The sequence below is a fragment of the Triticum aestivum genome, chromosome 7B (assembly GCF_018294505.1).
Source record: "Triticum aestivum cultivar Chinese Spring chromosome 7B, IWGSC CS RefSeq v2.1, whole genome shotgun sequence".
Taxonomy (NCBI): domain Eukaryota; kingdom Viridiplantae; phylum Streptophyta; class Magnoliopsida; order Poales; family Poaceae; genus Triticum; species Triticum aestivum.
The window spans coordinates 448,519,731-448,591,819 of record NC_057813.1 but is presented as its reverse complement, the minus strand read 5'-3'; the positions used below and the strand labels follow the sequence as shown (position 1 = coordinate 448,591,819).

The 72,089-nt window shown below is 45.0% G+C and overlaps 3 protein-coding genes and 1 pseudogene across 3 annotated transcripts; all 4 read right to left on the bottom strand.

Moving 5' to 3' along the window:
- Positions 1-22,495: 22,495 nt before the first annotated feature.
- On the bottom strand, positions 22,496-28,688 carry LOC123156232 (U3 small nucleolar RNA-associated protein 14). The gene is made up of 11 exons (XM_044574382.1): positions 28,216-28,688; positions 27,882-28,005; positions 27,094-27,545; positions 26,722-26,937; positions 25,817-26,140; positions 25,339-25,698; positions 25,180-25,260; positions 25,001-25,093; positions 24,549-24,917; positions 24,314-24,445; positions 22,496-23,041 (listed from the first exon to the last, which is right to left on the bottom strand). The coding sequence occupies exons 1-11, from the start codon at positions 28,567-28,569 to the stop codon at positions 22,871-22,873; spliced, it is 2,676 nt and encodes an 891-aa protein (XP_044430317.1). The 5' UTR covers positions 28,570-28,688; the 3' UTR covers positions 22,496-22,870.
- Positions 28,689-32,167: 3,479 nt separating this feature from the next.
- Positions 32,168-33,315, bottom strand: LOC123156231 (peroxidase P7). Its single transcript, XM_044574381.1, has 2 exons — positions 33,051-33,315; positions 32,168-32,944 (listed from the first exon to the last, which is right to left on the bottom strand). The coding sequence occupies exons 1-2, from the start codon at positions 33,264-33,266 to the stop codon at positions 32,201-32,203; spliced, it is 960 nt and encodes a 319-aa protein (XP_044430316.1). The 5' UTR covers positions 33,267-33,315; the 3' UTR covers positions 32,168-32,200.
- A 28,451-nt stretch (positions 33,316-61,766) lies between these two features.
- On the bottom strand, positions 61,767-63,236 carry LOC123163019 (peroxidase P7). The gene is made up of 3 exons (XM_044580778.1): positions 62,976-63,236; positions 62,349-62,877; positions 61,767-61,987 (listed from the first exon to the last, which is right to left on the bottom strand). Exons 1-3 carry the CDS (start codon positions 63,195-63,197, stop codon positions 61,767-61,769), a joined length of 972 nt encoding a protein of 323 aa, XP_044436713.1. The 5' UTR covers positions 63,198-63,236.
- Positions 63,237-67,897: 4,661 nt separating this feature from the next.
- LOC123156122 (peroxidase P7-like) lies at positions 67,898-68,956 on the bottom strand (annotated as a pseudogene).
- Between the last annotated feature and the right edge of the window lie 3,133 nt (positions 68,957-72,089).

Here is a 72,089-nt window from a genome sequence, read left to right as displayed (position 1 = left end):
ATTGCCTTTGTTGCAATCAATAACAGCCCCTGCAGTATTCAAAAAGGGTCTACCAAGGATAATCGACATACTATCGTCCTCGGGAATATCAAGAATAACAAAGTCCGTTAAGATAGTGACATTTGCAACCACAACAGGCACATCCTCACAAATACCGACAGGTATAGCAGTTGATTTATCAGCCATTTGCAAAGATATTTCAGTAGGTGTCAACTTATTCAATTCAAGTCTACGATATAAAGAGAGAGGCATAACACTAACACCGGCTCCAAGATCACATAAAGCAGTTTTAACATAGTTTCTTTTAATGGAGCATGGTATAGTTGGTACCCCTGGATCTCCAAGTTTCTTTGGTATTCCACCCTTAAAAGTGTAATTAGCAAGCATGGTGGAAATTTCAGCTTCCGGTATCTTTCTTTTATTTGTAATGATATCCTTCATATACTTAGCATAAGGATTTACTTTAAGCATATCAGTCAAGCGCATACGTAAGAAGATAGGTCTAATCATTTCAGCAAAGCGCTCAAAATCCTCATCATCCTTTGTCTTGGATGGTTTAGGAGGAAAGGGCATGGGTTTCTGAACCCATGGTTCTCTTTATCTACCGTGCTTCTTAGCAACAAAATCTCTCTTATCATAACATTGATTTTTTGATTGTGGGTTATCAAGATCAACAACAGGTTCAATCTCTACATCATTATTTTTGCTAGGTTGAGCATCAACATGAACATTATCATTAACATTATCACTAGGTTCATGTTCATCACCTGATTGTGTTTCCGCATCAGAAATAGAAATATCATTGGGGTTCTCAGGTGTGTCTACAACAGGTTCACTAGAAGCATGCAAAGTCCTATCGTTTTTCTTTTTCTTCTTTTTAGAAGAACTAGGTACCCCTAAATTATTTCTCTAGAATCCTGCTCGATTCTCTTAGGGTGGCCTTCAGGATACAAAGGTTCCTAAGTCATTCTACCGGTTCTAGTAGCCACTCTAACAGCAAAGTCATGTTTATTATTTAATTCATCGAGCAAATCACTTTGAGCTTTAAGTACTTGCTCAGCTTGAGTGGTAACCATAGAAGCATATTTGCTAATGAGTTTAAGTTCACCTTTAACTCTAGCCATATAATCACTCAAGCGTCCTATCTCGAAAGCATTATTCTTTAATTCTCTACCAACATAAGCATTAAAACTTTCTTGTCTAGCCATAAAGTCATCAAATTCATCTAAGCATGGGCTATGAAATTTAGTAGAGGGAATTTCAACTTTATCATATCTATAGAGAGAATTTACCTTTACTACCTGTGTCGGGTTATCAAGACAATGTGTTTCTTCAACAGGCGGTATATTAAGACCATGTATTTCTTCAATAGGAGGTAAATTCTTAACATCTTCAGCTTTAATACCTTTTTCTTTCATTGATTTCTTTGCCTTTTGCATATCTTCAGGACTGAGAAATAGAACACCTCTCTTCTTCGGAGTGGGTTTAGGAATAGGCTCAGGAGTTGGCTCAATTGGCTCAAGAATTGCCTCAGGAATTGGCTCAGGAAGAGTCCAATTATTTTCATTAGTCAACATATTATTCAATAGTAATTCAGCTTGGTCGACTGTTCTTTCCCTGAAAACACAACCAGCACAACTATCCAAGTAGTCCTTGGAAGCATCGGTTAGTCCATTATAAAAGATATCAAGTATTTCATTTTTCTTAAGAGGATGATCAGGCAAAGCATTAAGTAATCGGAGAAGCCTCCCCCAAGCTTGTTGGAGTCTCTCTTCTTTGATTTGCACAAAATTATAAATTTCCCGCAAGGCAGCTTGTTTCTTGTGAGCAGGGAAATATTTAGCAGAGAAGTAATAAATCATATCCTAGGGACTACGCACACAACCAGGATCAAGAGAATTAAACCAAGTTTTAGCATCACCCTTTAATGAGAACGGGAATATCTTAAGGATATAATAATAGCGAGACTTCTCATCATTAGTAAACAGGGTGGCTATATCATTCAACTTGGTAAGATGTGCCACAACAGTTTCAGATTCAAGGCCATAAAAAGGATCAGATTCAGGATCAACAGAGAATTCATAATCCTTATCAGTAACACAGATAGGTGAAGTAGCAAAAGCAGGGTCAGGTTTCATTCTAGCATTAAGAGATTGCTGCTTCCATTTAGCTAATAACTTCTTAAGATCATATCTATCTTTGCAAGCAAAGATAGCTCTAGCAGCTTCCTCATTCATAACATAACCCTCAGGAACAACAGGTAATTCATAATCAGGGGGAGAACTTTCATCATCACTATCATCAATAATAGCATCTTCAATAATTTCATTCTCTCTAACCCTAGCAAGTTGTTCATCAAGAAATTCACCTAATGGCAAAGTAGTATCACGCACAGAAGTAGTTTCATCATAAGTATCATGCATAGCAGAAGTGGCATCATCAATAACATGCGACATATCAGAATTCATAGCAGTAGCAGGTTTAGGTGTCGCAAGCTTACTCAATAACAGAAGGAGAATCTAGTGCAGAGCTAGATGGCAGTTCCTTACCTCCCCTCGTAGTTGAGGGCAAAATCTTAGTTCTTTCGTCTTTCAAGTTCCTCATAGTGATCAACAGATATAAATCCCAAGTGACTCAAAGAATAGAGCTATGCTCCCCGGCAACGGCGCCAGAAATTAGTCTTGATAACCCACAAGTGTAGGGGATCGCAACAGCTTTCGAGGGTAGAGTATTCAACCCAAATTTATTGATTCGACACAAGGGGAGCCAAAGAATATTCTTAAGTATTAGCAGTTGAGTTGTCAATTCAACCACACCTGGATAACTTAGTATCTGCAGCAAAGTATTTAGTAGCAAAGTAGTATGATAGTAATGGTAACAGTGGCAAAAGTAAAGATAATAGTTTTGTAGTAATTGTAACAGTAGCAACGGAAAAGTAAATAAGCGAAGCACAATATGTGAAAAGCTCGTAGGCATTGGATCAGTGATGGATAATTATGTCGGATGCGATTCCTCATGTAATAGCTATAACATAGGGTGACACAGAACTAGCTCCAGTTCATCAATGTAATGTAGGCATGTATTCCGAATATAGTCATACGTGCTTATGGAAAAGAACTTGCATGACATCTTTTGTCCTACCCTCCCGTGGCAGCGGGGTCCTAGTGGAAACTAAGGGATATTAAGGCCTCCTTTTAATAGAGAACCGGAACAAAGCATTAGCACATAGTGAATACATGAACTCCTCAAACTATGGTCATCACCGAGAAGTATCCCGATTATTGTCACTTCGGGGTTGTCAGATCATAACACATAATAGGTGACTAGACTTGCAAGATAGGATCAAGAACTCACATATATTCATGAAAACATAATAGGTTCAGATCTGAAATCATGGCACTCGGGCCCTAGTGACAAGCATTAAGCATAGCAAAGTCATAGCAACATCAATTTCAGAACATAGTGGATACTAGGGATCAAACCCTAACAAAACTAACTTGATTACATGGTAAATCTCATCCAACCCATCACCGTCCAGCAAGCCTATGATGGAATTACTCACGCACGGCGGTGAGCATCATGAAATTGGTGATGGAGGATGGTTTATGATGACGATGGCGACGAATCCCCCTCTCCGGAGCCCTGAACGGACTCCAGATCAGTCCTCCCAAGAGAAATTAGGGCTTGGCGGCGGCTCCGTATCGTAAAACGTGATGAAACTTTCTCTCTGATTTTTTTCTCCGCGAAATGGAATATATGGAGTTGGAGTTGAGGTCGGTGGAGCGTCAGGGGGCCCACGAGACAGGGGGCGCACCCAGGGAGAAGGGTGGGCCCCCACCCTCGTGGACAGGTTGTGGGCCCCCTGGCCTTGATTCTTTCGCCAGTATTTTTTATATTTTCCAAAACTTATCTCCGTGGATTTTTAGGTCATTCCGAGAACTTTTGTTTTCTGCACAATAAACAACATCATGGCAGTTCTGCTGAAAACAGCGTCAGTCCGGGTTAGTTTCATTCAAATCATGCAAGTTAGAGTCCAAAATAAGGGCAAAAGTAGATACGTTGGAGACGTATCAGTTACTGCCGAACCTCATAGGTCAACCAGTGTAAGATCCGCACCAGAGTGGTACGGTAATCCTGTTCTGGAAGTCATGTTACTTGACCATGACTAACCTACGAACTATGAGGAAGCGATGATGAGCCCAGATTCCGCAAGATGGCTTGAGGCCATGAAATCTGAGATGGGATCCATGTATGAGAACAAAGTATGGACTTTGGTTGACTTGCCCGATGATCGGCAAGCCATTGAGAATAAATGGATCTTCAAGAAGAAGACTGACGCTGACGGTAATGTTACTGTCTACAAAGCTCGACTTGTTGCGAAAGGTTTTCGACAAGTTCAAGGAGTTGACTAAGATGAGACCTTCTCACCCGTAGCGGTGCTTAAGTCTGTCCGAATCATGTTAGCAACTGCTGCATTTTATGATTATGAAATTTGGCAAATGGATGTCAAAATTGTATTCCTTAACGGATATCTTAAAGAAGAGTTGTATATGATGCAACTAGAAGGTTTTGTCGATCCAAAAGGTGCTAACAAAGTGTCCAAGCTCCAGCGATCCATTGATGGACTGGTGCAAGCCTCTCAAAGTTGGAATATACACTTTGATAGTGTGATCAAAGCATATGGAATTATACAGACTTTTGGAGAAGCCTGTATTTACAAGAAAGTGAGTGGGAGCTCTGTAGCATTTTTGATATTATATGTGGATGACATTGTTGATCGGAAATGATACTGAATTTCTAAATAGCATAAAGGGATACTTGAATAAGAATTTTTCAATGAAAGACCTCGGTGAAGCTGCTTATATATTAGGCATCAAGATCTATAGATATAGATCAAGACGCTTAATTGGACTTTCACAGAGCACATACCTTGACAAAGTTTTGAAAAAGTTCAAAATGGATCAAGCAAAGAAAGGGTTCTTGCCTGTGTTACAAGGTGTGAAGTTGAGTCAGACTCAATACCTGACCACTGCAGAAGATAGAGAGAAAATGAAAGGTGTTCCCTATGCTTCAGCCATAGGCTCTATCATGTATGCCATGCTGTGTACCAGACCTGATGTGTGCCTTGCTATCAGTTTAGCAGGGGGTACCAAAGTAATCCAGGAGTGGATCACTGGACAGCGGTCAAGAACATCCTGAAATACCTAAAAAGGACTAAGGATATGTTTCTCGTTTATGGAGGTGACAAAGAGCTTGTCATAAATGGTTACATCGATGCAAGCTTTGACACTGATCCGGATGACTCTAAGTCACAAACCGGATACGTATTTATATTGAACGGTGGAGCTGTTAGTTGGTGCAGTTCTAAGCAAAGCATCATGGCGGGATCTACGTGTGCAGCGGAGTACATAGCTGCTTCGGAAGCAGCAAATGAAGGAGTCTGGATGAAGGAGTTCATATCCGATCTAGGTGTCCTACCTAGTGCATCGGGTCCAATGAAAATCTTTTGTGACAATACTGGTGTGATTGCCTTGGCAAAGGAATCCAGATTTCACAAGAGAACCAAGCACATCAAGAGACGCTTCAATTCCATCTGCGATCAAGTCAAGGAGGGAGACATAGAGGTTTGCAAGATACATATGGATCTGAACGATGCAGACCCGTTGACTAAGCCTCTCTCACGAGCAAAACACGATCAGCACCAAGACTCCATGGGTGTTAGAATCATTATTGTGTAATCTAGATTATTGACTCTAGTGCAAGTGGGAGACTGAAGGAAATATGCCCTAGAGGCAATAATAAAGTTATTATTTATATTTCCTTATATCATGATAAATGTTTATTATTCATGCTAGAATTGTATTAACCGGAAACTTAGTACATGTATGAATACATAGACAAACAGAGTGTCACTAGTATGCCTCTACTTGACTAGCTCGTTGAATCAAAGATGGTTAAGTTTCCTAGCCATAGACATGAGTTGTCATTTGATTAACGGGATCACATCATTAGAGAATAATGTGACTGACTTGACCCATTCTGTTAGCTTAGCATTTGATCGTTTAGCATATTGCTATTGCATTCTTCATGACTTATACATGTTCCTATGACTATGAGATTATGCAACTCCCGAATACCGGAGGAACACTTTGTGTGCTACCAAATATCACAACGTAACTGGCTGATTGATACTTCTCCAATGTATCTATAATTTTTGATTGTTCCATGCTATTATATTACCCGTTTTGGATGTTTATGGGATTTACTTTACACATTTATATCATTTTTGGGACTAACCTACTAACCGGAGGCCCAGCCCGTATTGCTGTTTTTTTGCCTATTTCAGTGTTTCGAAGAAAAGGAATATCAAACGGAGTCCAAACGGAATGAAACCTTTGGGAGCATGATTTTTGGAACGAACGTGATCCAGAGGACTTGGAGTGCAAGTCAAGAAGCAATCGAGGAGGCCACGAGGGTGGAGGGCGCCCCCCTACTGGGCGCGCCCCCTATCTCATGGGCCCCTTGGGCGTCCACCGACCTACTTCTTCCTCCTATATATACCCACGTACCCCGAGAACATCAGAGGTGACCACGAAAAACTATTTCCACCACTGTAACCTTCTGTATCCGCGAGATCCCATCTTGGAGCCTTTGCCGGCGCTCCGCCGGAGGGGGAATAAACCATGAAGGGCTTCTACATCAACACCATAGCCTCTCTGATGAGTTGTGAGTAGTTTACCACAGACCTTCAGGTCCATAGTTGTTAGCTAGATGACTTCTTCTCTCTCTTTGAATCTCAATACCATGTTCGCCTTGATCTTCTTGGAGATCTATTCGATGTAACTCTTTTTGCGGTTTATTTGTCGAGATCCGATGAATTGTGGGTTTATGATCAAGTTTATCTATGAGAAATATTTGAATCTCCTGTGAATTCTTTTATGTGTGATTAAGTTATCTTTGCCACTCTCTTCCAATTATCAGTTTGGTTTGGCCTACTATATTGATCTTTCTTGCAATGGGAGAAGTGCTTAGCTTTGGGTTCAATCTTGCGGTGTCCTTTCCCAGTGACAGCAGGGGCAGCAAGGCACGTATTGTATTGTTGCCATCGAGGATAAAAAGATGGGGTTTATATCATATTGCATGAGTTTATCCCTCTACATCATGTAATCTTTCTTAATGCGTCACTCCGTCTTTATGAACTTAATACTCTAGATGCATGCTGGACAACGGTCGATGTGTGGAGTAATAGTAATAGATGCAGGCAGGAGTCGGTCTACTTGTCACGGACGTGATGCCTATATACATGATCATGCCTAGATAATCTCATAATTATTCACTTTTCTATCAATCGCTCGACAGTAATTTGTTCACCCACCGTAATACGTATGCTATCTTGAGAGAAGCCACTAGTGAAACCTATGGCCCCCGGGTCAATCATTTATCATATAAGCTTTCAATCTACTTTTATTTGCATCTTTACTTTTCCAATCTATATTATAAAATACCAAAAATATATTTATCTTATCATTTTATCTCTATCAGATCTCACTTTCGCAAGTGGCCGTGAAGGGATTGACAACCCCTTTATTGCGTTGGTTGCGAGTTCTTGTTTGTTTGTGTAGGTGCGTGGGACTTTTGAGGAGCCTCCTACTGGATTGATACCTTGGTTCTCAAAAACTGAGGGAAATACTTACGCTACTATTGCTACATCACCCTTTCCTCTTCAAGGAAAACCAACGCAAGCTCAAGACATAGCAAGAAGGATTTCTGGCACCGTTGCCGGGGAGGTCTTCGCTCAAGTCAAGACATACCAAGTACCCATCACAAACACATCTCCCTCGCATTTACATTATTTGCCATTTGCCTCTCGTTTTCCTCTCCCCCACTTCGCCCTTGCCATTTTATTTGCCCTCTCTTTCCCAATCTCCTCTCTTTTCCGCTTGCCCTCTTTTTCCTCCTTGCTTTTGGTTGCCGTTATGTCTGAAATTGGGGAGATTATCGTCGATATGGACAATAATGATAACATGGAAAATTCTGATGCTCCTGCTGAAGAACCCCCTATCATGCATACTAAAAAGTTTCGAATCGGTAGTGGTAATATTATTGGGAAAGGGGTTATTCAAGATTTCTTTACTTGTGCTGGTGCTTTACCCTCTATGGGAGGTTCTATTCTTCATAGAACTAGTAGTCTTGCGGATGCTATCGCTATCCTTGTAGTTGAGCTTGAAAGACAATTTATGCATATGCATCCTTGCGTACAAAGAATTTTCCTGGAATTTTCTAATATTGAGCATTCTTCTGTTAAGCGCGCCGCTACTATCTTTTTGGCTCATGAGTTTAGATTTATAGTAAGAGAGTCCAAAGAAATCTTTGCGCACTATAGGGTGGACGCCGGTCGTCCTCCCATAGAAGTGATCCGCTTGGTAGGCGTTTTCAATCTTTGGACTATGTTGCTTTTAATGAAAACCCTAGAAAAAAGGTTCCTACCAATGTCCTAGTTGATAGAATTTCCTAAGTTAATAATGATTTTGCTCTTCGAAACAATGAGCTAGGATACTCTCTTGAGTATAGGCTTACGAAGTTCTGCCAAAAGAATGCTTATAATGATGAATTAGTTGTGCAATATGAAGGGCCAAAGGAGGAACCCATACCTCCTGAGATTGATCTTGGGGACATTTGTCCCATTAATTTAGACCTTTTGATTACTTTTGCTTGCCTCAAAAGAAAACTTGCTGCTGAACATAGAGAATATGAGATGAGTTTTCGGGATCTGTCTTATTATTATGGCACCACTTAGATCTATCCTCGCTTTTATGCCTAGCTAGGGGCGTTAAACGATAGCGCTAGTTGGGAGGCAACCCAATTTTATTTGTGTTTTTGTTTTTGTTTCTGTTTAGTAATAAATTTTGCATCTACCTTCTGTTTAGATGTGTTTTTATGTTTTAGTTAGTGTTTGTGCCAAGTAGAACCTATAGGATAACCTATGGTGATAGTTAATTTGATTCTGCTGAAAAACAGAAACTTTGCATGCACGAAAATAATTTTAGTAATTCACAGAAATGTGATTTTGTGTTGATATTTTTGCTGTAGATCAATAGACAAATTTCCCAGGACTTCCTATTTTGTTAGGAGTTTTAGAGTTCCAGAAGTATTCAATAGTTACATATTGCTACAGACTATTCTGTTTTTGACAGATTCTGCCTTTCGTGTGTTGCTTGCTTATTTTGATGCATCTATGGCTAGTATGTAAGGGTATGAACCATAGAAAAGTTGAAATACAGTAGGTTTAACACCAATGTAAATAAATAATGAGTTCATTACAGTACCTTATGTGGTGGTTTTCTTTCTTTCACTAACGGAGCTTATGAGATTTCCTGTTGAGTTTTGTGTTGTGAAGTTTTCAAGTTTTGGGTAAAGATTTGATGGACTATGGAATGAGAAGTGGCAAGAGCCTAAGCTTGGGGATGCCCATGGCACCCCAAGATATTCAAGAATAGCCAAAAGTCTAAGCTTGGGGATGCCCCCGGAAGGCATCCCCTCTTTCGTCTTCGTTTATCGGTAACTTTACTTGGAGCTATATTTTTATTCGCCACATGATATGTGTTTTGCTTGGAGCATCTTGTATGATATTAGTATTTGCTTTTTAGTTTTCCACAATCATCCTTTCTGTACACACCTTTTGGGAGAAGCCCACTTGATTAGAATTTATTAGATATTCCATGTGCTTCACTTATATCTTTTGAGCTAGATAGTTTTTGCTCTAGTGCTTCACTTATATCTTTTAGAGCACGGCGGTGCCTTATTTTTGAAGAAATTGTTAGTCTATCATGCTTCACTTATATTATTGTGAGAGTCTATTAGAACAGCATGGTATTTGCTATGGTTATACAATTGGTCCTAGAATGATGGGCATCCAAGTTGGGTATAATAAAAACTATCATAGGAAGTGAATTGGATGCTATGATCAATTTGATACTTGATAATTGTTTTGAGATATGGAGGTAGTGATATTAGAGTCATGCTAGTTGGGTGATTATGAATTTAAAGAATGCTTGTGTTGAAGTTAGCAAGTCCCGTAGCATGCATGTATGGTTAAAGTTGTGTAACAAATTTGGAACATGAGGTGTTCTTAGATTGTGCATCCTTATGAGTGGTGGTCAATGAAGAGCGATGGTCTTTTCCTACCAATCTATCCCCCTAGGAGCATGCGCGTAGTGCTTGGTTTTTGATGACTTGTAGATTTTTGCAATAAGTATATGAGTTCTTTTTTGACTAATGTTGAGTCCATGGATTATACGCACTCTCACCCTTCCATCATTGCTAGCCTCTTCCGTGCATTGCCCTTATTCACCTTGAGAGTTGGTGCAAACTTCGCCGGTGCATCCAAACCCCGTGATACGATACACTCTATCACACATAAACGTCCTTATATCTTCCTCAAAACAGCCACCATACCTACCTATTATGGCATTTCCATAGTCATTCCGAGATATATTGCCATGCAACTTTCCACCGTTCCGTTTATCATCATGACACGCATCATTATTTTCATATTGCCTTGCATGATCATGTAGTTGACATCGTATTTGTGGCAAATCCACCATGCATAATTTTTCATACATGTCACTCTTGATTCATTGCCCATCCCGGTACACCGCCGGAGGCATTCATATAGAGTCATATCTTGTTCTAGTTTTTGGGTTGTAATTCATGAGTTGTAAATAAATAGAAGTGTGATGATCATCATTATTAGAGCATTGTCCCCAAATAAAAAAAAGAAAGGCCAAATAAAAAAGGCCAAAAAAAGAAAGGCCCAAAGAAAAAAGGGGGCAATGTTACTATCTTTTTCCACACTTGTGCTTCAAAGTAGCACCATGTTCTTCATATAGCGAGTCTCATATGTTGTCACTTTCATATACTACTGGGAATTTCTCATTATAGAACTTGGCTTGTATATTCCTACGATGGGCTTCCTCAAAATGCCCTAGGTCTTCGTGAGCAAGCAAATTGGATGCACACCCACTAGTTTCTTTTGTTGAGCTTTCATACATTTATAGCTCTAGTGCATCCGTTGCATGGCAATCCCTACTCCTCATGTTGACATCAATTGATGGGCATCTCCATAGCCCGTTGATTATCCTCGTCAATGTGAGGCTTTATCCTTTTTTTGTTTTCTCCACACAATCCCCATCATCATATTCTATTCCATCCATAGTGCTATGTCCATGGCTCACGCTCATGTATTGTGTGAAAGTTGAAAGAGTTTGAGATTATTTAAGTACGAAACAATTGCTTGGCTTGTCATCGGGGGTGTACAAGATGGGAGCATTTTTGTGGGACGAAAATGAAGCATGACCTAACTATATGATTTTGTAGGGATGAACTTTCTTTAGCCATGTTATTTTGAGAAGACATGATTGCTTTGATTAGTATGCTTGAAGTGTTACTATTTCTTATGTCAATATGAACTTTTATTTTGAATCATTTGGATCTGAACATTCATGCCACAATAAATAAAATTACATTGATAATTATGCTCGGTAGCATTCCACATCAAAAATTCTGTTTTTATCATTTACCTACTCAAGGACGAGCAGGAATTAAGCTTGGGGATGCTTGATACGTCTCCAACGTATCTATAATTTTTGATTGTTCCATGCTATTATATTACCCGTTTTGGATGTTTATGGGCTTTACTTTACACATTCATATCATTTTTGGGACTAACCTACTAACCGGAGGCCCAGCCCGTATTGCTGTTTTTTTGCCTATTTCAGTGTTTCGAAGAAAAGGAATATCAAACGGAGTCCAAACGGAATGAAACCTTCGGGAGCGTGATTTTTGGAATGAACGTGATCCAGAGGACTTGGAGTGCAAGTCAAGAAGCAATCGAGGAGGCCACGAGGGTGGAGGGCGCCCCCCCCCCCTACTGGGTGCGCCCCCTATCTCGTGGGCCCCTCGGGCGTCCACCGACCTACTTCTTCCTCCTATATATACCCACGTACCCCGAGAACATCAGAGGCGACCATGAAAAACTATTTCCACCATCGTAACCTTCTGTATTCGTGAGATCCCATCTTGGAGCCTTCGCCGGCGCTCCGCCGGAGGGGGAATCAACCACGAAGGGCTTCTACATCAACACCATAGCCTCTCCGATGAGTTGTGAGTAGTTTACCACAGACCTTCGTGTCCATAGTTATTAGCTAGATGACTTCTTCTCTCTCTTTGAATCTCAATACCATGTTCTCCTTGATCTTCTTGGAGATCTATTCGATGTAACTCTTTTTGCGGTGTGTTTGTCGAGATCCGATGAATTGTGGGTTTATGATCAAGTTTATCTATGAGAAATATTTGAATCTCCTCTGAATTCTTTTATGTGTGATTAAGTTATCTTTGCAAGTCTCTTCGAATTATCAGTTTGGTTTGGCCTACTAGATTGATCTTTCTTGCAATGGGAGAAGTGCTTAGCTTTGGGTTCAATCTTGCGGTGTCCTTTCCCAGTGACAGCAGGGGCAGCAAGGCACGTATTGTATTGTTGCCATCGAGGATAAAAAGATGGGGTTTATATCATATTGCATGAGTTTATCCCTCTACATCATGTCATCTTTCTTAATGCGTTACTCTGTTCTTTATGAACTTAATACTCTAGATGCATGTTGGATAGCGGTCGATGTGTGGAGTAATAGTAGTAGATGCAGGTAGGAGTCAATCTACTTGGCATGGACGTGATGCCTATATACATTATCATGCCTAGATAATCTCATAATTATTCGCTTTTCTATCAATTGCTCGACAGTAATTTGTTCACCCACCGTAATACTTATGCTATCTTGAGAGAAGCCACTAGTGAAACCTATGGCCCCCGGGTCTATCATTTATTATATAAGCTTTCACTCTACTTTTATTTTCATCTTTACTTTTCCAATCTATATTATAAAATACCAAAAATATATTTATCTTAATATTTTATCTCTATCAGATATCACGTTCGCAAGTGACCATGAAGGGATTGACAACCCCTTTATTGCATTGGTTGTGAGTTCTTGTTTGTTTGTGTAGGTGCGTGGGACTTTTGAGGAGCCTCCTACTGGATTGATACCTTGGTTCTAAAAAACTAAGGAAAATACTTACGCTACTATTGTTGCATCACCCTTTCCTCTTCAAGGAAAACCAACGCAAGCTCAAGACGTAGCACTGATTATAAAGGTGCTCTACAGGTGTCTCCGATGGTACTTGTTGAGTTGGCATAGATCAAGATTAGGATTTGTCACTCCGATTGTTGGAGAGGTAGCTCTGGGCCCTCTTGGTAATGCACATCACTATAAGCCTTGCAAGCAATGTGACTAATGAGTTAGTTGCGGGATGATGCATTACGAAACGACTAAAGAGACTTGCCGGTAATGAGATTGAACTAGGTATTGAGATACCGATGATCGAATCTCGGGCAAGTAACATACTGATGACAAAGGGAACAACGTATGTTGTTATGCGGTTTGACCGATAAAGATCTTCATAGAATATGTGGAGCCAATATGAACATCCAGGTTCCGCTATTGGTTATTGACCGAATACGTGTCTCGGTCATGTCTACATAGTTCTCGAACTCGTAGGGTCTGCACGCTTAACGTTCGGTGACGATCGATATTATGAGTTTATTTGTTTTGATGTACCGAAGATAGTTGGAGTCCCGAATGTGATCATGGACATGACGAGGAGTCTCAAAATGGCCGAGACATAAATATTGATATATTGGACGACTATATTCGGACAACGGATGAGTTCCGGGGGTCACCGGATATTTATTGGAGTGCTGGGGGGGTTATCGGAACCCCCGGGGGAACCAATGGGCCAACATGGGCCTTGTGAGAGAGAGAGGAGGGAGCCATGGGCTGCCCCCCCCCCCCTTGGGAGTCTGAATTGGACAAGGAGGGGGGCGGCACCCCCTCTTTCCTCCCTCTCTCCCTCTCCTTCCTTTCCCCTTCCCCCTTCCTAGTTGGACTAGGAAAGGGGGAGTCCTACTCCTACTAGGAGGAGGACTCCCCCCTCTCCTTGGCGCGCCCTAAGGCCAGCCGGCCTCCCCCTTGCTCCTTTATATAGGGGGGCAAGGGGGCACCCCATAGACACACAAGTTGATCATTGATCTCTTAGCCGTGTGCGGTGCCCCCCTCCACCATAATCCACCTTGGTCATATCGTCGTAGTGCTTAGGCAAAGCCCTGCGCCGGTAGCTTCATCATCACCGTCATCACACTGTCGTGCTGACGAAGCTCTCCCTCGACACTCTAATGGATCGTGAGTTCGTGGGACGTCACCGAGCTGAACGTGTGCAAATCGCGGAGGTGTCGTACGTCCAGTACTAGGATCGGTCGATCGTGAAGACGTACGACTACATCAACCGCATTGTCATAATGCTTCCGCTTTTGGTCTACGAGGGTACGTGGACAACACTCTCCCCTCTCGTTGCTATACATCACCATGATCTTGCGTGTGCGTTGATTTTTTTAAAATTACTACATTCCCCAACACTATCATTCATCCCCACTCCAGTTACTGAATGATAATCAAGGGGCCTCTCCCGCGTCACTAACCTACCTCCGCAACCAGCCGTCACACCAACAGTAATAACCTTCCGTCTAAAACTAGTATATGTTGGATGGTCGACTTCGCCCAACATCAGAAAGACTATTAACATAAACATATAGAGGGTATCAAATCATATACCAAAAGATCTATTACATACTAGGGTTCCTTCATATCCCCAAGAACTAGAGAGATTACTCGCACATCAAGGGCAGAAACGTTATGAGATGAATTATAATGAACATGATGAGTTCACAAAAGTAATACAAAATCGAATTCACCCCAACTACTGTATTACAAATGGATAGGGACGAGATGGTGATGGTGATGATGCCCTCTTGATGTTGCGCGGTGGCGGTGAAGTCCTTAGATTGATCACCCCTCTAGATGCCTTCCGAAGGCTAGAGTTCTTTGTTCTGGATGCGCTTCTGGGATCTGTGTGTCTCTAATTCACGACCTGATTCCACAGGGTGGAATTAGTCGACCAGGAGGCGGTGGCGGTAGCTGGTACAAGCGGGTGCACTCATACCAGTCGTCGTCTTGCGCTCTGGAAGTGCCGCACATCCTCCTATTTTCTCCAAAATGCTTCATTCTTCAATGGTAATAATGTATCACATTTATGGACGTGATTTTATCACCATTTTCTGAAGTTTTCTCCTTGATGCTTCATTTCTTTCCAAGAGTGCAGCGTAAGGAAAATTGACAATAAGACATGCGCGAATGCGGTAAAATTCCACAAAGCCTATTATGTAAGCACAAAATGAAACATCACACATTTTGGACTCATCACCGCCGCCTCCCAATCAACGTCACCATCATCGGAGGTCGGAGGGGGGCTCCTACTTCACGATGGAGGAAGACAGACTCGACGTCATGCGCCGGCGAGGCACATTCGTCGGGGTGGAATGCGGCGACGATGTGTCTGATTGTGAGTCGGAGTTGCCCCTGCAGCCAAATTCGTCGTCGCGGCGAGGTGGCGGCACACTAGACTTGTTGTCGTACCACACCATCAGCTTCACAAGGCCTCTTCCCACGTATTCTTCATTCCCATGCGGCGAGGTGGTCGAAAGCGGTGCGATGGGCAAGATCTCTGGGAGAGGGAGTGAGCATAAGGTTTAGGGGGGCGTAAGGCGGTTTTGGTATCCGAAATAGACTCCTCAGATGACGCGTTGGGCGGCCAGTCTTGAATGCAGGTAGATGAGGAGCCGATGAGCCCCTATTGGAAACATGGTCTCGAAACCTACATGGCGGACATACAGACTGATCCGTCCTAAATGGGGTTGCCACGTTGAAGGTCTAAAAGTGTGTGGACCATTCAGACCAAAAATATGGTAAGGTCTGATAGCCTAATGAACCAATTTAACAAATGGGAGATTTTGATTTCTCTAATTTGAAGTTTACTAGTAAATGCATGCAATGCACATTCATATTAGGTGGGAAATTAATGGCATGTTAATAGGCAGGATATAAATTACTACTCATTAATTATGTTATTAGCACAAACATTAATTGCATGGTAAAATGTTTGATTGACATGGGTTGATGTCTGAGATTAATTACATCTGCCTCTCGGTCTTTTTATACTAGATAATACCCCGCGCGTTGCTGCGGAATAGATTGCAATATATACTAAAATGATTTGATAGTATGAAACATGACTTTTGAATTTAATATGAAAACTAAAACCAAATATACAAATGATTTATTATATATTTGCTGTTTATATTAATAAAAGTAGCATTTTTTCATGCATGGTAGTACATATGCTTTAGAATTGGCAACAAAAATGAGGAAATCATATAATCCATTCAGCAAGTTAATCTACGATTTTTATGTGAACATGTCATTAGCACTTCAGGCTTAATTTTTGGCTTTCGCAGTTTTGAACGATACTGAAAAAAAGAAGACACTTTGGTAAAAAAAAAATTGGAATCCAAATGGACTCTTCATATTTTTCATAAGATCAAATGAAGGCATGATGGTGAGGTGGCATGGGCTCGAACAATTTGAGCAAAACTTTTAAACATGAATTTTATATGGTGTTCCTCCATAGAGTTATGAAAGCATCTATAGTACTCAAATAATGGCTCGTTAATCTGATGTAATTATTTTCCTTATTTTTATCTTGTGCAAACCTTGTTAAGGATTAATTTATTTGTATAAGATGTCGTACTATTTTAAGTCAAAAAAAATGTGGGACTCCAGCCCTCCATGTATCTTAATCATCTATTATTCAGACATCATTTTGCAAAATTTGACCACAATCTAGGAAACAAACCAATAAAATGCATCCTTGAGGCTTACAAACAATACGATCTTCCGTCCAATGAACAAAACTACAGAAGGCATGGCAAAAAATAATAAGAAAATCATGTAATAGAATTATAGCAGGCTAAAGTAGGGAGGATTAGGAAAGGAGCAACCAGAATAGCCTGCTACGTGCTACAAATGCCATGAGGGGGATGGCCTACAGGAAATGGGAACTCCAACTTTTGCTGACCACTATAATCTGCATGAACAGAAATGAAGGTGCATGAAGAAAGTTAACGACAGAGTGAGATTAATTTAGGAGATATAATCAAGAATTATCACCAGGGGTTAGTTGCGTAAGAAAGTGAATTCTTGAAGAAAAAAATCAACCAAAACAAACCATTGAGATTAGAACTCAACAAATACACAACTTTTAATCTATGCATACCTTTAAATCACTTGGTCAAGCAATCAAGAGTGAAGTGCACTGTAGGTCCCTAAACTATTCGAGGGGTGTCAATCAGGTCCTCGAACTATGAAAATCGACATGTGGGTCCTCGAACTATTGTAAGTGTCTCAGTCACGTCCAAAACCTGCCCGACCCAGTCTGACCTACCGTTGACTGTTGCCACGTCAGACAGGGGTAACGGAGGTGGATGGATATTTACAAAAAACACCCCGAATCGTTTCAGATCTCCATTCCCCAGTCCTTGCCTCTTCTTCTCCTTCTCTCCCGATCTCTCTCACGGCGATTTGGGGCCGGCGGCGCCTTGGCGATTTGGTGTGGCCTCACAGAGACGGCGGCGCCTGCCTAGGCGTCGATGGCTCCGGTACGACGGCTCCCTGGAGATCCTCCTCCATAGTACGGTATGTTCCTCTCTGTCCCCTCAATCGATTTGTGACTAGGGTTAGGATTTGATCCGAATTGGTTAGGGTTAGGTTTGTGCGCAACTTCCTGATGCTCGATTCCCTCTCTTTGCACGTAGGACCGAACGACGACCTCTTTTCAGTAGAGATTCATCACAGTGGGTTCTTTTGTGGTGACGGCCCAAACAAGACATATGTAGATGAGCGTATTGACACATTTGATTGTTGTGAAGTGGACACATGGTCTCTGCTTTGGATAGAAGATTTTGTTAGGCAGTGTGGCTATGCAGATGTCACAAGGTTGGAAGTGTATTGGTTGCTGCCAGGGAAATCATTGTTTGGTGATCTGCGAGTGCTCGGGTGTGATGCTGACACAAATTATATGATGTCTGTGGTCAGCAAGATCAAAACTTTTGAGCTATATGTGAATGATAAAGATCTGGAGAGATCAATCTTCAGTGATAATGACATTCCAATGACTGGAGGCCCTGAGCTGCCTAAGGTTTTTACTCCTACAAAGAGAAAGCCACTGGATATTCCACCCTTCTATGATAATGTCATCAGCCCCAAACAGAGAGCAAAACTTCAGAGAAATTTTGTCAGGAGAGAGGCTGAGGCATGGAATAGTAATGCAGGGCATCAGTTCACATATGAGAGGAGAAGCAATAGGAGGAGGGCTCAGTTTGAACCAGAAGTTGAAGAGGACAGTTCTGGGGGTGAAGACAGTAGTAGTGGATCAGAGTTTGTGGACTCCGATAATGAGTTCGATAAAGATGATGACAACCTATATGAGAAGTATGTTGATGCAGATGCAGAGGAGGAAGAGCAGAGCAAGGACAAGGACAAGGACAAGGATATTGGAAGCTCAAAGGAAAAGGGAAATGCAAGTAAGGGCAAGAATTTGGTGGAAGAAGAGGAGGAGCTGGACCTCCCAGATTCAGATGAAGAAGGAGGTGAGAACAGTTTGAAGTTCAAAAGTTTTAGGCCTGAAGACATGAAAAATCCTGTGTTCAAAGTTGGAATGGTCTTTTCATCAATTGTAGAGGTTAGGACAGCTTTGGCAGAGTATGCTGTTAAGAACAGGGTAGCTATAAAGACACCAAAAAACGACAAAATTAGAGTGAAAGCTCATTGTGTCCCAGGTTGCCCCTGGGAGTTCTTTGCCTCAAAGGATAGCAGAACAAAGTGCATAATGCTGAAAAAATACATAGATGAGCACACTAGCAGTAGGGAGTGGGAGGTGAAGCAATTCACTGCTAGTTACATAGCAAAGAAGTATGTTGAGAAGGTGAGGACAGATGAATCAATTTCATTGAGAACCCTGGGAAGTAATGTGCAAGAGGATTACAATATGGCAGCCACCAAGAGCAAGCTTGCTAGAGCAAAGAGAGAAGCAATCAGAAAGATTAGAGGAGATGAGCAAAAACAGTACAATATGTTGTGGGATTTTGCAGAAGAGCTGAGAACACAAAATCCTGGTAGCACATTCTATTTGAAACTGAAAAATGGTGTTCTTTTTGACAAATTGTACATGTCTATAGATGCATGTAAGAGGGGTTTTCTGCAAGGATGTAGGCCAGTAATTTGTTTGGATGGTTGCCACCTTAAGACAAAGCATGGAGGAATACTTCTAACAGCCATAGGAGTTGATCCCAATGACTGCATCATTCCAATAGCCGGTGCCCAGGGCTACAACCAGTGCACAATTTCTGAAGAAAAATCTACAAACTAAGAAGAAAAAGACAACTCCTAAAGCGGCTGTTAGGCAAGCCTTTGTGCCTCCTAGAGCAGCCACTCAAGCCTCCCAAACAGATGCTGCTGTTGGTGTAACTGAAGCAGCAAAACAGGCCAGAAGAACAAAGGCAAAGAAAGTGCATAAAGATTAATGCATAGAGAGAAAAGCTCCTTGAGGTGTTGAAGGAAACCTGAGCTCATGCCCATGTCTTGGCTGTAGGTTTTGATCCACACCTTGTAATAGCGTATGGAGTGCATATGTGTCCTTTGTGAACAACCTGCTATGATAGATGCTACTGTCCCTCTCTTTTGGATGCACTCCTCTTTTGTGACAAAACTTGTTATGCATTCAGCTAATCAATGATGATTGATTTCATGCCAATTATGTATGTCTTTTGTGAACAACCTGTTATGATAGTGCTTGTTAAAAATGTGATGAAATGCTTGCCAAAATTTGTCATGCTTACACATTCTGGGAATATTGCAAAGCACATTCTGGAAATATTTCATAATGTCATCGCTACATGCACCATACATTGTTCACTGCCAATGTTTCTTGCACATTTGGCAACTAAAAACACATTTCAGCTCCTACTTCATTACAACAGCATACAAGTTCACGGCAAGAATCATGGTACAAACAAGCAGAATCTTCCAACCTATGCCTACAACAAGATCCAACTGAAGCTTGATATCTTCAGCAATCTGGCTCATCTGATTTCCAGAAATGTTGCTAATCTTCTTGACCACACTTTCTACCCTGCTATCTTTCTCTATGAAACTAGCACGAATGTTTGGCTTCGTTCCTTTGGTTGTCATCTCCCTGTCCAGATAGGGCTTGGAAATCATTGCAATGTACTCCACCTCCTCTTTAGGAATATTATAACCATGGCACAAAACAAGATCCAAATATTCATCTATCCGGTGATAGCAGTCACAAGATCCATGTGACCCTCTCTGCCAAAATAAAAAAAATAAAAAAAACAAGCAAACAAAGAGCAGAAAATTTGAGAAATCTTATTGATTCGAAAGTGAAGACTAACTCAAACAACGAAAGTGACCTTGTGATTAGGGCATTTGAAGAAAACCCGTCCTGGATTCCTGTCAGATTTGGAAACCAGACGAATCACTTGCCTCCAGCCGCACGTGTAGCACTTAAGTAGAGGGAGAGATGCACCAGCCTCAGGGTCAGAGGAAGGCGGCCAGGAAGAGCTCGCTGACGCGCTCCAGCTCCGAACCATGGCGCCGCCGCCCCCAAATCGCCGTGAGAGAGATCGGGAGAGAAGGAGAAGAAGAGGCAAGGACTGGGGAATGGAGATCTGAAACGATTCGGGGTGTTTTTTGTAAATATCCATCCACCTCCGTTACCCCTGTCCGACGTGGCAACAGTCAACGGTAGGTCAGACTGGGTCGGGCAGGTTTTGGACGTGACTGAGACACTTACAATAGTTCGAGGACCCACATGTCGATTTTCATAGTTCGAGGACCTGGTTGACACCCCTCGAATAGTTTAGGGACCTACAGTGCACTTCACTCAGCAATCAACCACACATCCAGTATTCTGAAAACAAAGAGAGAGATTGGTAATGCTAGCATACTTTCAGCGAATAGCATGTCGATCACACAATCAAAAACATTGGCATAACCTTGAGGATATTTGATCAGAGAACGTAGACTGCAATCTGAGGAGTTTGTCTATCACAAATCTGGACCTGTGCGATCTGTTTCTTTGAGGAAGAGACGGAACATTCAATCGTACAAATCCATGACTCTTTCCTCAATTCCTTTTACATGAAGATACGGACCGGTGGACTGTTCCTGAAAGTACAGGTCAAAACTTATCTGAACAAATGCAAAAACACAGAAGATTCAATCCTAATATGTGATGGTGAGGACGTGGGCATAGCCCAGTGGTTGGGGGCGCATGATTGTAAACCTAACGACCAGAGTTCGATCCACGTCGGGGACGAATTTCTGGAATTCTCATGAGGGATGCTTCTTCTATATCAATAATCCATGGATGCTAGTGCCCATGGAGTTTCATTTTTTTCTAATATGTGATGGTTAATAATGATGACCTTCAGATTAGATAATGTAAAAGGAATCGAGTAAAGAGTCATGTATTATATATTGTATCCCATTTACCTTGTTGATTGGAAGATTGGCGCCAATGATAGAGGAGTTCAGCCCAGTGAAGACCATATGAACGGTCGACCGAGCGAAGCAGATGCGGGGCACCGGTGACCAGCGGTAGGCATGCCGTGGTTCCGTCAGGCACGGCGGGGTGGCGCAATATGTAGCTCCATCTTGCCGTGATGACGAGTGGTATGCTTACAATGAGGCGATGGCTGCTTAAATCTAGCAGTTTCTTTCGCATATGTAGGATAATGGAGGGGGGTAGGGGGGTAATGGGATGTGATGAATGGTGTCGTTTAATCTGGATATTTGCTGCCGTTTCATGGGGCGTCGGTCGTGGCGGCGCCTAGCAGAAGACAAAACGACGGAACCCTCATTGTCCTACTGCGATAAGCCGGATACATTGATTAAGATGCGTTACTTTTTTTAGCCCAATTAGATGCGTTTAGTTACATGGGCTATAGGTCGAACGACCAAGCCCATCTACGTGCAAAACCAAAACAGCCTTACAGTAACTGGCCCGTTGGACATTAGATGCAAAAATTCTTTCTTTTTTGGATTCTTGGTGCAAAAATCCTAGCTTCGTACAGGCGTGCAGAAAATGAATCGACTACACGCCGTGCCTTTTTTTACACCGTCATTCATGCAGCAGCGGAATAATTAGCGATTAGTGAGACGTGGCTGCACCATGGCTGGGTTTGATCGGTTGTTACGGCAGAAGTGGAACTACTGACCATCAAAACAGGGTTGCTGACATGGCATATGTGCTGTGATTAGATGGCTGCATGTTAAGAGATATAAATTAGTGGACCTACTTGATGATGTGGATAGCTTGCATGTTAAGATAAATAGGATAGTGGGGATGAATCTCTTAGGTATATAGGATTAGTATATAGATATAGATACATGAATAGCTCAGATTTGATAAATTAAAGGTAGAAAAAAATTGGTATTCAAACTTTAAGATTTGAAAATACGTTGTGTGGAAGACCTGTTGAATCTAGGAGCAGACAGGACGAGAAGCAAATGTGTTTAGAATTTTGTTATACATAGATACCAAATAGACAAAAACACTATCCTAACTTGCGACTTCCCTGGTACAAACATATTCCGGCCCTGGTGCAGGAACAATCGCACCCCAAAACCCCGCTTCCAATAGCAAAACCAAAGCTGTCGTTTGACTGCATGAGAAGAATCTTTGTATACTTCTCAAGTGTTTGAAAATAGCTATGGCAAGAAAACCCAGGTCCGCATTCTGTTATGCGCATCTCTCACCAACTGGGTATGTATTGACTACTGTCTCATCAGTTCCTCCGATGTGAAGCTGTCCTCTTCGCTTGTTTCGCAGAGGCCTTCTTTATGTTCGGATTCGGTTTTACTCTCTGAATGACCCGCTTGAGCTCATCAGGCTTCTCATGCGGATCAATCTCCCCGTACTGTATTGGCTTAATAACAACACCAGGCTTCTTCACAATCTGAAAGGTAGGACAGAAAACAGCAATTAGAACCATAGAAGCACGTCTTAATCAACTGCTGCCGCACAAGGGGTTGACAAAAAGTTAATGTATTGGTCATTATTGCTTCAAGAAAATTGTCCACAGCCTCAGATTCTTATTTCAAAATAACTGCATCAAGGGAATCAAGGGTATAGTTGTTTGTGAAGTTTCCACTTTTGTGGTGACCCACATGCCACTATGCCAGGCCCAACCTGGCCCTAGATTCATTTGTTATCTGTTATCTACCTTAAATAATTTATTTGATTAATTAGAATAAGATACCCCTTGGCTTGAGCTTAAGACAATTTTCTCAAAATATCACTTAGAGATGAGATCTATATAGTTCATTTGTTAGGGCCAGGAGACCAGCTCTACATAAAGAGTCTTGGTGTATCTATTCTCATCAAGCAAGAATAGTTTGATATCTCCCATCTACTTCGTCCTCAAATCCCCAAGTCAACCCCTCTCATAGATCGGCCATACTGCCCGGCCATCCCTCTGGTGCTATTTAACCTCACGAACCCTAGTTCATGACAGATCTATACCCGTGGTAAATGCTTCAGGAGAGGATAAGTGGATGCAGCTAGTATGTCATCTAATAGGGGTATGAATGGTCATTTCTTAGAATTGGTGCTTTCTCAGTCTGCGTGTCTGGTGGGTTGTCGACAATTATAGTGGAACATAGCTAAGTACAAAATTAGAGCCTGGGGACTTAAGTGTACAAGTATTTCCAAGAGTGTTTTACTATTCTGGTAAGAGAAGTATTATAATCAAGAAAAACATTATCATCAAATATGGTTTAGTATTCACAGAAAAGAAGTCTTATCGTCAAGAGAGATTAATCATCAAATATATGTACTCCCTCCATTCCTAAATATATGTCTTTTTAGAGATTTCAATATGGACTACATACGGATGTATGTAGACGTATTTTAGCATGTAGATTCACTTATTTTGCTCCGTATGTAGTTCATATTGGAATCTCTAAAAAGACTTATATTTAGGAACGGAGGGAGTACATATAACATTCTCTATCCAGAATGTAAATATAATAAACAAAATAAAAATCCTAAACAAGCATTATAAACAAACACCTTGGTTGCATATGCACAAGAAATAAACTCTCACTGTACATGCAGTAGGATGAATAGTTGTAACTTCCAAAGTGCAGCTTTGGATCACTCCACACAACCATTAATGATCTTAAATGCTTAAAAGCTTCATGCATCAGCTAGATTTAGATGTACTCACCGCAGGTCGGTTAAGAGCAGACAGTGATATTGCTGGGTTGAAATCAGGTCCAAGAGGCATACGCATGCTATTTTCATACACATCATTTGAGGTGTACGGGAAAGGAAGATTCGTTGCTAAAAGTTTTTCAGCCTGCAAACAGCAGAGTACTCCAAATTATTGCTTAATAGCAACAGTTCATGGTCAAGTAACATCCCAGAAACAAATATGATATATAAAAAGGCACATATTTTACCTTCTTGTCAACATGCTCAGAAATAATAACGTGTTTTAGCTTTGCATCCTTCCTACTCTTTAAGGTTTCTTCCCTCTTCCTTTTGGCATCTTCATGTTCTTTCACCATCCATGAAGGAAGTCCTCTTTTCTGTTGTACATGAGTCCACTGCCCCCAACCAGGAACAAGTGCAGGTTCTTCAGGTTCAGGATCCTCTTCATTTAAAGCTTTCACTTTCTCATCCTCAAACTCAGCTTCAACATCATCACCAGCAAAGGCTTGACGTATAAGATCAGCTTGCGATGGAAGTTCATAAGTTTCCTTTTCATCAGAGACAGTCAAGAAACCGTCAACCATCTCTTCCTCAGAATCTGAATCAGAATTTTGAGGCTGCTACCCCCCAAAAAAAGCAATGAGTAACAGCAATCAACTTGATTAGAAAGTAGGAACCAACGTCAGTGCTGAAGGCAAACCTTAGGGTTTGAATCCACAGAAGGGATCTGCACTTTGGATTTATTGCCACTCTCTTTAATATTGTTACCACCATTTGTTTTGCTATTTTTGACCTGGTCAGTAACAAAAGTTACAGATATGGAAGAGAAATATGGCAAGGAATCAAAGAGCTTTCAACACAAGGTGCCAGTACAAGTACCTTCTTCCACGAATTATCGGCTAACATTCGAACTTCAATGTCTGTCTTTGGGCCTTGGCTTTTTCTAGTACCATCAAAGCTCTACACAGGATTATAAATAAGATTTCTACGATAAAAATCATATGATATTGCAAAAGTGTAAAGGTTAGAACATCTTACAACGTATAGATCATTCTGTTGTTCATTGTCGAGCAGTGCAGTCCCAAGTTGGACATCATCTGCCTTGTTATTTGCATATTCTGCCTTCTTATTTACTTCACTGCTGTCGAAATGTTGACCAGAGTCAGAGTCATACTCACTGTCACTGTTCTTGTCAGCATCACCTAATTTTGGCCTCTTGTTTGCCTCTTCATGTGCCCTTTTCACAGGCCCAAAAGTTCTTTTACCTGTCACCTTCATTGAATCTACATTCTCCTCGGTGTTGTCATCCTCCAATTTCCTTAAGGATTCCTCCAATTCTTCATAATCTAGCCGTGTTTGCTCATAAGTTGCATCTGCACGCTTTTTCATAGCACGCTCCTGCAGATAAGAAAACAATTATGATGATGGGTTGTGATGCAACAGCAGCAACGCAAGCAAAATTATATTTAGTAAACATATGCACAAACAGGAACACGATGTAAAACTGAAAGCGCACCATGAAAGGCAATGAAAAAACTCCAGACTTTGGAATCTCATTATCTTCTTCAATCACTTTACGAATCTTTTCTTTCCCTCTGTTCAGAAGCTTTGCTTCTAATTTGCTTTCATCTTCGTCTTCATCATCGTCGTCGTCATCAGAACTTTCATCACTACTACTAGATCCATCTTTTATGGAATTCATTTTTCTAGTAAGAAGAGCATGCTGTTGGAGTTGTGCTGTAATAGCATCTCGAGTGCCATCGTCTTGAACAGACAAGCCACGCTTCAAGATTCGCTTTGCCCATTTCGAATTATTCTTGTGCTTCAGTGTCATCCTTTCCTGATAGATAGATTAGCAAAGTTAACAGGGAGATATACAAGGGAATTGTATTGGGTTTTTATCATTTATGCCACCGGTTGTGTCCCACTACTCAGTTTTGCCACTAGGAATTTCAACCGCTCAAAAATGCCATCGCTTCGTTAGACACATGCTCAAAATGCCACTGGATACCATTATTGTGATCTCAAATCTCTTTTGCCATGTTATAACGACATAAATACCTATGGACCAACATGCCAGCTCTCCCTCTATCTCACTATAATAAAGTGTGGGGCCTACTTGATCCCAACAGGGTTTTTATTTTCCTATAAAATTATTCGCTTGGTTACTCTTGACAAGTGGGGAACACTTATCATTGTGAGTAGAGAGAACAGACATGTGGGTCTAGGCTTATTTTTGTCATATAACATGGTTAACGGGTTTGACGTGAAAACAACAATGTCTAATGGCATTTTTGAGCAAGCATCTCATGGATCGATGGCATTTTTGAGTAGTTGTAACTTCTAATGGCAAAACTGAGTAGTGAGACACAACTAGTGGCATATAAATGATAAAAACCCTCAAAATAAACTATGAATTACCTCCGCACGCTTAAATTCTAGTTTCTTAGCAGAGTCTTTTGCAGCTTCAGGATCTGCCTCCAAGTCTGCTGCCTTCAGCTTGTCCTTCTTCATCAACCGGTGGTAAGTCCTGGACTTAATCTTCTTCACACGTTTTGCTTTCATTTCATGACGAAACAGAAGGCTGCGCATTTTAGCAAGACGATTTTGACGCTCTCTCACATCCTCCACCTCCATCTACACAAATTCATGAACCTATTAGCATAGGAACCTCTGAACTCTGAAGCTTGAAAATTACATATTATCACTAAATATGCCCAGTCAGCAAACCAATAAGCATTAACACTCATAAAGTACCTAACTGGTCTAGTGAAGTGAGATAAAGCAACATACCTTGTTAAGTTCCAAGATTTTAGCACCATCATTCTTGTGTGCTTCCATAATTTCTGTGTTGTTAAACACACCAGCCATCTGCTTCTCAAATGATGACCTTGGTTCAAATTTGCTAGCAATTGCCCCAACAGTATCGACACCTAAGTTCAAATCATTTTCAAAGCGAAGCGTGGCAGCTTCCCGGTTGTCCTTCACTATCCGCTCCCACTTGCCGATTTCCTTCTTGGATAGGACGTATGCCACACTACGGTCCATCTTGTCCCTCTGCCCTTTTGGAAGTGGGGGCTGCACGACCATTGGCTTTTTCTCCTGCTGCTGGACCATCTTACGTATCTTGCTATACCCAGGCTTATCCTGGATATTATCCAAGAGATCATGAATTGTTACCGGACCATCTCCAGGCTGCAAAAGCAGCTCCTGTGCCTGTTTCTTCTCCTTCTTCTTCCTATTGCCTATTTAAAAATGACACAAAACGGTTAAATCTTTATCATTATGTTTACAATGTCATGACAAGGACCAAACTTTCATGCACAGCATTTTTTAGTTCAACATCTTTTGTTAAAAAACCTACAATATGTGTAGGGGCTAGCAACTGTTACGAAACACAGAGAAATTCAGCATAAGTGACCCAATTTTGTTCCATGTAAGGTATAGCAATCTCCTAGGAGTATTTAACTATCTACTCCCTCCGTCCCCTAATGCAAGACTTTTTTTGACACTAGTGTCTGTCAAAGAACGTCTTATATTATGGGACGGAGGGAGTAACTAATATGCCCCAAATGTATTACCATCGAAGGCTTCTCTAGGCATTCCTGTCGTTTCCTGGAGTATTCTTATCTGCTTCTCCTCATCCATATCTCCGTCATCATCTTCTTCCATATCCTCGCCTTCATCCGAAGGCACATCCTCGTCCTAATAAAATATATAAGCACAAATGTTTACTATAACTTTGCTTCCAAATACGCATGTAATTTAACACCAAGATTTCTTTACTGGTAGAAACCACCTCGCCATTTTCTTCTACAATACACACCAAGAGTAGAAGACCCGCAAAGTTGCATCTTTACCGCTAAATCAGAAGCTAAGCTAAAATCACGCGCACAGGGGAGAATTGGCACGTACCGCGTTGGAGTCGTCGCTGTCGAAGTCGTACTCGTACTTGGCGACGGCGTCGTAGCGGTCGTTCTTGCGCGCCTCCTCCTCGGGCACCCCCTCCTCGTACTCGTACACGTCCTCGCCCACCACGTCATCCTCGTCGTCGTCGTCGTCGTCGGAGCCCCGGTCGCGGGCAGGTCCCAGCGACTCGAGCTCCCGGCGCAGCTTGTTGGGAAGATGAGGCCCGTGGCTGCGCTTCTCCCCGGGCCTCCCCGCCCCGCCCCTGCCCCTGCCCCTGCCACGGCCCCTCCCGGTGCCGCGTGATCCCCTGGGGGCCAGGGTATTGGTTCTCGCCTTCGGGTTGGGCTTCGTTCCGCCCATGGCGTCGGCGGTGGCTGGGGTGCGCGCTCTATCGGCGGCTACAGCGGCGCAGCCAAGCGTAAGGCAGCGGCGGCGGCGGAAGGTTTAGGAATCAGGAGGAGGAGAGAAGAGGGCGACGCCAAGGCGGGCTGGGAGGGGCGCCCAGTTAAGGGCGCTACGCCGCTGCTACTGGGCCTGGCCCATTTTCTGCTTGTGTGTGTGGCTGTTCGCTGCGGGTTTTCTGGTTTCTGTTTATTTTTCACGCATATTGGCAGTTTTTTTTTCTATTTTCTTCTTTCCTTCACGGTTTTTTTCTGTTTATTTTTTTATTTTATTACGGCTTTCTGTTTTATTCTTATCTTCATAAGTATATTTTTTATTTTATTTTTGTGAAATACTCCATCCGTTCCTTTATATAAGGTTTTTTTTCAAAAGTCAAACGAGTGCATGTTTCACCAAGTTTTTAGAAAAACTAGAAGAACACCCGTGCGTTGTAACGGGGCCACATTAACTTTAAGAGTTCAATATCAATTATGTTAATATTATATTTAATATTCTCATACATATCAAGTGACATTGACGACATTTTTACCATCAAATTCTCACACACACTCTCTCCCTCCCTCCTCCTCACTCTCTCTCCCCCTCTCCCTCTCTCTCTCTCTAACACACACACATATTCATCTTATTGGGTACGGGACCATAATCCATCTATTTCACACGCACACGCGCTAGTGCATAACAATATGGATTATAAAACAGGTTCAAGGTAGTAACAAGGATTCTTCTCATGCATTAATAAACAAATGTTCTGCACTGAAGACAAGATAACCAATTCCCAAAGTGCATCAGAGCATCACAGAACATTACTGGCAAGATAAATGCACGACGATACACCCGACTCATTTAATTAATATAATTAAATTATCAGTAAATTAGTCACCAAACTGCTCGGATGAACCAGAACAGAGCCAACATATATCATCCTAGACAAACACAACATCAACCATTTACCTTGGTACTTTAGGGACCGACAGGAGGATGCATGTAGAAGCGCTTCTTGCCTGCGAATCCACAGTCAGAGAGAGAAATTGGAACCCATTCCCATCACCAACTGATAAAGAAAGCATGTAAGAAAATTGATATCGGGCCAACTTGGATCTTCGGTGATTGTCCGCCGGTATGGAGAATTTAGGAGGGTGGGTGCAGGGAGTGGCCTTGTGGATGATGGATGGAGGCGCGGAGGGATGTGGTCACCGGAAGGTCGAAAGCGGAGAGGGTCGGGCACGTTAGGTGGAGCCGGTGGTGCGCGACAACCGAGGACGGCCCAATCATGGGCCGCGAACCGACGATAGCCTCGGCCCATCTCTCGACACAGCGAAGATAGAGAGGGCGGCACTACCGGTGCTCGAGGCCGCCGCTCGGCACCATCTACATCGAGGGGAAAGAGAGGCGAGAAAGCGATAGGGTGATGCGGGGCTAGGGATTGCGGAGGAGAGTGGGGGTGTGCGATTTGAATGGATGGTTCTGCCCACCATTTTCTTGTATGTGGCGGTGGAGACGGCGGCGTCCAGCCATGCAGGCGAGGCATGGGTCGAGCCGGGCACACGGCGAGGCGCAGTAGCAGAGGCGGGGGCGATTTTTTGCTACTGAGATGCAGGGTGTGGGATTGATCGTTCATGTTCTCTTTTCCTTTTTAACGGGAGATGGATGTGATTTTTTCACGAGGGGAGAGATGCGACCATGTACAGATTCCATAATAAATTAATTAGATCCATAACGGGATTTCTTTACAATGCGTTAAGATTTACGTGTTAGTTTTCTTAATAAAGAAATGCACTGATGTAGGGATCGATTGATTCGGATAAGGAAAGATAGATTCGTGATCTTTTGTATGTTAGGAAATTAGTGGTTTGCAAGGAAAGAGTGGAGAGAAAAAGAACCAATGCGACCACGTATAGATTCCATAATAAATTAATTAGGTCCATAACGGGATTTGTTTGCAATGCGTTAAGATTTACGTGTTAGTTTTCTTAATAAAGAAATGCATTGATGTAGGGCGCGATTGGTTCGGGTAAGGAAAGATAGATTCGTGATCTTTTGTATGTTAGGAAATTATTGGTTTGCAAGGAAAGAGTGCAGAGAAAAAGAACCAGTACGAGGGGGTGGTGGGAGGTGGGACGAATAAAAACCGGACGAAATTGGGAGGTGGGAGGAGGCGAGTAAAAACCGACGAAAAAAACCAACGAAATTGGAAGGTGGGAGAGAGGATGAAAAAAAACCAGGGAAGGTGGGAGGAGGACAAAAATAAACCGTACGAGGCTACCAACTGCTCCATTAGGAGTAGAGATTGTTTGTGAAAATAACATGCGACGATGACTTAGCGAGCGGATCCCCTTAAAAAGACATAGCGAGCAGATTCCCTTAAAACTGGTAGAAATGGATACGATTGATGACATTGATAAATAGTGGTGAATGTTGGCATAATTTACTATCATCATGCATGGAAACAAATCATCAAGAAAAGGAATACTTCCTATTACTACACTCATAGGAAGCTTCCTAATCTCTGCTACCAAACAGTTTCTGCCCAAACAAGGAAGGAAAGTTATGGACGTGATTCGAAAGGAAACAAAAGTTATGAAGATTAATTAATTTAGATTTGATCTTTAGAGATTGATTGTGATTGATTCTTTTACATAAAGACATTACTAAATAATTTGCGTCAGTATGGAAAGTTCTGATCCGTTCAGTTTTTTTCGTTGTGTGAGAGGGTGAAGTGAAAATAAACCGATGAAGTGGGGAAGGCGACGAAAAAAATCTACGACAGTTAACCTACGAAAAAACCGGACGAAAGTGGTGGGACGAAAATTGACCGGCAAAGACTACCAACTGCTCCATTAGGAGTAGAGATTGGTTGGTTCGATTTTTTTGCATGGAGGGAACTACCTGGAAGGTGGGAGGGAGTACGAAAATAAACCGTCTCGGCTGAGCGGAAGGTGGGAGCAAGTACCAAAGAAGTACCAAAAAAGACTGGGTGAGGTGGGACGAAAATAAAACCCGGAACGCGACCTACCAACTGAGACATTAGGAGTAGAGATATATCAATATCCACAATACAAAATTTATATCATTTGATAAATCACGAAGAATAGTTTTGTATTTTATCTATTAGGTATTGCAGATGTTGTTATTTTATTCTATAACCTTGGTCAAAGATTCAAATGGTTGACTTGCACGAAAACTAATACACCTTATATTCTAGAATGGAGAGAAAGCCCACCAAGATTCACGTTCTGGTGCTCACATTTATTCTGGATTTATTTCAGGATTTTCGACGATACATACACGTTCAGTGGGAGGAGACGTTTCCGTCGACTACAAGACGCATACAATGACTTCGTAAAATCTCAACATGATATGCCTGCTCAGTCTCTCGAAGGTACTCAATTGCTCATAGAGATAAAGTGTGTGTTTATAGGGATGATTGTATGCACATATATATGGATGCTTGTGTCTGTACTGATGTTAAAAACACACGAAAAAACCATTTATTGCATGAGTACTCGTTACAAATAGTAAATTTAACAATAATAATAATTAAATCAGATATGACCGGGCCTGATTACATTATGCACTTGGGATCAAGCAATCAGTGGTTGGCCATGGAGCACTTGAGCCTCACCTCCACTGGCATTCCTTTGGGCGGAGGTATGTTTCCCATCTTCACCATGGCCTTGGCGAAGTCCCTCGTGAACGCCTCACCGTCGGCGCTATACATCTCCACGAGATTGTCCTGCAGACCTCCACCGCCGTATAGGGTCTGGTCGGAGGTGAGGAGACCACGCCGCGCGATAAGGTTCCGGTAGTAAGCGTTGTCGAACCTCATCGGCGTCTGCGCGTCGAACGGCGCCTTACCAGAAGTACCCTGGCACGTCTGTCGCGTGGTCTGTGCGAAGGAGGGGTCGATGTCGCCATTGGGGCCGTAGACACGGTCCCTGTAGGTCTCGCAGTTGGCCATCCCGACAGTGTGGGCACCGGAGAGCGCGGTCATGTCACGAGCGTCGAGGTTGAGCTCTGCGAACATGGTGACTAGCTCGGCGAGGTCGTCTTTGGGGCTGGGGAGGCCTTTCTTGGTGGACTCCGGGTCGGCGGCGAAGCGCGAATCCTTGCGGCCGAGGGGCACGCTCCAGGTGGGACCTCCGAGCAGGGCGACTGCGTCGCGGGACGCAAGGGCGATGACGTCGGCGCAGGAGACAGTGGCCGGGCAGTCGTGCTCTAGCGCGGACTTGATGTCGTCGATGACGGTGTAGCCGGTGAGGGAGGCGTTCGGCTTCACATCCTTCTCGCCGGGGGAGAAGGGAGTTGCGTCCAGGAGAATGGAAGCATCGCATCCCTGGCATGTCATTTGTAAATCGTACAGTATTTAGCAAATGTAACCATGCATAGTACTGTAGTAGGTAGAGTATATGTACAAGTATAGAATAGAGGTGCGTATATACGTTGATGAAGCAGTCATGGAAGAAGAGGCGGAGGACGGCCGGCGCCATCCTCGGCTGGGCGGCGACCCTGCTCGCCATCACTGACCGCACGACATGCTGCACGTTGGGGCACGTCTTCTCGTAGTAACCCGCGAAGAGCTCGCTGCCATTGGCGGTGGCAACCAGAGCAACGAAGAGGAGCAGCGCGACCCAACAAGGGGCCCTGGAGGACGGCATGCCTGTTGACTGGTGTCTGGTGATGAGAGCGATCGCTGCACAGCGCAGAAGAAGCAAGTAACAAGGAGATAATATTAATGTGTTGAACATGAGTGGAAGCATATGCTTATATAGTGCTTGCGTACAAGCTGCATGTTTTTATGCGCGTGCGCATGTGCGAACGCTCTGCAATATTGTAGAGCTCCATTGACGAGCTGCAGCCTCGTGCTTCCTGGCCGGAAGGCTGACAAGGTCAGGACCGGACCAGAACAAGAGAAAACAAAAGCGCAGCGAATTGACAGGCTAACTAATACGAGTACGTGCTTCTGAACCAGCCACTTCCTTGGTGTTGCTCCCCGCCCCTAACCCTAACCGCGCCGCTAGCCGCCCTCCCCGCTCCTCCCCCGCTTCGCCGCTGCCGGAGGGGACACCGGCGAAGCCCGCGTGATCCCCAGGGAAGGTGGCGGCGGGGCGTACTCGCCGTTCTCACGCAGATCTCGCGGCGGCCGATGGCGTGCGGCGGTGTTCCGCCGGGGGCTGGCGCCTGCTGCCCGTGAGGCGGCGTCCCTCACGACGACGACGGTGGTGGCCACGTGGCGGCGCGCGGGTGGGCTGGATCTGGGCTTTCGGTCTGCGTCCTCGTCGTGACAGCGTTTGCCGTTGCCCGCGGCCAGGAGGCGTGGTCCGGGACAGGCCTAGCACCGGTGGTGCTGGCCAGGACGCACGCTGGCAGCGCCCTACTTCATCTCGCGTCGTCTAGTTGGCCAATGATGGTGGTCATCTTCGTCGTCAAAGATGGCCGGCCAGAGGCTTGGTGATCGGATCTCGAGATCCATCATCTAGTCCTGGCTGCGAGTTGGGGAAACATGGTTGCCGGTGAAAATCGAGCTGTTGGCAGGCGATGGCGGCGTTCTACGCCGTTACCTTGATGGAGGCATTGTCGTGTAACTATTGTCGACCCACTCGTGCTGCTCTGGGGAAACCCTAGGATCTGGTGTTACAAATCGGACGATGGCGGCACTGCGGTGTCGTTTCTCTCTTGGGAGCATCGTTTGTGGAGCAGCGCTGGAAGTCAGAGGCAGGAGGTGGGGCGGCTTCGTCTTGCACGGAGCTTCGGTGCAGATTTCAAGTCATGCCTGACCGACAGGTGCTACGCTTTGCCATGCCTGGTCGGCAGGTGCTACGCATGAAAGATCTTCCAAAGACTTCAAGCTGTGTCGGCTGGTGGTACTTGGCAGCATGGTGCTGAGGTGTATCAGTGGCGACCGCGACGTGCACAACAATTTGCGCCCAGGGAGGAGGTGCCGTTGGACGCCGTGGTGGCGTCGACGATAGCTAGACCGACCAAAGTTGATGCATCAGTACAGTTCTGAAGATGGAGCGGCGGCAGTTGGCGGCGGCGGCCTCTGAGAGCATGCCGGACCGGTGAGATCCATGCCAGGCAGGCGTCCTAGATGGGCCCTCAGATCTTAGATGTTAGGTTTGGCTACGATGTCTGTTTGGTATTAGGCCCAGGCTATCTGCGTCCGTTCATCAACTGGATAGGCGTAGCGACAGTTTATTGCTTAGACGGCGACTTTAGTCTTACTGTGATATTACTTTGTAAGGTCTTGTGAGAATAATTAATAAAATAGCCGTATGCATCGCCCAGATGCAAAGGCCAGGGTTATCCTCCTTCTCTAAAAACTAATACGAGTACGTACCTAGCTTGAATTGCACAAAATTAAGGATGCATATGCGTCGACATGGTTGCTTGCTTGGATGGTGCAATTGTCCACGCCCAGAATCTTTGATTGATGGTGCAATTGGGTGGCTGGAATCAAAGGGTGTTAGAGAACGGGCTGGGACCAACCGTTGAAACGCAAACACGCATGTCGTCCACTTGGGCTGTTTGCCTAGTTCAAAAGATGAGCACTAGTCGACTTTTGCACGGTCTGAGAAAACACACTCTAAACACACGCTTTCTCGATGCCGGGATGTATGCACACCTTACAGTTGGACTTATATAATTGAAAACTTTACGGAGGAATTTGCAAAACCGATTACAAAACCCTTTTTTAGGAATTACAAAACCGACCATTGTCTATCATTTTTGCTCTGATTCAAAATTGAAGTTCAGCTCCAGAAACATTGTACACGTACATCCCATATTTTGTTAAGTACTTCCTCCGTTCTATTTTTCTTGTCGCGGTGGGAGAACTACGGTAGTACAAATCAGGTATACAAATGGCGACAACAAAAACGAAACAGAGGAAATATTTTGTTTGACTTCTTCATATTCCATTTTTTTCTAGATCATGCTTTCGTATGCATGCATGATTCTCAATGTTAGCGCGTTGAGTGCTATGACTAGTAGAAAATTAATGCAATTAATTAACCAAGTTGATGTGTAGTATGTCATTGTTGATGGCTCTGCGAATAAGAATGATCTTCAAAAGCTCAAGTTGACTACTGTATCATGATGAAGAAAAGAATGCATGGTCCACGACCAGCTTCTCTTCGCTTTTGGTGTGTGTGTGTGTGTGAGAGAGAGAGAGAGCTTCTACCGGCTGCCAGTCCCATACCGGCGATCTTCCCCCTCCCTCGCAGGCCCAGACACAACATGTGTCCGCTCAGCCGTGCGTCCCTTTTGGGCTCGACGTCGCCCAGCCTCTTCAGACTCACACCCACCCCGCCGCTTGGGTTCCATTACCGGTTCCTCAGATATGCCCTAGTGTGGGTGGGGCGAAGTGCTTCCGGCCCTAGTCCACCTGCGACACCATCGTTGGCGGAGAAATATCCACCGTCCTATTTTTCGGAGTTATGAATATCCATAAGGAGATAAAACGGTGACGGGAGGCAAAAAATTACTCTCGAAACTGACATCAAGTCTCGGGGAAGGCGCTCTCCACCATAGCCATGAAAAATAGAGGGGAAGCAACTATCCATGCCGGGGAGACGACCAAGGAAGAAAAAGAAGGAGGGGCCTCTCCCCCCTTTCCTCCGGCGGTGCCTGAATGACGATCAGGACATCTACGCCATCTCCATCAGCATCACCAACAATTGTTTCTTTGTAATCCTCTCATGGTGACGTGTGTAGACTCCTTTGGGGTTGAGGGTTTGTAAGTAATAGCTATGTGTCATCCTTTTTTCTCTCTTGTTCATATGATGCCAAACATGATTGTGATATTGGGCTTTATTAATGTTGTTAACTATATGATGTGCTTCCGGATATGAGTGCCTTTTATGTTGGATCGAATCATGTTCATGTTGTGTATTCAACTTCGGGAATCATGAAGATCATATGGTCATTGCTTAGTATAATTTTGGGAGACACCTGAAGTGACATATGAGTGCTCATTAGATCAAGATTAGAAAGATGACCATTGGGTGTGACTCTTTACCGCACTTACGAGTCTCATCCTATTTAATAAAATTGGAACATTGTGAGGTTAGATCATATATCTTAATCAAATTATTAATGTTGAGAGTTTCCTTTAGTTAACCTATAAACCATAGGCCTTGTTTTTTATCAGCAAAATCTCATTTCAGTCATGTTTGCACACTTTCACTTTGATGTTTTTATTCATTCCAAAAATATAAAAACAAGTGTACCATCTATATTGTCAATCTCTTCGCCGAACTAGGGCACTACAGAATTGACATGTGTGCTAGGTGTGTTTGGGACACTAGAGATACTTGTATCTTGATTGCAGGGTTGCTTGAGAGGAGAATACTTTCATTCTACGCATATAGACTGATAAATCTTAGGTCATCCACTTAGAAAATCGGTGATGCCCTACAATCCTCTGCACTTGGAGCCCAACAAGTGACTACAAAAATAGAAGTGCGTAGTTGACATTAGGCCACCACTCCAATGACCAATGAGTAGATGTACCATGAGTGATTCTTGGAGAGTGGGCTACTTATCTGGCCTATGAAAGATCCACCATGGTTATATCCAGATTTCGGCTATGAGTAGGGGAAGACTTGTAGCATAAATGTTGTGTTATGAAGCTCATCTGTCTAGGCACTTACATTTCGGTTATGAGTGGCAAGCTGGGTGTAGTGGTAATTTTTTTCCCATGCAAGATAAAGACCCATAACTTGAACACAATATTTTTGTGAACTCTATTTGGCAAGGAATCATGATTACGTGCAACCCTTCATATATTAGCACAATGTTGCATGATTTTTAAATATGAATGCTATATCTACTCCATTTTGCATCTTTTTTCTGGGAGATATTGCATTTTATTATGTTGCGCTCTCACCGGCTTTTGCTCCCAGTCTGTCAAAATCGGACAAAACTTGGTGCTTGACTTTGATCACATTACTTAGTTATTTTAAGGAAACCAACACCAAGATTGAGAAGAATAAGGGGTGACGAACAACTTCCTACAGAAGACAAAGCAAGAGTGGGCATCCAGGAGCCTATCTGGGCTCTGGTATGAGAGAGGGCTCTCATACCGCTGCTTGTACCATGTAGCACCACTAGCATATCTTCAAACCCACCACTCTTCTAAGTAGAATGAAAACATTCGGATAATAGAGAAGGGAGAAAACACACAACCACTAGAAGTATAAGAGAAGAGAGGATAACTAGAGGGAATATCTTCATTTAGATTCATCCTAGATCCCTCCATTGAGGAGATCCACCACTTCACTATCAATAACTCTAAGAGAGAGGAAGAGAATGAAAACTCCAACATTGTGAGGGTTTGTATCCTTGTTTCGTACTTTGAGCCAAAGATTGAGACTTGGATAATCATTCATCTTGTTGTGATGATACGGTATTATCGATACGATTTCCCTTCATTTGATATAACCGTTTGATTGTGACCACCCTTGCATGTGCGAGTAGTCCCTCTCAAGTGTGAGAGAGGAGGGGAATGGTATAAGATGAGATAGTGCCTATTACTTCGATTACTAATGTGTGATTACTTGGAATATTGATTGGGAGATTTTTTGTGTGCATGGTATACACATTGCTTGTTGTCTAATTTAAGGGCCTAGATAACTAGATCCGAAGATCCCCAGGACTATGTAGGTATTTTTTAGTGAATCTGCGACATCCACATGCCAGGTGTTGGTATCAATGAGGAGCAAAGATGATATGAGGAGCATGGGAAGTCATGTCTGTCGGTGTCAAAACCGGCGGATCTCGGGTAGGGGGTCCCGAACTGTGTGTCTAAGGCTAATGGTAACAGGAGGCAGGGGACACGATGTTTACCCAGGTTCGGGCCCTCCCGATGGAGGTAATACCCTACTTCCTGCTTGATTGATCTTGATGATATGATTATTACAAGAGTTGATCTACCACGAGATCGTAGAGGCTAAACCCTAGAAGCTAGCCTATGATTATGATTGTTGTTCTTCTACGGACTAAACCCTCTGGTTTATATAGACACTGGAGGGGGCTAGGGTTACACAGAGTCGGTTACAGAGAAGGATATCTACATATCCGAATTGCCAAGCGTGCCTTCCACGCAAAGGAGAGTCCCACCCGGACACGGGACGAAGTCTTCAATCTTGTATCTTCATAGTCCAACAGCCCGGCCAAAGTATATAGTCCGGTTGTTCGAGGACCCCCTAATCCAGGACTCCCTCAGTAGCCCCTGAACCAGGCTTCAATGACGATGAGTTCGGCGCGCAGATTGTCTTCGGCATTGCAAGGCGGGTTCTTCTCCAAATTCTCCAGAGTACTTGTTGTAACGAGCAGTGTCCGGCTTCCCATTAATGTTGCACTCCTCGGCTTCTGTGCTTTAATAATGGCTATCTCCATGTGTCGAGCGAATGCGAGAAGTCGGGGCATTTTTACATTTGCCACCCTGACCATGTAAGTAAATCGTCTATTTAAAGAGATGGGAATCCTCAAATCCAAATCACACCATCTCCTCCCAGCAAGTATCCATCAGAGCGCGCCCGGAAAAATCCATCCCATCATGGCCGACCATCGCGGCTCCTCCTCTCGCTCCTGTAGCACTAAGCCAGGCGATTGGGAGAAGTGTTCCGTTCCCCATAGCCGATTGGTAGAGTTGCAGACCCAGGGTTTTCTCCCTCCTGCATACATGGTCCCCGTCCGAGCCGGACTAGCCACTTATAATGGCGGGGAGCAAGCGGAGAGTTTGCCCAACCCGTCCAAGGGGGAGTGGGTATGCCTTGTCCCTTACTTGCTGAAGGGACTTGGATTTCCAATCCATCCGTTCCTCCGCGGGCTCCTAGAGTTCTATGGCCTCCAGCTGCATAACTTCACCCCCGCCTCCATTTTACACATCGCAGGCTACGTTGCCTTCTGCGAGCTATTTCTGGGCTGCGAAGCTCATTTCGAGCTATGGAAGAGGCTATTCTGCCTCGTACCCCGCACTCAGGAGGGGTCGGTATATCAAGTGGGCAGAGCCAAAATATGGCACATCGCCGGGACCGGATACCTGTCCGGTACTCCGAAGAGGACATCCCAAGACTGGCCTTCGGAGTGGTTCTATATGGAGGACATCCCTCTTCCGGACCCTATTCGGATGGGCCTTCCTGAGTTTGTAAATGCCCCGTTGAAGAAATGCCACAACAGGCGCCCCCGTAGCCCCCAAGAGGAAGATAACAGAGAGGTCCTTTTCCTGATGGACAGGATAAAGACGCTGGCCAAATAAGGACTGACAATAGTTGAGGTTATGTCAATATGTATAATGCGGGGAGTGCAGCCACTTCAATATCGTGGGAAACCCATGTGGCACTTCAATGGAGAAGACGATGCCACCCGTTGCGGCCGTAAAGGTCCGGACTCCGCCGCCGCTCTGGCGAAAATACTGTCCAATTTGTACAAAGTAGAAGAAGAGGAGTTCATCCGTATTAAGCCACGGGATGGATTCTCCATGTACAACCCCCCAAGCTAGGTGAGCTGCTATCTTTTATTCCAGTCTTTCTCGCATTCTTTAGCACAAATATTTACCTTGCCAATTCATAGCAGGAACTGCGAAAAGCTATGAGGGAGGTTCACAGCCCGTCTCCACAGCCAGAGGACCCCGACCGGGCCCTTCGACCCCAGACTTGAAGAAGATCCGGACATATTTGTGGAGCTCGTCGACAAGACATTTTATCAGTTAAGCTGTGATGGTGCCTTGGTGGCCATCATAGCTGATTATCCTGGCCTACTCCCTGTATCACATGTAAGTAAAACCGGAATCCCAACTTCCAAGAAGGATCCCCTCTTTGCGCCTTACCGACCGCACATGTATTGCGTTTTATAGGGAAGGCCATCGGGACGCCGCGCCGAACCCGTGGTGACTCATCAACAAGGGGCACCGAAGTCGGGTAGGCTTAAAAGGAAGGCGGTCAGGACCGAGACACCGTTGCGGAGGTACGATTAAAAACCTGCTACGTAATTATCGTCTTTAAAATATAACAATGTCCATGGTTTCCTGGCAGAAAAAGCGCTTGCCGGACTATATCCGGAGAGCCTGCCGGCCACGCCTCCACCAGCCGGACTCCGAGGCCGGACTCAAGGGCGGAGGTCAACGCGGGGACAACGCCGGACGATCCTCCTACAAAGGATGCAGGTAGATTATCCGCTACAAAATCCGAAGTGGAGAGCGCCATGAATCATAGGCGCCGACGGGCCACGCTACGCGACCCTAATTTCTCTGAAGAGGCGTTCAATGCCTTCAACTCAGGGGACGCATACATCCGAGCTGCTCAAGATGGCCTCGCCAGAGCCACGGACCAGTATGTAAAGGATATATGGGTAATAAAATTTGATAAGTATGTATATCAGTAGCCCCTGAGACTTGAAATAGTTGGCACAACTGATTTAAGGATCATTGTATGCATAGGTTCTTACATAGAAGAATACCCAGTTGTCTAGAGCTGGAGGAGTGCAAAGCCCAGCTGCGGGCCGCAGTTGCCGGAATGGAGGAGTCCAAGAAGGCCCCATCTGGTAATACTTCTCTTGATCAGAATGAATGTAATGACGTGTACTAGTTAGTATTCGGCATTAATGCAAATCTAACAATAGATTCTGCAGACAATCCCGGAGGTAATCCGGAGATCCTACCGGGGGATGAGCAATATGCTGAACGACAGCTAAAGGCTGGCGAGCGCGTGCTTACAAAGGTTATACGGGAGAAAAATGATCTCCCGGACACGAAGACCTAGCTGTACGTTGAATTATAAGATGTTCGGGCCCAACTTGCTGACTCCATGAAGGAGAATAAGAGGCTTCGACGCGGCATTTTTAGTAAGTGCTCGAACAAACCTTTATAAAGTTCAGGGAAGAAGCGGGCTAACAGAATTATGTCTGTAGGTATGCTGACAGGTCGTCCCGAAGAGGAGATGTCCGGATCTGCAGGTGATCTTCTGCAAGAGCTCTCACAACTGCACGGGCAAATTTGGTAGGTGATGCAGGGTATTTCCCAGGCCTTGTGGCCGTCCGCATCCCTGCCCGGAGGCATGGGAGAGCTCGTGGAGATGCTCAAGGGAGCGCGGCGGCGCTTCCGATTATGGAAGATATCGGCCTGCCGACAAGGTGCAAGGGAGGCCTGGGCCATGGTGAAGACACGATACACCAAAGCTGACCCGAACCACATGGCCGAGGTTGGACCTGTAGGGTCAGATGGGAAAGAGATCCCCGTTAGTCTGGTATATGACCAGGTAGCATTAGCCGCGAAGTATTCCCAACAGGATTGTAGGCTAGACAGCCTGTTGGATGGTATAGAAGAAGAATTTAGTCAGTTTAAGTGACTTTGTACTTCAAAGGACATATTTTGTCCCTAGCCGAATTGTAAATCATTTGTCTTGGCGGACCTTTTCGCTTCAATCTCTGGACCCGACAGTCCGGAGTGTATCCGAATACCCGCTCAGTTATGTAAAAACCGGGGTACGCGTGGAAACCAGGCGTAGGGGTCATAAGTGCTTGAACAGACAAGTACCCAACTAGCTATGTTATATTACATGGATAGTAAGAAACATCTTCTAGGGAGAATAGTTCCGTTAAGGGTTCCTTTCCCTGGGTACACATGCATTAATGTGCATGTCCGAACTGCAAAAAACGACGCAGGATATAAGCATCTGGGGGCATGTTTTGCAATAAGTGAGAAACATCTTTTGTTCACCAATCAAATATTCCCTTAAGAACGCTAGCTTTCGGCTTCATCCAGTCTGAGGTACACATCCGGCTAACCCGGCAGTAACAATTGCAAAGGTGCTCCCCTTATGCCCTGGCCGAATTAACGGGAATGTAGGGCATAAACACAAGTTCCAGGCAACCCAGCTTGGCCAAAACTTAAGTCATATCGATTAATATAATGGTGAAAAAAGGTACATGTGGAGGAATGACGCATATGTGGCGGGCATAAAGCCCAGAAGGTAATTATATTAAGCTTATGTATAAGAAGCCCCCAGGTATATTGAGCGCGCATAGCGTGGCAGGAGTGTGTGGTCGAAGCATACTTGAAGCTTTTAAGGTTATAAAAAAAGAAAGAGAGAGAGGATATAACTTAAAAAAGAAAGGTGGAGGTAAGGAGATGAACACAGAGTTCGGCACTAGGCGTAGAATCTTCGGAGTCTGGCCGCATTCCATGGGTTCGGCTCGAGTCGATTGTCTGATGCATCACGCAGATAGTACGCTCCTCCGGAGAGAACTTTATTAATGATGAAGGGACCCTCCCACTTGGGCTTGAGCTTGTCCTTTTTCTTCTCTGGTAGGCGTAGAACAGTTCGCCAACGTTATAAGTTTTGGCCCGTACTTCTCTGCTTTGATACCTTCGAGCCTACTGCTGATAGAATGCAGAACGAGCCTTTGCGATGTCACGCTCCTCCTCCAGGGCATCTAAAATGTCCTGCCGGTCCAGCTCGGCTTCTCTCTCTTCGTACATGCGCACTCGAGGTGAGTCATGAATGATATCGCAGGGTAGCACTGCCTTTGCGCCGTACACCATAAAAAATGGTGTGTATCCGGTGGTGCGATTTGGCGTGGTCCGCAGCCCCCATAGTACGGAGTCGAGTTCTTCGACCCAGTGCATATCTGATTCCTTCAAGGATCGCACTAGTCTGGGTTTAATGCCGCTCATAATAAGACCATTTGCTCGTTTGACTTGACCATTTGTTTGGGGGTGATAGACGGAGGCATAATCGAGCTTAATGCCCATTTTGGCGCACCAAGTTTTCACCTCGTCGGCCGTGAAGTTTGAGCCGTTATCGGTGATGATGCTGTGGGGGACACCGTAACGGTGTACGACCACGGATATGAAGTCTATCACTGGTCCAGACTCAGCCGTTTTAACTGGTTTGGCTTCTATCCATTTGGTGAATTTATCCACCATGACCAACAAGTATTTCTTCTTATGGCTTCCTCCTTTAAGGGGTCCAACCATATCAAGCCCCCAGACCGCAAAGGGCCAAGTTATGGGGATTGTTTGGAGAGCGATAGGTGGCATATGGCTTTGATTTGCAAAAAGCTGGCAACCGACGCCATGTTGGACAAGGTCCTGAGCGTCTGCCCGGGCTGTCGGCCAGTAGAAACCAGTACGTAAGGCCTTGCTTACGAGTGCCCAAGCTACGGCGTGGTGGCCCCTGAGTCCGGCATGAATTTCGGCCAAGAGCTGCCGCCCTTCCTCTTCGGAGATGCACCTTTGGAGCACTCCAGTCGCGCTTTTCTTATAAAGCTCTCCCTCGTGGATTCTTGTAGGCTTTAGAGCGCCGCACAATGCAACGTGCCTCATTTTGGTCCTTAGGGAGTTCTTGCCTATTTAAGTAGGCTAAGAAGGGTTTAGTCCATGGGGCGATGACAACCATGATCACGTGGGTCGAAGGTGTTATTTGGGTGGCGGAGCCTCCGATTACGTCAGAGTGTTCAGGATCTAGGGTTGTGTTCGGATCTTGACTGGTATTGCCAGTCTCCCCTTCCCACACCATGGATGGCTTGAATAGCCTTTCCAAGAAGATATTAGGTGGGACGGGGTCGCGCTTGGCGCTGATGCGGGCGAGGATATCCGCCGCTTGATTATTTTCCCGGACCACATGGTCGAATTCGAGCCCCTCGAATCGAGCTGACATTTTGAGGATAGCATTGCGGTAAGCCGCCATTTTTGGGTCCTTGGCGTCGAAATCTCCATTTATTTAAGATATTGGGAGGTTCGAATCCCCACACACTTCTAGGCGTTGAATGCCCATGGAGACTGCCATCCGAAGACCGTGCAACAGAGCCTCGTATTCGGCTGCATTGTTGGAGTCTGTGTATAGTATTTGGAGTATGTATTGGACTGTATCTCCGGTGGGGGATGTCAGGACAACGCCTGCCCCAAGACCAGCCAGCATCTTAGAGACGTCAAAGTGCATGATCTAATTGGAGTACGCGCCGTACTCTTTAGGGAGTTCGGCTTCTGTCCATTCGGCGACGAAGTTAGCCAGTACTTGCGACTTAATGGCTCGCCGTGGTTTGTATGTGACGTCGAACAGGAGGAGCTCGATATCCCACTTAGCAATCCGGCCCGTGGCATCGCGGTTATTGATTATATCGTTGAGTGGTACTTCGGAGGCCACCGTGATAGAACACTCTTGAAAGCAGTGTCATAGTTTCCGGGATGCCATGAAGACCGCGTATGCTATCTTTTGATAATGTGGGTACCGTGACTTGCATGGAGTGAGGACAGTGGATACGTAGTATACCGGCTTTTGAAGCGGGAATTTATGTCCGTTCGTCTCTCATTCGACGACGAGCACTGCGCTTACAACCTGATGTGTTGGAGCTATATATAACAGCATAGGTTCGCCGATACTTGGCGCGGCCAGGATTGGATTGCTGGCCAGGAGGGCCTTTATTTCTTCCAGTCCGGCCGTAGCCGCATCCGTCCACTCGAAGTGTTCGGTGCATCGAAGAAGGCGATAGAGAGGTAGTGCCTTTTCTCCTAATCGGGAGATAAAGCGGCTTAGAGCAGCCACACATCTAGTTAATTTCTGGATTTGCTTGACAGAGCTCGGATTTTAACCGGATTTGCTTCAATTCCTCTATTGGAAATGATGAAGCCCAATAGCTTTCCGGCAGGTACGCCAAAGACGCATTTTTCCGGATTGAGCTTGATGTCATATGTTTGGAGATTATCGAACGTAAGCCTCAAGTCGTCTATTAAAGATTCGACGTGTCTGGTTTTGATGACCACATTGTCTATGTATGCCTCGACTGTTTTGCCGATTTGTGTTTCCAAGCATGTCTGAATCATGCATTGATAGGTTGCACCGGCATTTTTTAGCCTGAAAGGCATGGTGTTAAAACAGAAGGGGCCGTATGGAGTGATGAATGCCGTTGCGGCTTGATCGGATTCTACCATCTTGATTTGATGGTATCCGGAGTATGCGTCGAGGAAGCACGACGAGTCGTGTCCTGCGGTAGCATCGATGATTTGATCGATGCGAGGGAGGGGAAGGGATCCTTGGGGCAAGCCTTATTGAGTTTCTTGAAATCGACACATAGGCGTCAGGATTTGTCCTTCTTTGGTACCATCACCAGGTTTGCTAGCCAGTTCGAGTAGCTTGGCTAGCTCTTCTCCCATGGCTTGTCTCTTAGGTTCTGAAAAGCACCGAAGAGTTTGCTTGACCGGCTTGTATCCCTTTAATATGTTTAGGCTATGCTCGGCCAGCCTGCGTGGGATACATGGCATGTCAAAAGGATGCCAGGTGAAGATATCCCAATTCTCACGCAACAACTCTCGCAGTGCAACGTCTATTGTGGGGTTCAGCTGTGCCCCAATGGATGCTGTTTTCTGTAGGGTCCGTTGGGTGGACCTGGAATTTGACTATTTCGTCCGCTGGTTTAAAAGAGGTGGACTTGGGTCGTTTGTCGAGTATCATGTTGTCCCTATCCACTGTGGAGTGCAGCGCAGTTAGTTCTTCGGCCGCGAGAGCTTCGGATAATGCCTCAAGGGCTAGTTTGGCGGTTTTATTTTCGGCGCGGAGTGCTATGTCCGGATCACTAGCTAGAGTGATGATTCCATTGGGCCCAGGCATCTTGAGCTTCATGTACCCGTAATGGGGTATAGCTTGGAAGCTCGTGAATGCATCCTGCCCTAAAAGGGCGTGGTATCCACTACTAAACGGGGCCACTTGGAATGTGATTTCTTCGGACCTATAATTCTCCGGCGTGCCGAATACCACATCCAGTGTGATTTTTCCCGCACATCGTGCCTCCCGACTAGGGATGATTCCTCTGAAGGTCGTGCTGCTTTGCTCAATGCGGCTCTTGTCTATCTCCATTTTGTTGAGTGTTTCCTCGTAGATGAGGTTTAATCCGCTGCCACCGTCCATGAGCACGTTAGTAAGCCGGAAGCCGTCCACAATTGGACTAAGGACCAAAGCGGCTGGTGCTCGGACTGTTCAGAATTGAGGTTCCTCACTGGTGGAAGAACATGCGGTGCCCCCATGTTTGGTTTTGGCAATTGATGACAATCTCTATGGACTAATGGTTGCCTTGAGTTATATTTGAAGGGTTTGTCCATAGGCTTTTCTTGGAGTCCATTTGTTGGTTTCAAGGAGAGTTTGTGATGACCAAGTTGCTATTAAGGAATTATCCAAAGATTGGTCTTATGAGTGTTGAGCTTATTGCAAGCATGTCTTGAAGAAGAAGATTGTGTGATCATTCATGTTTACCTTCAAGACATCATCCAAATGAAGAGAGTTGGAAAGATTCAAGGTTGATCAAGACTAAGTCAAAGAATGAATCAAGTTGATCAACACACAAAGCATAGAAGATGTACCGAGAGGGATCAAGCGATCCCATGGTATGGTAAGCATGGTCAATTACGCTTTGTGTACTAACCCATGGTCTTCGTGCGAGTTCTTTGTGGGGTTAGGTTGCCGTGTGCAAGCTCAAGTAGAATCATCACGAAGAGATCATATGCTTGAAGCTTGCCGTCCATTGTGGCGACAATGGACTTGTGAAGATGTGCAGAAGAGTGGCTCACCCATAGTGGAGTATGGGGGAGCAATCAACTAGTCTTCTTCGAGCCAATGCAATCAAGAAAGGTGGTCCAACTTGAGGGAGTCAAGATCGTCATCATCTAGCTCAAGTGGACCATGTGCAAGGCAAATGTTTGCCCTTGATAGGTTTTCTATTTTATCGGTCTCACGGTAGTTGTGGGAGACCGGGTTATAGGATTGATTGCCGTACTATCAAGGGGGGCTCTCGATGAGCTACTTGATCGTATTGTTCGTAGAGAGCTCAAACCATTGCATCCTTGCATCATCTTTTTGGTTCTTGTTTGGTTCTTCTCCTTGTGAGATTTGGAGCTTATGGTCATTTTTATGACAAGCTCGAGTTCATCGAAAACGGAGTTCTCATGCACCTTCTATGATGTTTTCGATGTTGGAGGGTATGCCGGTTCTTCTCGATTGGAGGTTTCACTCGTTGTTTTGATGCTACTCGTCTTGCTCTATCCAACAAGCTTGAGTTTGCTCAATTCGGAGCTCATTTGCAGAAGTTATGGCAGTTCTGGTTTCCTTGGAGTATTCTTTGTTTTCATGGTTGAGGCATAAGGTTGGCCCCAGCGGTAGTACCACGACCACAGCGGTAGTACCGCCGAAGCTCCCCAGCGGTAGTACCGCTCTCAGAGCGGTAGTACCGCTCTCCGAACGGTAGTACCGCTTGGGATTTTTTGCCGTAGTACCGCTGTGCGTCTGGGCTACCTCCGCCTCGATTCTCGAACGAAGTTTTTCGTGTCGAGTTTTGCGGCACTAAGGGCGGCAGTAGGAGCGGTAGTACCGCCCTAAGCGGTAGTACCGCTCTTCCCTAGCGGTAGTACCGCCCTGGGGTCAGGGCCCTGGCAGCGCGGCAGTACCGCTGGGTTGAGCGGTAGTACCGCCCGGAGCGGTAGTACCGCCCTTCCCTGGCGGTAGTACCGCTCTGTGCGGGGATGTTCAGTGGGGTAACGGTTGGTTTCCCCCTCCTATAAAAGGGGGTCTTCTTCCCCATTGAACCTTATCCTTTGAGCTCATGTTCTTCCCCCATTGTTGACCTTCTCCGAGCTTTCTATCTCTCAATCCCTCCATGGATTCTTGCTAGTTTTTGTTGGAAAAGAGAGAGGACATCTAGATCCACATTTCCACCAATCACTTTCTCCTCTATGTGAGGGGAACCCCTTGGATCAAGTTCTTGGAGTTCTTGGTGTTCTCCTTCTTGTTCTTCCTCTCATTTTCCTCCCTAGCATTAGTTGCTTTGGTGGGATTTGAGAGAGAAGGACTTGGGCACTCTGTGTGCCCTTGCCATTGCATTTGTGCATCGGTTCGAGTTCTCCACGGTGATACGTGGAAGTTACAAGTTGAGAAGCTTATTACTCTTGGGTGCTTGGTGCCCTTGAGCTTGTTCCTCTTGGGTGCTTGGGCACCCTAGTCGGTTGGTGGTGTTCGGAGCTCAATCATTGTGGTGTAAAGCTCCGGGCAAGCGTCGGGGTCTCCAATTAGGTTGTGGAGATCACCCCGAGCAATTTGACGGGTTCCGGTGACCGCCCCCAAGGGTTGCCAAAGTGTACGGGTTCGGTGACCGCCCCCAAGGGTTGCCATTTGTACGGGTTCGGTGACCGCCCTCAAGGGTCCCTTAGTGGAATCACGGCATCTTGCATTGTGCGAGGGCGTGAGGAGATTACGGTGGCCCTAGTGGCTTCTTGGGGAGCATTGTGCCTCCACATCGCTCCAAAAGGAGATTAGCATCCGCAAGGGTGTGAACTTCGGGATACATCATCGTCTCCGCGTGCCTCGGTTATCTCTTACCCGAGCCCTTTACTTATGCACTTTACTTTGTGATAGCCATATTGTTCTTTGTCATATATCTTGCTATCACATAGTTGCTTATATTGCTTAGCATAAGTTGTTGGTGCACATAGGTGAGCCTAGTTGTTTTAGGTTTTGTGCTTGACAAATTAACCGCTAGGTTTATTCCGCATTTGTTCAAGCCTAAACCGTAATTATTTTAAAGCGCCTATTCACCCCCCCTCTAGGCGACATCCACGATCTTTCAACTGGCATTGAAGGTTATGGCCGTGTCGTTCAATGGATTTATTGCTGCAATGAGGCAGACTTTGGCGAGGCTGCGGAGTGCTCGCTTACGCCTATTGTTTGAGGCGAAAGTCTCGAAGACTGTCAGTACTGTATTGTTATTCTCCGCGGGATGGTGCTCTGCGATATTGTTGATGAGGAGATCCTTGCCGCTCTTGGCCACCTGCCGGAGTATCCAACATGCTCTAAGGCTGTGTGTTGGTATGGTATCCGGTGTACTGTGAATTTTGCATGGTTTATTGAGCCATCCCTCCAATACGGTTCCACACCCTGTAGTGGGCTTTAGTTTCTTTGTATTTGGATTCAGTGACTTGCGAGAGTGCACCCTTTTAGTTCGGACGAGGGGTTTAGTGAGAGCCGGAGGATCCCAGAATTTTGTTTGGGTTTTCCAGGCGCTTTCCATCGCATAGTACTTCTGTACTATGGCCGTCAAGTCGGCGAAGTGTGCTCTGTCACGGTGACTTATGGCGTTGATGATTCCCTTGTCCATGCTGTTTTTGCAAAAGAATGAAATTGCGTCTTTCTCACGATAGTCCTTGACCTTGCTCATCACAAGGAGGTATCTGGCCCAGAAGTGATGTACTGTCTCTTGGGGCTCTTGTCTAATGTGGGAAAGATCACTTGTATCTGGATGGTTGGGTAGATTTAAGTCCAAACCCTGACCTGATCTAAGACCTAGGGAAAAGGGAGCTTCCGAGCTTGGCAGTTCGGGCTCCGGGGTGTTGCCCAATTTTTCTGGCCCGCTGTCCGATTCTAGGTTTGGAGCTTGGGCCATGTCCTCCCATAGACGGGTATCCGGCTCGGAGAGCTCGGAAATCCGGACATAGTTCGTCCTCAAAGTAGAGGAAGGATCGCTGCATTGCTCCTCCACCACCGTGATGTGATGGGTGACCGGCGAAGAGTTAATCTCCCTTTGATCGGGTTTAAGCCCGATCCGATCATAGTCCATAGCGACTCCCAGAGCGGCGATGCGGTCCAAGAGCTCGTTCAGGGAGGAGAGCTCCATTGGATCCATCTGTTCGGTGAGTTCCGAGCTGATGTGGAGGCTGTTTTTGATGACCTGCGAAGTCATCGTCGGCACGGTGGCCGAACGGGCGGTCATGACAAAGCTGCCCAGTCGGAGAGTTTGGCCTACAACCAGGGCTCCCCCAGAGGTAATGTTGTCCTTGACAACAAGGTGAGCCATCGAGCCTTACCATGACGGCACAGTGGAACTCTCAATGAAAGCACCAATGTCGGTGTCAAAACCGGCGGATCTCGGATAGGGGGTCCCGAACTGTGCGTTTAAGGGTAATGGTAACAGGAGGCGGGGGACACAATGTTTACCCAGTTTCGGCCCCTCTCAATGGAGGTAATACCCTACTTCCTGCTTGATTGATCTTGATGATATGAGTAATAAAAGAGTTGATCTACCACGAGATCGTAGAGGCTAAACCCTAGAAGCTAGCCTATGATTCTGATTGTTGTTATCCTACGGACTAAACCCTCCGGTTTATATAGACACCGGAGGGGGCTAGGGTTACACAGAGTCAGTTACAGAGAAGGAGATCTAGATATCCGAATTGCCAAGCTTGCCTTCCACGCAAAGTAGAGTCCCATCCGGACACGGGACAAAGTCTTCAATCTTGTATCTTCATAGTCCAACAGTCCGGCCAAAGTATATAGTCCGGCTGTCCGAGGACCCCCTAATCCAGGACTCCCTCAATGTCACCTAAAGCACTAGTCCGGCCTACCAATCTTAATTGTTGAGCTGGCCATTGATGATGACAACAGAAGGTAGGACAACAGATAATCAAACTAGCCCGACAAGAGGAGTTTGGCTATTCATGGGTGACCTGCCTACCAAACTGAAGGACCAAAGATGCGCAATATGTCGACTAGAGAGGGAAGGGTGTGTGTGAATAGGGGACTACTAAATTTAATATTTTCTTTGCTGATTTTAGAGATAAGTGCGGAAATGTAAGTTCTCTAGAAATGTAACTAGGTGATGCATCATATATGTTATGTTACACCAAGAGTCAAGGCTATAGAAGGCAAATAAGCAAGCAAGTAATAGTTAATAGCAAGTAAAGCTAGGGTTAGAGATGACCAAAAGTGACGGAGGCAAAGATGTAATGCAAAGTTTTCACACTCTTAGAGATGACCAACAATGAATCCTTCCATGATAATGAATGTCTCATCCAATTCACCGAGCACCTTGGACAACGAATGGCCAGGTACTCTCACACTATCGTGAATTGACAAGTAACTAATACACACATACCTAGTTTGAATTGCACAAAATTAAGGATGTGTAGATATTGTTACTTGGTTGGATGGTTCAATTGTCCACACCGAGAATCTTGATTGATCCAATCATTCGCTCAAATCAAACGGTGTACGAGAATGGGCTGGACCAAGCCTTTGAACCACAAACACCCATGTTGTCCACTTGGGCTATTTTCCTTGTTCAAGAGATGGGTAGTGCGAATTAGGTGTTGATTTTGCATGGTTTGACAAAAAAATCTAGTAAACACACCGTTGCTGGAACCAGAAGCTTGGAATGTATGCAATCCTATAGGTATGGCATCTTATAATTGAAAGATTTAGGAATTTGCAAAACTGATTGTTGAGTTTTTCTTTGCCCTGATTCGAAATTTGAGTTTAGCTCCTAAAAAATTGCACTACATGTACTTCCCATATTTGTTAAGAACTTTGTCTGACTTCTTCGTAATTTCATTTTATGTCTTAATCATGGTTTCATATGCATGTATGATCCCTCAAGTCTCAACTTAGCACGTTGAGCACCACCGGTTGGAGCATATTCACATTTCATGATCAAGTTGATGGCTCTAGCGATAATATGGTATATAGAATTGTACTTATTGGCATAATGTAACTATTTGGGTTGTTCACACATTCCCATGTGCTCCAAGTAGTAGAGTCGTACCACCATGCATCATTAACAAACTTGCATAGTTTAAGGCAAAAGAAATGATAATAAAAAATATCAAATATAATACATATGTGTTTCGTGTGTCTCTGTGCAGTAGATGCCAAACTACATATTTACATCAGGATGCAGTTGCCATATCCACAACCTCCAAAACGCTTCTGGATCGCACTCCATAAATGTTTGAAGGTTGCAGAGGCAACGTTAAATAGAGAGTCACCAAAATAGTAGTCTCCATAGTTTTCTTCATGTTCTATTCTATCTACTCTACTAGTTCAATTTGACATCAATATCAAACAATTCAGCAATGTTATTACAAACCATTCACCTGAATACAATAAATAATCTGAATGCAATAAATAATCCAATGAATCAAATTTTACAAGTAAAATTTCACTTTTTTTTAAAGAAATGTAAATACACCTTCACCCATGCATTTGTCATTAATGCTCCGTGAGATCCTGGCGCGGCTGATCATGGGATGTCAGTCTTTATTCTTCCGACACATCTCAAGACATGTTTAAATTCGGGTTGTGCGTCTACAAGGCTTGATAGTTATGCTAACATTGTCCTACTCTTTAGCCACCTATGTGTCCCTTTCATGCACGATGACAATGTGATGTAGGGATGTGCTTGGTTGTCCACAAAAGTACAACCAGACCCGTTGTATGCAGCACCTTTTTGGTGTTGGGCTGCTTGGTTACATGCAAGTGTTGGGTTTTGATCTGACGGCTTAAACAAGCCAGATTAGATCTATTAGTCTAACAGAAAAAATGAAGGGATAACGATAAGTGAAGGGGTCCACATACCAATGTACGTGAACCTCGATCAGAACTAATGCGCCCTGATCGGGGGCGCCCAAAAACCAACTCAAGTTTTGGGTCCCCTGTCGCCAATGCCATATAAAAGGATACAGAAGAGAGCTGGCCACGTGCGCGAACACAATTCACGTACGATTTTTCTCTCCTCCCGATATTCTCACCCCATCCGATCAGGATGAGCGCTGCAGCAACGGGAAGACCTAAGCCAGCCACCGTCACCGTCCCTGGCCAGTCCCGGTGGCGTCCTGAAGGAATCAGGACATCGAGGAGAACCTCTGCTTCAACTACATCACCCCTGCATCACGCCTGCATCGAGCATACGATCATGTCCACTCCCGTGACATGAAAAGAAACTCTAAACTCTTCTTTGTTCATGTTCTGAGGTGATCTAGATGCAATTAGATTCTGCTAATGGCATCTCATAGATGCATAATTAATCCAACAATGGTATCAGTCGCCAATCTTGATTGTAATAGATCCCTTTATTGTTGATCAGTAGATCACTACCATGTTTAGATCAATGTCAAGTTTAGGGTTCATGATCAAGATTGAAAGTTTTAGCCCCTGGTTAGCCCAAATATGCATGCTACTGTCTTGCTGCCCTCTGTACATCATCATGTTGTTTTCTAATTGCTACAGATTAAATACTGCTATCTTTTGGTCAATTAATTTTTTAATTAATCTATTTAAGATCTAATGCTCACTTTCATGTTAAGTTGATTAAAATTGATCATGCTTAAGTATTGTTTCCATATGCATTAGCAAAATATTAGGCAGAGGGATACAAACAAGTCTACAGTAGCAACCCCTCATGATGAAGAACCCTAGAATTAATCCCCAATTCGTAAGAACCCTAATTCTGCAATTATGACTGTTTTCCCCCAAATCAAGCACTGATGTACACGAATTGGAGAAGGAATGAGGAGAATCCTCACCTAATGCGCCGCGTAGCCGCCTCTTCCCTTCGGGGCCCGCACTGCGTCCACCGCGATGCGAGGGCGGAGACGCCGTGACGCCGCCGTCCTCAGGACGACGCGCGGGAAGAACTCGGCCTCCACCGCCGCTCTAATGGACGTGCCTCTGTGTGGACGATGCCGCGCAGGTCGCCGTCGCCTTTCATGCTGCGGTGGCCGGCGCCCATCCTCCTCCTTGATGCGCCATGTACACGGACGCTAGCAGCCACGCTCGACGAAGGAGCACGCCGGACGTCGTCCACGGCATGCTGCTTCGGCGAGAACAGCCGCCGTGCCGCCATGGCCGGCGCGCCTTTCGGGCCACCGTCGAACGCCGTTGCCCCGCCAGTGAGTGGGAATCGGGAGGAGGGTTAGAAATGGATAGGGTTTGACCCAGCCGCAGGTTTTGCTCGGGTTTGGGGCGATCCGAGCCGTCGGCTCAATCCGACGACTCAGAGCATCGCGCGGCTCCCTGCTGGGCCAGCGGGCGCTAATGGGCCGATTCCGGCTGTGGGCTGCGGCCCAGGTTATGTCAGTCCAGCGAAAACACAAAAAAACTTCTAATGGGCTGGGCCGTTTTACCTGTAGCTGTGGGGATTTCAGGCATATATCTTTCGGCTTTTTTTCCAGTGCATCTCAAGTCAACACATTATGTTTTTTTGCACTGTCTTTTTAGCCAAAAAATATCTGAGATAATAATGAATTAAAACATGCTATTATTCTGGGTAAAATTGAACCAACGAGATATTTTGTTCAGAATTTATTATGTGTTTACATGATGATTTTTATTTTTTTAGGCATAAAAAGGATATTTTTCTTATGTTGATGTCTAAATTGAGAATCAAATGACTCTGATTTTAATTCGGACCAACGTTGTTTTATTATTATGAGTCATCACTTATGATATTTTAATTCCATGTTTTTTCTGCCCAACGGTGTTTTGACATGGAGTTGAAATAAAATACATGACATGTCTATTTTATTTTGCCAACGTAAAATTTTATATTCATGTCAATTACTCATAAAACTCTTTCATGTCCATTACAGCTTCCGCTGCGTTTACTGTCGAACCGTTGACAGGTAGTAACTTCCCTCGTTGGAAGAACTCGATGGAATTATGCCTAGCCGTCCATCAGTTTGATTATGCTTTACGGGAGGATAAACCCGTGGCTCCCACTGCTGGTGTCACGGGGTATGCTGAACTAAAGAAAACTTATGATTCCAAGATGGAAATATGGGAAAAGTCAAATCACATTGCTATGCTTGTGATGAGATCATCCATATCACCTGACATAATTGGGGCACTACCCAAGAAAGATACTCCTAAGGAATTCATGGCAGCCCTGGAGGAGCAATTCAAAGGCTCTGACAAGGTTTACGTGCACGAACTTTTTCACAAGCTCCTTGGGAAGTATAATAATGATGGTGATGTCAGGGCTCACATTTTAAAGATGGTGAATGCTTGTAACAAATTGAAGGCATTACAATGTGAGCTCAATGACAATCTCCTTGTCATCATGATCTTGGACTCCCTCCCTGAAGAGTTTGATCAATTTAATATTAACTATAACTCTCTTAAAGAGAAGTGGACAATCGCGGAGATATCTCCAAGAATTGTTGAGGAAGAAGAGAGGATTAAGAGGCAAGGAAAGGACCAAGCCTTTTTGGTTGGCTCCTCCAAGAGAAAACATGATGGAGCAAGCTCTTCTAAGCAACAACCACAAAAGAAGTTCTTTAAGAAAAATTCATCAAACTCATATAAAGCAAAGGAGAAGGTGGACAATAAGCCTAAAGACAACAAGTGCAACTTCTGCAAGCATGAGGGTCATTATCAGAAAGACTGAACAGAATTTCTCAAATGGTTGATGAAGAAAGGTACAGATGAAATTACTTTCGTTGATGAAATGTTATATGTTGATTACTCTACTACCTCTTGGTGGATTGATTCAGGTGCAACTTCTCACGTTGCCAATTCTATGCAGGACTCAAATATAATCCAAACCATGGCAAGGGGGGCAAGAAGATTTAAGGTGGCAAATGGAGTCGAAGTTGATGTTGAAGCCATAGGGTCAATCACCTTAGAACTCCACACTGGCTTCCGTCTTCATTTAAATAATATTCTTTATGTCCCTACCTTAAGTAGGAATTTGATTTCTATCTCTTGCCTAGATGATAACATGTTTGAGAGTAAGTTCGGGAACAAACAATTTGTTTTGAATTATTGTAATAAGAACGTAGGCCTCGGCGTCAGACGAGGCCAATTATATATGTTATCATTGAATGATTCTATCCTGCATGTGAGTGATGTATGTAATATTGAGAAAAAATGGAAGGGTACGGGTACCTCTTCAAAATTGTGGCACCGTCGTTTAGGCCACATTTCGAGGGGGAGAATTGAAAGACTATTAAAAATGGCGTACTCCTTCCATTAGACTTCTCTAATGCAGACAAATGCATTGACTGTATAAAAGGTAAATACGCAAAAACGATTAAGAAAGGAGCGGTAAGAGCCACAGGTGTCCTTGAACTCATACACACTAACATATGTGGACCCCTTAATGTTAAGTCAATGGATGGTTTTGATTCGTTCATTACCTTCACAGATGACTTTTCTCGATACAGATATATTTATCCTATACGTGATCGATCGGAAGCTTTGGACAAATTCAAAATGTTCAAAGCCGAAGTTGAGAACCAACTAAACGCTAAAATAAAAGTTGTACGATCAGATCACCGGGGAGAGTATTATGGTAGGCATGCTCCTTATGGGCAAATTCCAGGACCTTTTGCCAAGTTTCTCTCTGAGAATGGAATTGTTGCCCAGTATTCAATGCCTGGTGAACCTCAACAAAATGGCGTGGCTGAACGCCGAAACCGCACACTTATGGACATGGTGCGAAGCATGCTCAATCATGCAAGTTTAGCAGTCAGCAAATGGATGGAGGCATTAAAGACGACCGCACATGTGCTAAATCTCGCTCCTACTAAAGCAGCACCGAACACACCTTACGAGATGTGGACGGGAAAGAAACCGAGCTTGAATTACTTACGTGTATGGGGTTGTCCTGCTGAGGCTAGAATTTTCAATCCACAACTTAAGAAATTAGATCCAAAGACAGTTAGTTGTTTCTTCATTGGATACCCTCATAGGGGAAAGGGATATCGTTTCTATTGTCCGAGTCACACCACCAAGTATGTGGAGACTCGACAAGCAGTATTTTTTGAGGATAACGAAGCCACCGAAATAAGGGAGATCAAACTTGAGGAGAGACGGGTGTGTGTTCCATCCCCGACTATCCAAGAGATTGTTTTGCCACTACAAAGTGTAGTGACGTCTCAAGCTAATCCTCAATCTAGTACTTCAGGTCCTGAGGCTGATGGTGATCCTGGGACTAATGTCAATCTAGAAGGTGAAGAGGATCACCAGTCGCATAATGAAGATGACCCTCAGAACAATGATGCTCCTCCACCACCTCCTCCTGTGGGCAGGCCACATCGTGAGAGAAAGAAAGCCATATCAGATGATTATATCACATACTTGCTTGAGGATATGAATGATCTGGGAAAGGTGGAGGATCCAACCTCTTATAAGGAAGCCATTAAAAGCGAAAATTCGTCCAAGTGGTTGGTTGCCATGGAAGACGAGTTGAAGTCTATGGGCTCAAACGACGTTTGGCACTTAGTAGAAGTTCCCGATGGAGCTAAGAAAGTAGGCTGCAAGTGGGTCTACAAAACCAAGTATGATTCCAAAGGGAATGTCAAACGGTTCAAGGCAAGGCTAGTGGCAAAAGGGTATACACAGAGAGAAGGCATTGATTATAAGCAAACCTTCTCTCCTGTGTCAACCAAGGATTCTTTTAGAATCATAATGGCATTAGTAGCTCATTACGACCTAGAACTACACTAAATGGATGTTAAAACGGCATTTCTAAATGGTGACTTAAAAGAAAACGTTTACATGGCTCAGCCAGAAGGCTTTGTTGTGGAAGGGGAGGAACATTTAGCATGTGGTCTAAAGAAATCAATTTATGGCTTGAAGCAAGCTTCAAGAGAGTGGTACCTCAAGTTTGATAATATTATCAAAACTTTTGGTTTCACCAAAAATGTTGTGGACAACTGCATATACGTTAAGTTTAAAGGCAGTAGGTTCACATTTTTAGTCCTATACGTTGATGACATATTATTGGCATGTAGCGATAAGGATATGCTGCATGAGACCAAGAATTTTCTGTCATCCAGTTTCGATATGAAAGATCTTGGTGAAGCCTCGTATGTCCTCGGCATCGAGATTCATCGAGATAGGTCTAGAGGAACGTTAGGACTATCTCAAAAGGCATACTTTGAGAGAGTACTGAAAAAAATTCAATATGCATAAGTGCTCACCCACCTGCTTCTATAGTTAAGGGCGATAAGTTTGGGACATTTCAATGTCCGAGGAACCAATGTGAAACTGATCAGATGAAGTCGGTTCCTTATGCTTCAACTGTTGGAAGCATCATGTATGCTCAAGTGTGTACATGCCTAGACTTATATTTTGTAACCGGGGTGCTTGGCAGATACCAATCAAATCCAGGACCGGACCACTGGAAGGCCGCAAAGAAAGTCTTGCGTTATATGCAAGGAACTAAGGATTTCATGCTTACATATAAAAGAACTGATAACCTAGAAATTGTTGGTTATTCAGACTCTGATTTTGCCGGGTGTGTGGATAGTATGAGATCCACGTCAGGTTATATATTCACACTCGCGGGAGGAGCTATATCGTGGAAAAGCTCCAAACAAACGTTGACTGCCGGATCTACGATGCAAGCAGAATTTGTGGCATGTTATGAGGCCACCGGGTAGGCTGTATGGCTAAAGAATTTTATTCCCGGACTTAAAGTGGTTGACAGCATATCTAAATCAATTTTATTGTACTGCGATAATGAACCAGCAGTTTTCTATACGAGTAACAACAAGTCAAGTAATGTTGCCAAACACATTGACATAAAGTATCGTGTTGTGAAAGATAGAATCCAGGATCAAACAGTTGATGTTAAACATATAAGGACGAAGCATATGCTTGCGGATCCGCTAACAAAAGGCTTACCACCCAGTATTTTTCGTGAGTATGTTGCCGGCATGGGACTACTGGAAGCCTGATGATTCTGGAATAAGAGGACCATTAAAATAAACCACTCCCCAATTAGCAAAATGTTTTCCATTTCGAAATAGGCGAGTGTGCTATAAGTGTTGAGGTTCTATGGCGTTTCAAGCTGTTGTAACAACACCTCACTTTGGTACATCATTCCTATGTAGAATGGACGAATGAAGTTAAGCCTAACGATCAAGGGGGAGAATGTTGGTTTTTATCTGACGGCTTAAACAAGCCAAATTAGATCTATTAGTCTAACAGAAAAAATGAAGGGATAACGATAAGTGAAGGGGTCCACGTACCAACGTACGTGAATCTCGATCAGAACTAATGCGCCCTGATGGGGGGCGCCCAAAAACCAACTCAGGTTTTGGGTCCCCTATCGCCAGCGCCATATAAAAGGATACGAGATAGAGCTGGCCACCTACGCGAACACAATTCACGTACGGTTTTTCTCTCCTCCCGATATTCTCACCCCATCCGATCAGGGAGAGCGCTGCAGCGACGGGAAGACCTAAGCCAGCCGCCGCCGTCCCCGGCCAATCCCCGTGGCGTCCTGAAGGAATCAGGACGTCGAGGAGAACCTCTGCTTCGACTACATCACCCCTGCATCACGCCTGCACCGAGCAGGCGATCATGTCCACTCCCGTGACATGTAAAGAAACTCTAAACTCTTCTTTGTTCATGTTCTGAGGTGATCTAGATGCAATTAAATTCTGCTAATGGCATCTCATAGATGCATAATTACTCCAACGACAAGTATTGTTGGACTTATATGGCACGGTTTTTAAAGCACCTCTGGCCATGGCTCGCTGGAAATCGGTGGCTTCCAGCGAGCCAGGCACGAGCGATGCGAGGCCGCGCATGTTGGTGGCTCGCTAGGAACAGGTCACCAGCTAATCACCTTCTTATCCATCTGCATAGGGCGTTCTCGCTGTAGCCGCACGTGGCCGGCGCCTTCTTCGCGGTCGCTGCGTGCGCCGTGGCGCTCGCTGTCGTGCTGGCTGTGGCGTGCACGCGCCCGCAAGATCTCGTCCGGCCTCAACCTGGGCTGCCTCGAGCTGTTCATGCCGGTATTGGCGTTCGTGGACGCGTTTGACACGACGTCCATGCTCTCTGCGAGGCTTGTGACCGCGCCATTGCAGATCACATGGCACGTGAAGCGGTTCTTCAACAATGGGGACGAGAGGAAGCTTCGGGAATCCATGCGCCTCGTCAACGGGTTCGCCGCGGAGGTCACCAGGCAATGACACAAGCTCGGCGGCACCTTCGGCAGTGACCTCCTGTCGCGGTTCATGGGCTCTAGGCCCCCGTGCTTGCCGTGCTTGGGGATCAGAAACGCGTCATAGGATCACACAAAAAATCATGATCTTTGCCAAGGCATCTATGTTCCAAAAATGAGCAGGACACCGGGCAATTGCAAACCTAGTTTGCAACATTCCAAATGCCCTATCAATGTCCTTCCCTGCTACTTCTTACATCTTTGCAAAAATGATAATGTTTGGGCATCAGAAATTTTCTTCATAAATGTGACCAAGATGGATAGATGTCATCGGCTAGATAGTATCCTTGGCCAAATTCATAGCCATTCACCTTGTAGTTGTATCCTGGAGTAGTACCAGATGTTGCCTAACAAATATAAGAGATATTTGCAAGCATTGATGTCATTATGAGATTCAAGCAAGCCAAAGTAGCAATGCAAATCCACAAATCCTCGGAGGAAACATCTTACAAGATAATAGTTAAATCATGTAAACACGATGAATTGCCCGTGTCATGCTACTAGGCAATTATTCCAGCTCCAATGCATAGTCAATGCTCCCAAGCATCCAAGGTAAACCTCTTACTTCACCCATTAATTGCTAAAAGCCTCTTTCGTCGGCATTGGGTGCTCACAAATACTGAGCTCCATGAACCCTAAGGCTAGTCATAGTGGGAGTAACTTAGGTAGTAACATAGCGCATTTCAAGAAAATTTTGCTTACGTGGCAAGTAGTTAATGAGAGGTGGTAACATAATATGTTACTGTAACATAGCGTTTCCCGAGACAAGATGAGTCTACAAGTTAATAAATGAAGCCATCCATGATACTACTATTATGTTACTTTGCATTATGAAGGTAGTAAATTAGACTAGTGTCATGCTACTCCCCACTATGACCAGCCTAACCGCAGCATCGATGAATACTTTTGTGCACTTTATGGTTGTATCTTTCGAAGATATCCATGTGTCATATCTGTAGGAGTGCCATATGCAATCATCCGAAGTGCCACGACCGCCTTCTGAAAAAAAAACCAGCAGACAGACGTCATCCTTCCGTTGCTTGAAGAACGGTTCATTAGATTCCATGTTATTGACAATTCGATAAAATAGCCGTTTGGACATGTCGAAGCGTCGCTGCTAATCCCCAAGTACAGAAATTTAACAATCAAATGTGAGCTCATTATATAACAACTGAATGCTAGCTCATTATATATTCCCCATCGAAACAAAGTTGTGAAACACCATTTATTACACACACACATGTAAGGAAACATTTGTGTCAAACAGTCTGTTGAGACGACATTATATGGGCAAAAAATTAAACACGAGTACTGTTACAATTTGTACATTTAATAATTGAATCCAATATAAACATGCCCGGTTGAATGATGCACTTGGGATCAAGCAATCAATAGTTGGCCGTGGAGCACTTGAGCCTCACCTCCACGGGCATTCCCATGGGCGGAGGCACGTTTCCCATCTTCACCATGGTCTTGGCAAAGTCCCTCGCGAACGCCTCACCGTCGGCGCTGTACATCTCCACGAGATTGTCCTGCGGACCTCCACCACCGTAGAGAGTCTGGTAGGAGGTGAGGAGACCGCGCCGCGCGATAAGGTTGCGGTAGTAAGGGCATCCACAGTGCTTAGAGGCTGGCTTGCCTCTAAGCTGGGCCCCATGTCCTGTAGTAAAACTTGGCTCAAAAGTGCGTAGTGTGTAGCACATATTCTCAGCCTCTAAGATGTTTCCACATAGAGTAAAATATTTGATTCTTCAACCGGTTGTGTCTCATCTCTTTGCATGGCCATCACTCTTTCTATCCATGACATGCGGGGTTAGCTGATTATTTTAGTCCAAAGCAAGAACTAGAGGCAGCCTCCAAGCTTGACGACGATGCCAAGGATTTTGGCTTAGAGGCGCATGCCCACAGTGTATAGCGCCTGCCTCTAAAGGCTTAGAGGCAACAAAACACAACATTGTGGATGCTCTAAGCGTTGTCGAACCTCATTGGAGTCTGCATGTCAAACGGCGCCTTACCAGAAGGACCCTGGCACGACTGCTTCATGGTCTGTGCAAAGTATGGGTCGATCTCCTCATCGCGGTCGGCGCCGTAGACGCGGTCGCTGTAGTGCATGCAGTCGGCCATCCCGACGGTGTCGGCACCGGAGAGCGCGGTCATGTCACGCGCGTCGAGGTTGAGCCTTGAAAACATGGCGACGAGCTCGCCGAGGTTGTCGTGCGGGCTCGGGAGGCCCTTCTTGGTGGACTCCGGGTTGGCGGCGAAGCGTGAGTCTTTGCGGCTGAGGGGCACACTCCAGGTGGGACCTCCGAGCAGGGCGACGGCGTCGCGGGACGCCAGGGCGATAACATCAGCGCAGGAGACGGTTGCCGGGCAGTCGTGCTCGAGCGCGGACTTGATGTCGTCGATGACGGTATAGCCGGTGAGGGAGGCGTTCGGCTTCACATCCTTCTCGCTGGGGGAGAAGGGAGTTGCGTCCAGGAGAACAGAAGCATCACATCCCTGTCACGCCATATGCCCATATATGGATCGTAGCATTAGCAAATGGAACCATAGTGTAGGTAAGAATATACATAGCAGAAGTAGAGATGCTTATATACGTTGATGAAGCAGTCGTGGAAGAAGAGGCGGAGGACGGCGGGCGCCATCCTTGGCTGGGCGGCGACGCTGCTCGCCATCACTGACCGCACGACGTGCTGCACGTTGGGGCACGTCTTCTCATAGTAACTCGCGGAGAGCTCGTCGCCATTGGCGGTGGCAGCCAGAGTGATGAAGAGGAGCAGCGCAAGCGTAACCCAAGAAGCGCTCCCGTAGGACGCCATGCCTATAGGTTGGCTGGTGTTGAGAGCGATCGGTGCACAGCGCAGCAGAAGCAAGCAAGAAGAGAGTGTGGAGAAGATGAATGGAAGCATATGCTTATATAGACTTCGACTTGTGTCGCCTTCTTCCTGCGCGCGCACGGTTGCATCCATGCTTCTAATTTACCCGCGTATGCATGTGCGAACGCTCTGCAATGTTAATTAGCTCGAGTGACAAGGTCTCCGGTCTGTCTGCCTCCTCGTGCATCTTGGAGAGGTCAGGAGGACCGGAAGAAGAGAAAAGAAAAGCCAAGGGAATTGACAGGCTAACTAATACACCTACCTAACTTGAATTTACACAAAATTATGATGCTCCCGTCGACATGGTTGCTTTGCTTGCTTGGATGGTGCCGGATCCAATCGCTCACTGGAATGAAAGGGTACGGTGTTAGGAAACGGGCTGGGACAAACCGTTGAAATGCTATGGAATCGCAAACACCCTTGTTGTCCACTTGGACGAATTAGTAGTCGATTTTTGCACGGTTTGATAAAAAAACATCATTTAAAGTTTTAAACACACCCTTGCTGGAACTGGAAAGCCCGAGAACCAAAGAATTTGCAAAACTGATCGTCTTGAGTAGTACGGAGTATTTCTTTGCGCTGATTCAGAATTTGAGTTCAGCTACAGAAAAAGAACTACACGTCCATACCATATTTGTTGAAAACACTGTTTGACTTTGTCATAATTCCATTTTATGTCTAACTTATGGTTTCATATGCATGCATGACCCTCAAGTCTCAACTTAGCGTGTTGACGGCATCGGTTGGAGCAGATTCATGCACTTGATAATCAAATTATCGTCATTGATGGCTCTAGCGATAATACTATATATAGTAATGTACAGGGTCAGGTTTGTCATACAGCACTACTGGAATCTGATTTTCTGCTGAGTTAGTTTTATCGGCAACTCAGCAAAGTTTGCATCTGCTGAGTTTGATTCAAAATTGGATTTGGCAGTGATAAGAAACCTGACAAACTTCACATTTTCTGCTAGTTCCAACGAAAAAGGACTCGGCAAACACAATAAACTTGGAAGAATCTCAAGTTCGCCAAGTTGCCGACAGAAACAACCCAACAAAGTCTGGCAGGTGGGCCCCACGGTTAAGCAGACAACGGAGCCGTAACCTGAGTCTATATTTGCCGAGTTTCAGCTAACGGAAACCCTGAAGAATTGTTATTCTTCACCCCTCTATTTTTATATCACTGCATCATATTTTTTACGCCTCGTAATTTTTTTTAATGTCAGAAGTCAAATGAGAATGCAAGAAACATATATCAGTCATAGAAAATATTTTACGTTATGTAAGAATACAAACATAAAATTATAGCATGAAATTTACATAAAAATCTAACTTTATTGTATTATGACTTTTATTTTTGTTTTCTTATGACAAATTTTGCACAATGAATCAATACGAACATAACTGTTTGTATACCAAATATAAATTCTTGATGAAATGATGTAAGAAACCTTAGATGCAAAATAATTTATGCTGCACCCTGGGCGATGAATAGCATTGCTAAATGTACTTATTGATATATTGTAACTAGTTAGGTTGGTTGCACATTTCCACGCACGCCACCTATGCATTATAACAAACTTGAATAGTTTTAACACAAAAAATGATAATCCAAAATGCCAAATGTAATACATATGTGTTTCATCTGTCGCAACGTAGTAGAGGTCAAATTACATTTTTACATCTGGACGTAGTTGCCATATCCGCAGGCTCGAAACGCATTTGGAGCACACCATAAATTTCAAAAGGTTGTGTAGGCGGCGTTATAAACGGAGTCACCAAAACAGCAGGCTCCATTATTTTATTCATGTTTTTTCTATCTAGTCTACTAGTTCAATTTGGCATCGACATTAAACAATTCAGCAATATTATTATAAACCACTTATCTAAATACATAAATAATCAGAATGCAACAAACATTCCAATGAATCAAATTGTCCAAATAAACAACAACGAATTAAAGACATGTAAACACACTATCGCCCATGCAGCTATCATTGATGCTCAAAGATCTTCACGCAACTAATCATGGGAGGCCCGGTCTTCGTTCTTCTGTCACACCTCGAAGCATGTTTGAATGTGTATTGTGTGTCTATGAGGCTTGATAGGTATGCTAACATTGTCATATTCTCTGGCCATCTGTTTATCTCTGTCATCTGCAATGACCATGTCATGTAGGACGATACAAAAAGTCATGATCTTTGCCAATGTATCTCTGTCCGAGGAATGACCAGGACACTAGACAATTGCAAATCTAGCTTGCAACATTCCAAATGCCCCCTTGCTGCTTCTTACATCTTTGAAAAATATTTATGTTTGGGGATTTGTCTTCATAAATATTGATTAGGTGGATGGATACCATTGGTTAGATAGTATCCTTGGTCATAATCATGGTCATTCACCTTATACTTGTATCCTGGAGTAGTGCCACATGCTATCCTAATAAACAAATGATATCTCTTTTGTTTAGAGAAAAGGCTCAAGCCGAGCACTACTTTGAAAACCATCAACCAGCCAGGAGTACAAATGTCATAAGAATACAAATAAGTCACAAAAAACAAGAAAAAAGCAGCAGAACACAAGGCTAAACATGACTGTTTAAAGGCAATGGTAGCTGCAAGGACAAACTAGCACCGCCGAGGATATCTCCCTACACTAGGACCTACACAAGAGGGAAAGCTAAAGTTTTGAGGGAATGTAGCCCCAAGGATGCATTGTTCCCTTGTCCGACCTCGAGAGAACAACATAGCTTGAAACTATGTGTCTTTGCCGTTGCAGAGGGCCACAACCCTCTCGTCCTGGCTCAAAGAATGCCGCACCATCGACAGGCAAAGCCAATCACCCTAGACCCCACATGTACCAGGAAACCAGGGCTGCCAAGGAGAGGAGCAAACTCATACCAGCAAGCTCACTAACACTGCCATTGGCTCAACCACAATGCAGATCGAAAGTAGCTAGACATAGGAACAAGTTAACAAGATACAACCCACATAGAAGACATCACCAACGCTGGGCATGAGCAAAATTCGTTGGAGCACAAGGCTCACACCAAATAGATTACCACCACTGCCTTAGAGGGAACCTCGACCCCCTCTCAGCCAGGCTCAAGGGTGTGGACCACCAGCGGCACCACCAGCGCCCCTTCGCTACTACATCCGGAGAGTGCTGAAGAATAGGAAACAAAGATGCCAATCGTTGACACCAGAGCCATCATTGCTCACCAAACTCAACTACTATCCTGGCTGGGACGACGTCTCCAAGAAGGAACACGACACCGCAGCGCCGCCGCCCCCCAAGAGAGGGGACCAAGGTTTTCAACACTAAGCAGAGGGAAGCTTGAAGGCAAGGGAAACCTCACTGAAGCCTCCATGGAGGATCAATGCTAAAGGCATCGACATCAGTGTGACTGCCATGCCGACCAAGGAATAACTTCGGTTCTCACTCACACCCATGAGCTCCACCCCATCTGAGCCCAAGGCCATCCATGGAAGACTGCCGACCACTAGAAACAGAGGGGAGCGAGCAGATCTAGTGATCTAAAACGGATGTTCTTGACAGGGCACTGACAAAGCCCGCGGAAGACTCCCGCGCCGCCCTGCTACCCGCATAGCCATGGGAGACGGCCAACCAGCACCCACTAGTAAGGCATTGATGTCAGATATGGCCATGGCCATGCCGAGCACACCAACGGGGACGTCGCCCCGACGACCGAGGTCCTCCACATGACTGGAGCGGCTATATCCCCGCTGCCACCTTCATAGGTGTCACACGCCTGAGTCGGGGAGCACCTCGGATGGCGGCGGAGGGCAGGGAGGAGGGAGAAGGGGGTGGCGGTGCTAGGGTTGGGTACCCCTGAGTAGCCTTAGAGAGAAGATGCGAGATTCACATGGCGGGGTTTGAATGTTTAGAACATACGAGATCTCTGCAAGGCATTGATGTCATTGTGGGATTCACGCAATGCCAAATCCATAAATCCTCAAAGGACCGCTTACAAGATAATAGTTGGATCATGGTAATGCCGGGTGAATTGGTCGTGCCATGCCACTGGGCAATTATTCTATTTGCAATGCATACAATCAATGCTTCCAAGGGTCATCCTCTTACTTCACTAATTGCTAAAAGCCTATGTCATCGGCATTGGTGCTCAGAAATACTGAGCTCCGTGAACCCTAACCACAACATTGGTGAACATTTTTTGGCATTTTATGGTTGTATCTTCGGCCATTCAAAGATACCCATCTGCAATATTTGCACGAGTGCCATATGCAATCACCCTAAGTATGGTCACAGTTACCTTCCGGAAAAAAAAAGTAGCACGCCGGTGATCCTCCAGCTAAAAGAATGGTTCATTAGATTTGTTCCATGTTATTGGCAATTTACAGAATAGCCATTTGGACATTCAGAGGCATCGCTGATAATCCCCAAGTGTAGGGAACATAACAGTCGAATGCGAGCTCATTATATATTTCGTGTTGAAACAAACTTGAGAAAAACCATTTATTACACACACGTATGCGAACATTTGTGTCAAACATTCCGTTGAGATAATATTATATGGGCAAAAAATTGAACACGAGAACTGTTACAATTTGTACATTTAAAAATTGAATCCCATACGGTTAGGCCGGGTTGCATGAAGGCAGTCAATAGTTGGCCATGGAGCACTTGAGCCTCACCTCCACGGGCATTCCCATGGGTGGAGGTACGTTCCCCATCTTCACCATGGCCTTGGCGAAGTCCCTAGCGAACGCCTCACCGTCGGCACTGTACATCTCCACGAGATTGTCCTGCAGACCTCCACCTCCGTAGGGAGTCTGGTCGGAGGTGAGGAGACCGCGGCGCGTGATAAGGTTTTTATAGTAAGCATTATCGAACCTCATCGGAGTCTGCACGTCAAACGGCGCCTTACCAGAAGGATCCTGGCACGTCTGCTGCATGGTTTGTGCGAAGGATGGGTCAATCTCCTCATCGCGTACGGTGCCGTAGACGCGGTCGCCGTAGTGCATGCAGTTGGCCATCCCGACGGTGTGGGCACCGGAGAGCGCGGTCATGTCACGGGCGTCAGGTTGAGCTTTGAAAACATGGTGACGAGCTCGGCGAGGTTGTGGCTGGGGAGGCCATTCTCGGTGGATTCCGGGTTGGCGGCGAAGCGCGAGTCCTTGCGGCCGAGGTGGACGCTCCATGTGGGACCTCCGATTAGGGCGACAGCGTCGTGGGACGCCAGTGCGATAACATCAGCGCAGGAGACGGTTGCCGGGCAGTCGTGCTCGAGCGCAGACTTGATGTCGTCGATGACGGTGTAGCCGGTGAGGGAGGCGTTCGGTTCTACATCCTTCTCGCTGGGGGAAAAGGGAGTTGCGTCCAAGAGAACAGAAACATCGCATCCCTGTCACGCGCCATATATGGATCGTAGCATTAGCAAATGGAACCATAGTGTAGGTAAGAATATACGTGGAAGTAGTAGAGATGCGTATATACGTTGATGAAGCAGTCGTGGAAGAAAGGCGGAGGACGGCGGGTGCCATCCTCGGCTGCGCGGCGACGCTGCTCGCCATCACTGACCGCACGACGCGCTGCACGTTGGGGCACGTCTTCTCGTAGTAACCCGGGGAGAGCTCGTCGCCATTGGCGGTGGCAGCCAGAGCAACGAACGATAGGAGCAGCCCAAGTGCAACCCAAGAATGCCCCCTGGAGGACGCCATGCCTATTGACTGGTGCGTGTTGATTAGAAGGATCAAGCAGGGAGGGGAGAGTGAGATGCTTAGCTTAGGAATTAGCTAAGTTGCAGTACACGAGTGTGTGGAATCTAACATTCTTAAGAAATTGCTCCCCACTTCTACCTATTCTTTCAACATGCACACTGTCCACATCAGCTTTGTGCCACATCATCAATCAGTTTGTAAAATCAGCCAATCAGCCTTATTCCTCCTACGGTCAGCGATCGACTTTGTGCAAAGCAATCACATTAGCGTTCAGTTACCACCAAGAGAAGGACCCACCGTAGGCTGACCACGGGCTCCCTCATAAGGCCGACCCTCACAACTTCTCGGTGGCTCAGATCTACAGCCGAAGAGTTGACCTCTGCCGTGCTCCACACCTCTCCCGATGGGTCTTCCTTCCTTGTCTTCTTTTTTAGAACGAAGACGCTAGACGCGTCCGGCTTTAAATTAATAAAGCCCACAACTAGGCAGCGTATCAGACATAGACTCGAAACATACGGACGAGCACGGAGACTCAAGGCCGGCACCAGCACAAAGTTCACGACAGTTTAGGACCGGACCAAATGAAGTTCGCAGCGAAACGATTACATGGCTCAGAGCATGCAGGCTCGCTCGATCGTGGGGCAAAAGGGCCACTATCCAGGCGGGGAAGTGGCGAGAGGCTCCCTAGCCACTTCCTTGTCTTCCCACCTCCCAATAACTCCATCGATTGATTTTCCAACGTTTCTGTCATCCTATCGTCTCTCCAATTAATTTCCCCACGACTGGTTTCCCATTACTTTCTACAAATGATTTTCATCTTCGCTAAGATAGGGGAACCGGCACCTCGTGAGCGAGGTCATCGGCGCCATCGAGGGAAAGGTGATCCCGGACGACACCATGGTGTGCGCCCGCGGGATTAGCGGCTACGACTCCTACTCGGGGGGCTCAACGACTAGAGGTACCGCCCCTGCCGGCTGCGGCACCGCCGGGAGTCCCGCGGGCCGTCGATGGGGGCCGTCGTCGCTGCCGCCGCGGGGGCTCTGATCGTGCTCAAACTATTTTGATGAAGCCCGTCAACGTTGCTAGCTTCTGGCCAGACCGATGGATTGGGGGCGACTGTGCTGCGGAACACTTAGCTATACCTGCGGATGAATATGGCGCTAGCCATCCTGTGCAGGTTCTAGCTCGTGAAGGGCCACGCCATAAAGTACCACATGATGACTAATTGATCTAATCAATTGTGCACAATCTGAAGCGCAAGTTGCAGATTGGCTAGTGGCTACTGGCTATTCCATTTTTCTCTAGCATATTCTGTCAATCGTGTAACTTAAGGTAACTCCAGTCCCTCAGTTTTGTTACCAGGATTACACTGATTTTCCTGAAGACATGTGAAAATAGCTTGCAATATCCTTTGATGGTAGGGCTCCCATAATCTTCTTTGTCGTTCATCACATTATCTATTGTGATTACTAATGTATTCTGCATGTATCTCTACATAAGTAAAATAGTGTTTGCAGGTTACTTTTGTTATTAATTTCTTCTTAATGATGGGCAATTCTAACCTGCTAGCCACGTTATGGTGATACAAATCTCCTTTGATGCATGGTATGGCTTCCGCACACCTCCTCTGTCGTTCAACACGTAATCTGCTATCGTGTGAAATTAGCTTGCACAAATCTCCTTTCATGGTATGGCTTCCATAATCTTATTTGCCGTTCAACAAATCATTTATTTGTGATTACTGATGTATGCTGGATGTATCTCTAAATAATCAAAATATCATGTGTTCGCAGGTTACTTTTTTGGGGGTCAAAATTCCTCTCAATGATGGGCAATTCTAACCTGCTAGACACATAATACATTTTTATTTTTCAAGCGAGTTGTGCATGAATGGTTTTACTTCAGCAGGGAGACAACATGCTTAACAGGCGTTTCAAATTATTTATTTTTCTTTGTCTAATATATTCAATTTTTCGGCCATCATTTTCGCAGCAACACGCGGGATATCATCTAGTATGAATGGAAGCACGTACTTATATAGAGTTCGATTAGTGCTGCCTTCTCCCTGCGCGTGTAAAGCTGCATGCTTTTAGGCGGGTGCGCACGGCGACGCCCTGCAATATTGTAGCTCCACTGGCAAGCTGCAGCCTCGTGCTTCTTGGCCGGAAGGCTGACGAGGTCAGGACCGGATCGAAGAAGAGAAAACAAAAGCGCAGGGAATTGACAGGCTAACTAATGCACAAACCTAGCTTGAATTGCACAAAATTAAGGATGTGTCGACATGGTTGCTTGCTTGGTTGGTGCAATTCTCCAGGCCGAGAATCTTAATTGATCGGTTGAATTGCAAACACAAAGGGTGTTAGAGAACGGGCTGGCACAAAGCGTTGAATCGCAAACATGTATGTTGTCCACTTAGGCTGTTTGCCTAGTTCAAAAGATGAGCAGTCGACTTTTGCACGGTCTGAGAAAACACGCTCTAAACACCGCTTTCTGGTTGTATGCACACCTTTCCTGCTGAGTAAATAAGCAATCTTTCGATTAACTTAATCCACGAGTAAATCACTAGCATGACATTGACACAAATAAACGCATACTGATATTCAGTCAAGCAAGCACATACTATACTAATTACAGAAAGATCTACGTATAACGCTAGCATGGCTAATACAGAAAACAGTAGGTGCGGGATAAACGAGTTATACCCTCCAGTAGGCCAGGCAGAAGCCGCGGCGGCGGTCACAGCAGCAGCGGCATCCTTGGGGGCCTTCTTGTCGGCTTCAACTTTCTCAGCGGCGGCATGTTCGGCGTCGGTGGACATGATGATGATGAGGACGAAGCTGACGTAGAAGAAGTAGACGAACAACGAGCAGTCGCTTTGTCAAAAACATATTCGCCCCTCTCCCATCTGCTCTCCCGTCGACCGTGTACGCGGCGGACGGGATGGAGTCACCGGCGGTGGACGTGCGACAGATATGATCTGTTCGTGGCGGTTAGGGTTAGGAGATACAACGCACTTATATAAACGCAGCCGCGTGGAGAGACGTGGGCTCGTCCCACGTCCATGACAGCCTACGATCCGACGTATCAGATCGTGGCCCAGCTGTGTCAGAAACTACCGTAGTACAAATCAGGT

Bases quoted from the DNA above. Each gene is read 5' to 3' on its own strand.
- LOC123156231 (XM_044574381.1), bottom strand. From the start codon at position 33,266: ATGCCGTCCTCCAGGGCCCCTTGTTGGGTCGCGCTGCTCCTCTTCGTT. The intron at 32,945-33,050 runs GTATATACGCAC...ATGACATGCCAG, and splicing joins TCCATGACTGCTTCATCAAC to GGATGCGATGCTTCCATTCT.
- LOC123163019 (XM_044580778.1), bottom strand. From the start codon at position 63,197: ATGGCGTCCTACGGGAGCGCTTCTTGGGTTACGCTTGCGCTGCTCCTC. The intron at 62,878-62,975 runs GTATATAAGCAT...ATGGCGTGACAG, and splicing joins TCCACGACTGCTTCATCAAC to GGATGTGATGCTTCTGTTCT. The intron at 61,988-62,348 runs CTTAGAGCATCC...ACTGTGGATGCC, and splicing joins TCCAATGAGGTTCGACAACG to CTTACTACCGCAACCTTATC.
- LOC123156232 (XM_044574382.1), bottom strand. From the start codon at position 28,569: ATGGGCGGAACGAAGCCCAACCCGAAGGCGAGAACCAATACCCTGGCC. The intron at 26,141-26,721 runs GTAATTCATAGT...TCTATCTATCAG, and splicing joins TAGAATTTAAGCGTGCGGAG to GAAAGGATGACACTGAAGCA. The intron at 25,094-25,179 runs GTACTTGTACTG...GTTACTGACCAG, and splicing joins CCGATAATTCGTGGAAGAAG to GTCAAAAATAGCAAAACAAA.